At 45.0% G+C, this 66,277-nt stretch overlaps 1 protein-coding gene and 1 long non-coding RNA gene across 4 annotated transcripts; one reads left to right on the forward strand and one right to left on the reverse strand.

Annotated features, from left to right (window-relative positions):
- Nucleotides 1-11,015: 11,015 nt before the first annotated feature.
- On the reverse strand, nucleotides 11,016-44,511 carry IHO1 (interactor of HORMAD1 1). 3 transcript variants are annotated; one of them, XM_038410264.2, is made up of 8 exons: nucleotides 44,405-44,511; nucleotides 33,183-33,251; nucleotides 28,602-28,776; nucleotides 24,393-24,550; nucleotides 20,057-20,105; nucleotides 18,758-18,845; nucleotides 16,159-16,262; nucleotides 11,016-11,335 (listed from the first exon to the last, which is right to left on the reverse strand). In XM_038410264.2, the coding sequence occupies exons 2-8, from the start codon at nucleotides 33,236-33,238 to the stop codon at nucleotides 11,231-11,233; spliced, it is 735 nt and encodes a 244-aa protein (XP_038266192.1). In that variant the 5' UTR covers nucleotides 33,239-33,251; nucleotides 44,405-44,511; the 3' UTR covers nucleotides 11,016-11,230. The 3 variants fall into 3 exon arrangements, with proteins under 3 accessions (XP_038266192.1, XP_038266188.1, XP_038266189.1); XM_038410260.2 differs by lacking the exon at nucleotides 11,016-11,335 and adding an exon at nucleotides 12,659-15,322; XM_038410261.1 differs by lacking the exons at nucleotides 11,016-11,335; nucleotides 28,602-28,776 and adding exons at nucleotides 12,659-15,322; nucleotides 32,312-32,388 and having other exon boundaries at nucleotides 44,405-44,478.
- LOC122461069 lies at nucleotides 16,025-35,155 on the forward strand. Its single transcript, XR_006282773.1, has 4 exons — nucleotides 16,025-16,035; nucleotides 20,269-20,275; nucleotides 22,992-22,996; nucleotides 34,888-35,155. It is a non-coding gene; the product is annotated as an uncharacterized LOC122461069 (long non-coding RNA).
- Nucleotides 44,512-66,277: the final 21,766 nt, after the last annotated feature.

Here is a 66,277-nt window from a genome sequence, read left to right on the forward strand (position 1 = left end):
TACGCTGGAGGGGAGGGATAGGATACAGAAGGACCTAGACAAATTGGAGGATTGGGCCAAAAGAAATCTAATGAGGTTCAATAAGGATAAATGCAGGGTCCTGCACTTAGGATGGAAGAATCCAATGCACCGCTACAGACTAGGGACCGAATGGCTCGGCAGCAGTTCTGCGGAAAAGGACCTAGGGGTGACAGTGGACGAGAAGCTGGATATGAGTCAGCAGTGTGCCCTTGTTGCCAAGAAGGCCAATGGCATTTTGGGTTGTATAAGTAGGGGCATAGCGAACAGATCGAGGGACGTGATCGTTCCCCTCTATTCGACACTGGTGAGGCCTCATCTGGAGTACTGTGTCCAGTTTTGGGCCCCACACTACAGGAAGGATGTGGATAAATTGGAAAGAGTACAACGAAGGGCAACGAAAATGATTAGGGGTCTAGAGCACATGACTTATGAGGAGAGGCTGAGGGAGCTGGGATTGTTTAGTCTGCAGAAGAGAAGAATGAGGGGGGATTTGATAGCTGCTTTCAACTACCTGAAAGGGGGTTTCAAAGAGGATGGCTCTAGACTGTTCTCAATGGTAGCAGATGACAGAACGAGGAGTAATGGTCTCAAGTTGCAATGGGGGAGGTTTAGATTGGATATTAGGAAAAACTTTTTCACTAAGAGGGTGGTGAAACACTGGAATGCGTTACCTAGGGAGGTGGTAGAATCTCCTTCCTTAGAGGTTTTTAAGGTCAGGCTTGACAAAGCCCTAGCTGGGATGATTTAACTGGGACTTGGTCCTGCTTTGAGCAGGGGGTTGGACTAGATGACCTTCTGGGGTCCCTTCCAACCCTGATATTCTATGATTCTATGATTCTATGACTGCTGAATTGGAATTAATTTGCAAACTGGATACAATTAACTTAGGCTTGAATGGAGACTGGGAATGGATGAGTCATTACACAAAGTAAAACTATTTCCCCATGGTATTTCTCCCCCCCACCCCACCCCCCACCGTTCCTCTGATATTCTTGTTAACTGCTGGAATTAGCCTACCTGCTTGTCACCATGAAAGGTTTTCCTCCTTCCCCCCCCTGCTGTTGGTGATGGCTTATCTTAAGTGATCACTCTCCTTACAGTGTGTATGATAAACCCATTGTTTCATGTTCTCTGTGTGTGTGTATATAAATCTCTCCTCTGTTTTTTCCACCAAATGCATCCGATGAAGTGAGCTGTAGCTCACGAAAGCTTATGCTCTAATAAATTTGTTAGTCTCTAAGGTGCCACAAGTACTCCTTTTCTTTTTCCCTTTTCCAGATCATTAATGAATATGCTGAACAGCACAGGTCGCAATGCAGATCCTTGGGGGACCTGCTGTTTACCTCTCTCTATTGTGAAAACCAAACATTTATTCGTACCCTTTGTTTCCTATCTTTTAAACAGTCACTGATCCATGAGAGGACCATCCCTCCTGTCCCATGACTACATAGTTTCCTGAAGAGCCTTTGGTGAGGACCTTGTCAGAGGGTTTCTGAAAATCCAAGTACACAATATTGATTAGATCACCCTCAAATAATTCTAGTAGAGTGGTGAGGCAGGATTTCCCTTTACAAAAGCCATGTTGACTCTTCCCCAATAAATTATGTTCATCTATGTGTCTGACAATTCTGTTCTTTACTATAGTTTCTACCAATTTGCCCAGTACTGAAGTTAGGTTCACTGGCCTGTAATGCCCAGGATAGCCTCTGGAGCCCTTCTAAAAAATTTGCGTTACATTAGCTATCTGGTCATCTGGTACAGAGGCTTGTTTCAGCAATAGATTACATACCATAGTTAGGTTTCAGAGTAGCAGCCGTGTTAGTCTGTATTCGCAAAAAGAAAAGGAGTACTTGTGGCACCTTAGAGACTAACAAATTTATTAGAGCATAAGCTTTCGTGAGCTACAGCTCACTTCATCGGATGCATTTGGTTTTCCACCAAATGCATCCGATGAAGTGAGCTGTAGCTCACGAAAGCTTATGCTCTAATAAATTTGTTAGTCTCTAAGGTGCCACAAGTACTCCTTTTCTTTATACCATAGTTAATAGTTCTGCAACTTCATAGCTGGGTTCTTTCAGAACTCAAGTTGGATATTAGGAAAAAAATTTTCGCTAGGAGGGTGGTGAAATACTGGAATGCGTTACCTAGGGAGGTGGTGGAATCTCCTTCCTTAGAGGTTTTTAAGGTCAGGCTTGACAAAGCCCTGGCTGGGATGATTTAGTTGGGGGTGGGTCCTGCTTTGAGCAGGGGGTTGGATTAGGTGACCTCCTGAGGTCTCTTCCAACCCTGATATGCTATTATTCTATGACTCTTGTGTGAATCCCATCTGGGCCTGGTGACTTATTACGGTTTAATTTATCAGTTTGTTCTAACACCTCTTCTATTGGGCAGTACTTCAGATTTGTCTCTCCAAAAGGATAGCTCTGATGTAGGATCTCCCCCACATCCTCTGCAGTGCAGACCAATGCAACAAATTAATTTGGCTTCTCTGCAATGGCCTTGTCTTCCTTGAGTGCTCCTTTAGCATCCTGGCTGTCTAGTGGCCCCACTGCCTGTTTGGCAGGCTTCCTGTTTCTGGTGTGCTTAAAAACATTCTTACCCTTTTTTGCTGCATCTTTTCTTTAGCAAGTTGCTTCTCAAGTTCTTTCTTGGCCTGCTGTATTATCCTGTTACACTCAACCTGGCAGAGTTTGTGCTCCTTCTTACTATCCTCACTAGGATCGGACTTTCACATTTTAAAGGATGCCTTTTGCCTCAATGGCATCTATTACTCTGCTGTTTAGCCACGGTGGCACTCCTTGGTCCTCTTATTGTCTTTCCTGGTTTAGGGTATACATTTCATCTGATCCTATATTATGGCATTTGTAAATAGTCCCCATGCTGCTTGCAGGGATTTAACCCTTTTGACAGGTTTCAGAGTAGCAGCCGTGTTAGTCTGTATTCGCAAAAAGAAAAGGAGTACTTGTGGCACCTTAGAGACTAACAAATTTATTAGAGCATAAGCTTTCGTGAGCTACAGCTCACTTCATCGGATGCATTTGGTGGAAAAAAGTGTTCATCCACCAAATGCATCCGATGAAGTGAGCTGTAGCTCACGAATGCTTATGCTCTAATAAATTTGTTAGTCTCTAAGGTGCCACAAGTACTCCTTTTCTTTTTGCGAACCCTTTTGACAGTTCCTTTTAATCTCTGTCTAACAAGGATCCTCATCTTTGTCTAGTTAAATGGTACTGCGATGGGGTGCTTTGTCACCATCCTGGTCAGTGGGTCAGTAGCGTATTCCTGCTGCAGTACTCTTTAGTCACACATCAAATTTCTATCCACAGATTCTGTGGTTCAGTTTGTTTGATATAAATTGTTTACTGTATTTGACACTCTGCTTTCTTTAACGTAATGCCACTCCCCCACCAGCACACCCGACTCCGTCATTCCTGTATATATTATACCCTGGTATGACCCAGCCCACTGATTATCCTGATTCCACCAAGTTTCCGTGATGCCTGCTAAGCCACCCTGACTTCATCAGCCCACTGCGCACTCAGGGGGCTGGGGGCAAGGAGGCACCTGTTCCAAGAGAGCCCCCATTAGATCAGCCACTTGCATCATCACACGTGTTGGAACGCTGGCCTTCCTGTTAAATATGCACAGCCCGACAGGACAGACCGACCGAGTCAAGTCCCTTGGAAGCCAGGAGATCCAGTCTACATTGCTACAGTACCTTGCAGGCACGAATTCGCTCTTCATCCTTTGCCCCTTCTACTATTCATGTCATCCCAAGTAGCAAAAGAGCTGGCCTCACATCCAGGGCATTTGATGCATGTACCCAGCATATCTCCACCTATCCGTGTTTAACACCAGCTTGAAAGGAATGTTTGTGAGCTCTCATCCCCACTGTGAGAGCTTCACGGGGGCGTTATTTGCCCTGCCGTGCTATCGCCCTTTCATTGACTGTGAAGCCAACAGGCCCTCTCCTCACATGCAGCAAACACCTGGTATTTAGCTCAATGATCAAAATATGGCAGCTTAGGGCAGGGCTACATCACAAGTGAAGGTAGAGGAGTAGTGCGGGCAGACACACCTGGGCTAGCTCTCACCTAGCGAGCACAGACATGGTGGCAGGGATTTCACTGCAGGCTAGCTGCCCTGTAAGGGAGTGCGGTGTAGGTGGTCTGGCCTAGAAGTCACAGCTGGCTGGGGTCTGCACATCAGGGATGGTACTTGCTGAGCAGCAGTTGGAGGAATCGCAAGAGCCAGGTTCGGTAAACAGCGAGGCTAGGCTCAGAGGGCGGGGCTCAGAGACAGCGCCAGGCTTGGCGCAGAGAGCAGGGCTCAGAGATCGTGCCAGGCCGGAGCCAGGGGCAGAGTCAGGCTGAGATCAGGAGACAAGGTCAGGTCTGAAGTCACAGCAGAGCAAAGTTTATGTGGTTACCCAAACAGCTTCCTGGTCTGACCCCTGGAGTTACATAGGGTGCTTGGCCAGAAGGCTGAAAGACACCGTCACTCTGGGGCTTGTGGGCGGCACATCCTGGCTGTGGCTTGGTGGGAACACTAGCTGGCCACTGACCCTTATGTGCCCCAATACCAGGGACCCAGAGTATGGGCATGTACTCAGGCAACTAGCCCACACCACAATAGCTATGTGATTTTTGTTACCTGTACTAGCTAAATGGGTATCTAGCTAGCATTGTGGGTTACACTAGATGACAGCGGTCCCTTCTAAAGCTATGGTTCTATGATTCTATGCCTCCCTGCACTACAGTTACCCTTAATCCCTGTGCATTGACAAATGGCTAGGACCAGGGTACTGCTGTTATTATCTAAGAGGAATTTCCTACCAGCAAATGAATGAATTCTACAGACTGGTCCAGTTATAGCGCAGACTTGCCTTTAATCCAAATCTTTTGCTAGTCTTGGCCTTTCCTACTACAGTGATTTCACAGGTTGTTCCATGCCACAGTTCAAGATCACTTACAGCTTGTCAACACAGGAGTGAAATAATTTTTAATCCTTGTAGAGAATACGTGGAAATTGGGATCCCAAACTTGGAGCTTAACAGTTTTATATACTTTATTCCCAACTACAGCAATCCTTTGTTTGTAGGTAGGACAAGGCTACAGAGCTGTGGGAAGGAGGGAAAAGGGAAATGGGGGGGTGGGGAAAGTATCTTCCTTTTGACTAGCTAAGAGATGCACAAGAGGAAAAAGAGTGAAACTGAACAACCAGACCAGAGAATTAAGGTTATAGGCTAGTTATCTCAACCTCAGTCCTTGGCAAAATCATGGGAAGGCTGATACGGGATGCACTCAGTAAAGAAATAAAGGTTGGCAGCATAATTAATGCCAATAAACATGGTTTTATGGAAAAGAGGTCTTGTTAAACAAACCTGATTTTTTTTAAACAAGATTACTCGTTTGGTTGATACAGGTAACTGTGTTGACCTAATAGACTTCTATAAAACACTGCACTTAGTTGCACATGAGATTCTGATTAAAAAATTAGCACTACTGAAAATCAGTATAGCATATATAAGATGGGTTAAAAACTGGTTAATTGATAGATCTCAAAAAAGTAATTGTAAATGGAGAATCATCATCTAAGGGAGTATTTCTGGTGGGGTCCCACAGGGATCTGTTCTCAGTGATGTGGTATTCAAAATCTTTATCAATAATCTAGAAGAAAATATAAATTCATTGCTGGTAAAGTTTGCAGATGACACTAAAATTGGTGATAAATATTGTTGGAGACAGGCCAGTTACACAGACCAACCTGGTTTACTTGGTAATGTGGGTTCATTTGAGCAAAATGCATTTTAACGTAACGAAATGCAAGGTCATACATCAAAGAACAAAGAATGCAGGTCACACTTACAAAATGGTGGATTGTATCCTGGAAAGCAGTGACACTGAAAACAACCTAGGGATCATAGCAGATAACCAGCTGAACATGAGCCCCCAGGGACATGCTGTAGATAAGGGTGCTAACTCCAGCCTGATATATATAAACAGGGGAATACCACATAGCAGTACGGAGGTGGCAGTACCACTGTATATGATATTAGTGAGACCATTACTGGAATACTGCGTCTAGTTCTGGTGCCCACACTTCCAAAAAGGAGTCAGAAAAGAGCTAAAGGATTGATTCAAAGTCTGGAAAACAGGCATTCGAGTGAGAGACTGGAGATGCTCAATACAGTTAGTTCATCCAGGAGAAATCTGAAAAGGAGGCAACTTGATCATGGTAAACAAGAATCTACATAGTGTGAAGACCCAAGCCAGTTGGGTACAGCAGAGGAGCAGAAGGCAGATATACTGGCTACTGGATAAACAGTTTTCTGTTCCTTGACTGACCAGAGCAGCTGCTGCTCCAGGGTAATGAGAACACCTGACTCCAATTGACCTGCAAAGAGTCAGGTGAGGCCATTAAGCTAATGTGACCACCTGACTCTTATTAAGGCCCCTCTGACAATATAAAAGGGCTCACTCCAGTCAGGTAGGGAGGACCCAGAGAAGAGGAAGTGTGGATGAAGGACTGGTTAATGAAGACATCCTCAAGTCATTAGTAAGGGAGCCCTAAGGTAAGGGAGAAGCAGGAGAGCTGTGGGGAAATGGCCCAGGGAAATGTAGCAACTCTGGCAGTAAAAGGTTGGCTGCAACAGCTGCTACCATTAGGATCCCTGGGCCAGAATACAGAGTAGGGGGTGGGGGTGGGTTTCCCCCAACCCACCACTACAGAAACACCTCCTGGAATGGGAAAACAGGCCCCTGTCAGGACAGGAGGCTAAACTGTTTTGGCATGAGGCCATAGGAGCAACAGAGACTGTGGGAACTCTCTCACCAACCTCCATTACTGGCTTATGACGAAAAGGGCTCAGTAGACTGTATCCCTGGCCCTAGAGAGAGAAGGGCTACGTGGAGGGTTGCAGTGAGCCTCTGAAGCTAGCGTAAACCGCCTGGAAGTGCGGGACGCACGGGGACAAGGTCGGAACTCTGCCACAATAGGAAAGATACTGAATAGTAAACAGCTGTTTAATCTAGCAGAAAAAGACATGAGGAGCTCCAGTGGCTGGGAGTTGTAGGTAGACAAATTCAGAATAGTAATAACCCAATTTTTTAACTGAAGGTAATTAAACCATTGGAACAATGTAGCAAGGAATATGGTGGATTCTCTGTACCTTGAAATCTTTAGAGCTAGAAAGATATCTAGTCTGGATTTAACAGAAATTATGGTCTTGATGCCAGATTTATTAGGTGAGATTCTCTGGCCTCTTACGTAGGAAGTCAGAATAGTTGACTATAATAGTCCCTTCTAGTTCTAAAGATCTAAGAATAAAGAGAGGGATTTAAAAGTGAGAGGAAAAAATAATAAAACTGAAACATAGAAACTGATCTGTATAGAAATCCAGACACTGAGGGCTGAGAAAAGAGAGGGGAAAACCCTAAGATTTGCGCAAAGAAGTTGAAAGTATAAAATGAATGTTGAATTACAAAGACGACAACAACAAAAACCCAAAACAAACAAAACCAGACTCTAAAGAAACTAAAACATAGAGGAAAAAGTGAAAAACAACAGTGAAGAATCCACAAGGCATCACTGCTGTGCAAGGGAGGGTAAAAAACCCACCATAGTAGAAATCATAGAAACAGAGGACTGGAAGGACCGTAGTAGGTCATCTAGCCCCTGAACTGAAGCAGGACTAAGTATAAGCCTGTGTACACTCTGAATTTTAATGATTGGTTAAAAACCCATCTGAAGTTTTCATACTGCAAAATGTAGTGTGGGATAAAGCTGCCTTTCTGTGTTCTCAGCCAGCATGTCCATGCAGCCTCAGCCCTGCAGCTCAGCAAAGCTGTCTTCCAACTCAACTGCAGTGATGCCATGGAAGGCAGGTCAAGCAATTCATTCCACCCAAGCCTGCCTCCTGGAGAAGACTCATTTCCAGCATGTATATGAATGAAATGTAATATTCCAAGATGCAGAGCACTCTTCCTATCGCAAAACAGTCTTGTCTGAGTAGTGATAATGCTGACTGACTTGAAAGCTGGTCTCTCTCACCAGCAGAAGCTGGTCCAGTAAAAGATATTACCTCACCCACCTGTCTCTCTCAAAAAAGATAAGAAATATGAGGAACGCCAAGAGGAGATCTTGGCACCACCTACCTGGTGTAGCTCAGGTGTCTGCCCCTTCTGGGCTACCTCCACCTCGCATTCCTGCTCTGTCACTGTGACTGTTATTTGTATTGCCGTAGCACCTAGGATCCCCTGTCATGGATGGGCCAGGACTGCACTGGGCACTCTACAAACACAGAACAAAAGATGTTCCCTGCCTCAGGGAGCTTACAATTTACGGTATAGGCCAAGAGACGACAGCTGGATGCAGACAGACTGATGGGAGAGTACAAGGAAACAATGAGATATATTGGTCAGCATGACAGGCAGTGGTTTCAGCAACCAGTGGCCTAACCTCCGTCAAGCTTTTTGTAGGCCTCATGGCAAAGGAGAGTTTTTAGGAGGGACTTCATGGAGGATTGCAGATGTTTATGGGGAGTTCCTCCCAGGTGTGAGGGGAGCAGGGGAGAAAGCACAAAGATTCTTATTTGAAAATGTAACAAGTGGGAGATGGAGGTTGGCAGCATGGGCTTATCGGAAGCAGCCGTTGGCCTCTCAGTAGTAAATGAGAGGTGATAAGTCAAGAAGGGCTTTGAAAATGAAGACAAGTAGCTCATGTTTGATGTGACAGAAAGATGGAGCCTGCGAGGGATGCAAAGAGAGGGGTAACATGGTCAGAGACAGGAACGGAGAATGGTCTTTGCAGCAGCATTCTCAATAGAGATGCGTGGGGCAAGGCTGCATTTGTCAAGCCCAGAGAGAGGAGTGTTGCAGTAAGTGGGACACATGATGATGAGAGTTTTAGCTGTGTGGATGGATAGGAGAGGGCATTTAAACCATGATTTGAGGACTTCAATAGCTCAGACATGGGTGAGGTTTTTCATAGGAGTGGGTGGGTGAGATTCTGTGGCCTGCGCTGTGCAGGAGGTCGGACTAGATGATCAGAACCGTCCCTTCTGACCTTAGTATCTATGAATCTGCCAGGCCAGGTCTGTGCTAAAAAGTTAGGTTGACCCAGCTAGGTCGCTTAGTGTGAAAAATCCACCACCCTTGAGCTACATGGTTAAGTTGACCTAACCCCCGGTGCAGACAGAACCCCCTAGACCTAACCCCCTAGATCGACAGAAGAATTCTTCCATCAGCCTAGCTACCGCCTCGCCTCTCAGGAAGGTGAATTAACCACAGCAATGGGAGAGCCCCTCCTGTCACCATGCTGCAGAGGTGGGCAAACTACAGCCCAGGGGCCACATCTGGCCCTCCAGACATTTTAATCCGGCCCTTGAGCTCCCCCCGGGAAGCAGGGTTTGGGGTTTGCCCGCTCCAGCACTCCAGCCCCAGGGAGTGGGATTGGGGTCTTGTCCCACTCCACAAGGGTCCCAAAAGCAGTGGCACGTCCCCCTTCTGGCTCCTATGCTTAGGGGCAGTCGGGGCTCCGCACGCTACCCCCACCCCAGCATCTCCCATTGGCCGGGAACCGCAGCCAATGGGAGCTGCAGGAGCAGTGCCTGCGCGCAGGGCAGAGCCACCTGGCTGCACCTCCACCTAGGAGCTGGAAGGGGGACATGCTGCTGTTTCTGGGAACTGCGTGAGGTAAGCTGCAGGAGCTGCCCAAGGCCTGCTCCCCAACCTCCTCCTGTGCCCCAACCCTCTGCCCACCTCAGATCCTCCTTCTGTCTTCCGAACCCCTTGGTCCCAGCCTGGAGCACCCTCCTGCACCCCCAATTCCTTATCCCTAGCTGCTCCCCAGAGCCTGCACCCCCAACTGGAGCCCTCATGCCCTCCTGCACCCCAACCCCCAATTCCATGAGCATTCATTGCCCACCATACAATTTCCATACCCACATGTGGCCCTCATGCCAAAAAGTTTGCCCAGCCCTGCTGTAATGAGTGTCTCTACTGAAGCGCTACAGCAGTGCAGCTGCAACGTTTCTTCTGGAGACAGAGCCTGAGGATCACCGGATCACCAGTTAAGTCCCCCAGAGTAACCCTAAACTGCAAAGCTGCGCCCAGTTGACAGACTGGGGGTCGGCTAGAAAGAGCTACATGGCGAATTAACCTATTAGCCCAGAAAGCAGAGAAGGCCCAAGAAGGAAGCCCTCAGTGGGAGACAGAGACATTGGAAGTTTTTATAGTGGGGATGCGGAGAGCCATTGAACCAAACTGCAAACCCTATCTATGATGGAAACCACTTCCAGCCAGCCGCACCCCAGTACCAGCACCCCTGGCAGGAGGAGATAGACTGGCAGGCTTTTGAGAGTCAAAGCCAGGAGAGCTCTCTCTCAAGGGGAAGATCCCTTCGGTCTCCCCCCTCCGTGGCAGTGAGCTAAGGGGCACAGGTGCTGACTTTGTATTTCCCTGGGGGTGCTCAACCCCCGCTATGCCCCCTCTCCACCCCTTCCCCTAAGACCCCCACCCCCACCCCACCTCTTCCCACCCTATTCCGCCTCTCCCCTGAGCACATCCCACCCTCGCCTGCCACTGTATGGCGCTGAACAGCTGATCACAGCGGGAAGGAGGCGCTGGGAGGGAGGGGGTGGAGCTGATTGGCAGGGCTACCAGTGGGTGCTCCAGCCCCAGAGCACCCAGGGAGTCGGCACCTGGGTGTATATGTAATTACAGAGCTCCACCCATCTGTAAGGGTAATGGGGAGAACGCTGTAAATAAATTGCACAAGGTGTTTGATGAGCTCTCCAAGCGCTTTGTGGCTAGAGAAGAGAAAGGAGCAGAAGGGCTCTCTTGACTCTGACTCTCGGAAGCCTGCCAATCTCTCTCTTCCCCTTCCCCCAGCATTCCCTTCCCAATCTATCCATTAGGTACAGCTTTGCCCCTCAAGGTTATTCCGGGGAGGTTTAATTGGTGATCCAGTGATCACACTGCTGAACTGAGGTGTAAATTCTACCTCCAGGTGCTAGCTCTGATTGAGCTAGAGCATTGCCCCAGTGGTGCGTGAGGCCCCAAGTACATACCTAGTGTCTGACCTGCAGAAGTGCTGAGCACTGAGGAGCTGTGATTTGAACATAGCAAGTGCTATGTAATGCTAAGGACACTGAGGAATGCAGCAAACACCCTTGATGATATTCACGATTTATAAAATGGCTCCAATCTCATTTCCTCCTCCAGCTACTGCAGTGGCCTTCCAAGCATGGCATCATTTCTCCAGGGGAGATTTTAAATGGGTGGGAGCACCATTGGGAGGTCAGTGGTGTCACCTGCGGGAATATACAATTTGAGTATTGTCTAGGGTATTGCATTATAATGCCACACTACGCACCAGAAAAATCACATTGACTCTGCAACCTTAATGTTCATTTAATCTTCCAAAAGTTAGGAAATGCCAGAATTAAGTTTGCCTGTGTCACCTTTATCCAGCCGCTTTGTGTCTGTGCATATGATACTGTTTTGAATTACACAATCACACCCTATTTATCCCACCGGACCCCTGCCTCATTCAGTGCCCAGGATGGACTGTGCTCACTGAATGAGGGAGAGCTTTGCAGTGTGTCTGTTAGCTAATGACCCTCTTCTGTTTTCCAGATCTTGGTGTGTGGAGATGCTGCAGCAGCCGGTGGACAGCAATAGCAATCCCTGTGTGTTTCAGGAGAATCCCTGAGGCAGAAAGGAAATGTCTTAATCTATGTTATTACAGTTATATTTTATTGTCCTTCTTGGGCCCTTTTAATCGGGGTGTTAGGGGTACCTTGTAGAGCTGAGAGCACCTGAGTACTACCGCTGATGCTGCCACACCTGGAGGAGGAAGGAGGAAGATGTTGAGACGGAGATGACTTGACAGATGATAGAGTCAATGCTCTAGGAGTCAAAGCATCCCTGAGTGCAGAAGCATTGTGGGATTGCACTGGGAAGGACAACTGAATTAGTGCAGCTGCTATGCTAACACTTGGTGTCCACAGTGGCACCGCAGCAATGAAGATTAACCTCTTGATTGAGCACCACCATGTCAGCCTCACTTAGAGTGAACCCTGTGGTAGTGTGACTGTCCGTTTGGTAGCAACGGTGTCTGTGGATGTGTGCACTCTACCCCTGCCAGTGTGACCTCTCAAGTATGGTATGTGCTAAGCCACACTGAGCGGAGATTGCCATTTCATTTCTGTATAAAATGGTGCCCTCCGTGTAGTGACCTCGCCTGTAGGGTGTGTATGGCTGTGGGGTATGCATTCCCACCCCACTGCAGCACTCACACCTTGGAGACTCACTTAATCTTTTGTGTTGCTGTCACTCTCTGAGACATGTTAGTTCCTCAGAGGATGCTGCCACACTGATTGAAAATGTTACCTGTCACGTTCACCAAAGAGCATTAACACAGAACCTTACATTAGAGTTATAAAAAGTGATATCCCTCGTCATTAAATATCAGACAAGCTGAATAAAACTAATTATCCCAATTATATCATCTGTAGGAGACAAACTAGCTAAACAGCATCTGCCTGTTAACCCACAGCAATACAAGCATAAGCCTATCCCCTGAAATTACACATAAATTTGACATTCATGAAGAAATGGACTTGATAATCAAGTAATAGATAAACAATAAATATAGATTTATTTTGGAATGACAAAATGAGGCCATTTATATTCATGACAGCAGATCTCTTTCCTAAATATTGAAGTGTTTCATTTGTCAAGGCAAACCTGATTCTGAGATCAAATAGAATAAAATTACTTGAAGTGATCAAAACTTAAACTTGAGACTGGATGTCTTTCTAAAGGAGCTGCTATAATTCCATCAAGCTATAAGCTTGAGGCAGGATTCTTCGGGTGGAATTCTATGGCCTGGGTTATACTGGAGCTCAGAACTGGTGACCCTAATGGTCCTTTCTGACCTTAAAACCTATGAATTTGAAATCACCGTTAATTAGAAATACAAAAGTCTTTTAAACAAAAACAGACAGAACAAATGGTCTTTCTTGGCATCTTGTTTTATGGGTACCACCTTTCTAGCTTTTCTTTGAGGTCCTAATACACTAGAGACACACAAGATGAAGATTTTGATTAGCTAAGATATGCAGATGAGAAAAAAATGAGACAAACTGAAGAAAGTGACCAGAGAAATAAGCTTGAAAGGAGAAGAAATGCTATATCTGGTGAACACAACAAAAGGTACATTTCACACAAAAGGGATTTACCCAGAATAGGGCAAAAGACTTAAGGCTAATCTTAACTGTGTGAAGTCAATCATAAGAATTCCCATTCATTTCAGTGGGACCAGGATTTGGGCCCTTAGCCATCTGAACCACTCTAAAGAGAAAGAATGAAAAACTGAAATTAAAGCCCCAGGCCACAGACACTGTATTACACGTCTTTAAAAGTTTAAAATAGATTCCACTTCTAGATATAGTAACAATAGATTCAGCCGTGTTTCTGTGCCCCTTAGCCTGCTAGCAGTTTTCTCGCTAGTGGAAATTTAGGCAAGCATCACAGACCCTCTTCTGCTAAGCAAAGATAACAGCAATTAGAAAACAATGGCATTTCTGTTAAGAGCAGGGAGACACCAAAATATAAAAATAAAAAAGAGCACATCAGCTTGCCCAGGTGAATGGGAATCCTTGCCCCAGACCTCATTTCTGGACAGAATACAGCAACATATTATCATTTACAATACACAAAGCTTTCCAATGACAATTCAATGTAATTTAGGTATGAGTACATCTTGTATATTGCCAGAGGGGGCTGCCATGTGTATGTAAAAGACTTATCCCTCCATACAGGGCTCCAAGGTGCCATATGCTCAGTTATGTGCAATGTCTAAAGAGTGACAGAACTTGAGAAATTAAAAAGCCAACAGACCTAAAGGAAACACGGATTGAACTAGCCACACTTCTTTATACATCGGGAAAATCAAACAGAAAATGTCAATCAGAATAATCGCTATCAAAAACTAAGGAGCAAAATGTTGTATTCTTATGCTGGGCAGGGGCGAAAGAAAGACTCGACTTATTAGAAGCCATGGTGCTTGGGAGACTGAACCAGCTCATCTGTTTTTCACCCTTTATGTTACTCTCCCAGGGAGAGCAATCCCAGAAACAGAGAGTCCGTTTGGTATTGCAAATATCCACTCTCCTCTTATTTTCCAATATTTCCTTCCTCTTGGCTGCAAGCCATTCCAGGTTTTCATGAGAGTGGAGCACCGGCAAGGAGTTTTCTTTGTTTCTGTGTTGGGCCCTGCTTAGCTTTTGGTGACTGGGAGCTGAAGACACTGGGCCAGAGTTCTCTGAATGAAGCATAACTGTATCTGTGGGAGAATAATTTTTTCTGGAATCCTCCGACTCCATCGATCTGCTGGTCATTTTTTTCTTTAGACTACTGTCAGGACACTTGGAAAGGTCTCCTTTTTTCTTAGCAACGTACATTCTTTTCCTCACTGTTAATTTACTCTGGCGGGGTTTTTTGGTCTTTTCTTTTTTTAGTCTGTTTCCTACAACTGTGATATGCATCATGTTGTCTGTGACAAAGTCTTTGTCTCTTTGTCCAGCCAAATTGTTTTGTACGGGAGGGTGGCAAAGTTGGCTCTGATTTTGTTGTGAAGGAGTCACAGTTTTGATTCCCTTAGAGTTTTTCCCGATTACCTTCCTCAGAGGTATGGCTTGAGGTATTTCTTGAGTAAGCAGCTGATGTTTCTCATGACTATCCCCAAAAACATCAGTGTTGGAGAAGCAGGCACAAAGTGGATTATTAGCAGAGGGTTGCTTTTCTAAAGCAGACTTCATCTCTTGTATAGTCATGTTTTCTTTGCCTCGTGAAGCTGTAGTAGTGAGATTGACCTCCCTTCCAGCAGCTGTGTTTAAATAACTCTTGTGTATATCATCTTTAGCTATGTGATTCTTCATATGGGAATCTCCATGTCTATTTGCCATCGTCATGGTGCATGGCTGAGTCTGAAATGAACTCTTTCTGCAAACCCTCATGGTCTGATAGCACTGACAGCATGTTTTCTCCTGACTGATGAGATAGAGGTCCTGTAATATATCTGGAGAGGTCTGGGATGCATTATCCTTTATGCAACTGGGAAATCTGGAAGTGGAAATGAATGTCTGCAGTTCAGCTAAGATGTTGGGGAACGGTAGGTGATTTAACTGTTCACATAGCTTCTGATGTTGCTTATTCTGCTGAGATGTTAGTAGTTCCAGACTCTCCTTCAGTAACTGTAAATTGGATTTCACATCTAAAATCTCCGTATCTTTCTGGGGAAAGTTGTCAGCAGAGTAGAAATATTAGGCAACAACCACAAAATACTCCAACAGTAACATTCAAACCAAAACCCCTTTAGTATTAAATCTTAGATGGTCCACTTAGCTTTCATATCAACCCAAGTATCAGCAGTCTGGATATTTCTGTACAGAGCCATGTTTTTGAAAAGCAATATGATGGTAACATTTCTTTGGATGGGATGAATTTCTAATTCACTGTGGTGTCTCCCTATCATCATGAAGACAACATACCACAAGCTTATTGCTTGCCACAAACATACATTGTGGGGCCCTTCTGGGAATCCAGTTCCACCTATGCAGCTTAAAGTCTGACATTTCAATCTTGCAACTTTATGACAAGTCATATTTTGTTCCCTCTAAGTCCCTTGTTCTCTCCCTGAAGCCCTGTCTGACTTGACTTTCCACGAGAAGCACACCCAACCCTCTTTATTGGAGATGAACTGCACCAGCATTCTCCAAGCTGCCAGGAACCAGGCCCTTCCAGAGCACAGCTCCCATAGCATTGGGAAATGGGGCCACCACCTCACTGATGGCACTCAGAGTGGCACCTGCTATCCTGATGAACAAAATATCACGATCAACACCCCAGCTTGGATCCCTGCAGGGCAGCGTAATGCATGATTACTAGAAGGCAGAGTTAGCCTAGAATTAGCATTTTAATATACATATTTTTCTCTATTAGAATGGTAACTTTCATCTTCGTAACCTAGCACAGGAAGACATAATCTAATATTTTGTTAATATTTTTTAGAGAAAAGGGAGAAATTCAGAACCCAGATTGAGCACAACAGATGAATTTCTGAACTTACAGTTGCAAGTCTCCTCTCCATCTCCAGTAATATCTGCTCCATTTGGCTTTTGTCTGTTAGAGCACTCAGCACTGATCCATAGTGGGACTGAGCAGTCTCTTGCACTAAACAAGGAAATCAATAAAAACTGCATTTACTCTTTAATTTGTAAATATGAATAAAATACTGCTTGATTCTTCCCCAGGGGTTGTGAATGAAATGCTTTGATGTGCTATACAATCATAATGACTGACCAGCTGAAATCTTCTAGGTCATTAAGCTAGGAAATAAAGTAGTTTCCCCACACCACAATAATTAGTCTTAACATAATCGTCACTATTACTAGTGCCTAATACAAGCCAAAGCAAAGGAAGCGTGCAGATGAAAAATCCTATACAATCTTGTACCAAAACTCCATTCTTCTCAATTGAACTAAATGTTTCTAATCTAAACACACTCCACAGGGAGCTACAGCCTCACCTCACTTCCTGGAAAAATCATGGAGCAGGACCTCAAGGAATCCATTTTGAAGTCCTTGGAGAAGAAGAAGGTGATCAGGAACAGTCAACATGGATTCACCAAGGGCAAGTCATGCCTGACTAATCTAATAGCCTTCTATGACAAGATAACTGGCTCTGTAGATGAGGGGAAAGCAGTGGACGTGATATACCTTGACTTTAGCAAAGCTTTTGATATGGTCTCCCACAGTATTCTTGCCAGCAAGTTAAAGTAGTATGGATTGGATGAACGGACTATAAAGTGTATAGAAAGCTGTCTAGATTGTCGGGCTCTACAGGTAGTGATCAATGGCTCAATGTCTAGTTGGCAGCCGGTATCAAGCGGAGTGCCCCAGGGGTTGGTCCCGGGGCCGGTTTTGTTCAACATCTTTATTAATGATCTGGATGATGGGATGGATTGCACCCTCAGCAGGTTCATGGATGACATTAAGCTGTGGGGAGAGAGAGATATGCTGGAGGGCAGAGATAGGGTCCAGAGTGACCTAGACAAATTGGAGGATTGGGCCAAAAGAAATCTAATGGGGTTCAACAAGGACAAGTACAGAGTCCTGCACTTAGGACAGAAGAATCCCATGCACCGCTACAGGCTGGGGACTGACTGGCTAAGTGACAGTTCTGCAGAAAAGGACTGGGGATTACAGTGGATGAGAAGCTGGATATGAGTCAGCAGTGTGCCCTTGTTGCCAAGAAGGCTAACAGCATATTGGGCAGTATTAGTAGGCACATTGCCAGCAGATCGAGGGATGTGATTATTCCCCTCTATTCGGCACTGGTGAGGCCACATCTGGGAGTACTGTGTCCAGTTTTGGGCCCCCCACTACAGAAAGGATGTGGACAAATTGGAGAGAGTCCAGCAGGAGGCAACAAAAATGATTAGGTGGCTGCGGCACATGACTTATGAGGAGAGGCTGCGGGAACTGGGCTTATTTAGAGTGAGGGGGGATTTGATAGCAAACTTCAACTACATCAAAGGGGGGTTCCAAAGAGGATGGAAGCTCAGCTATTCTCAGGGGTGGCAGATGTCAGAACAAGGAGCAATGGTCTCAAGTTGCAGTGGGGAGATCTAGGTTAGATATTAGGAAACACTATTTCACTAGGGGAGTGGTGAAGCACTGGAATGGGTTACCTACGGAAGTGGTAGAATCTCCATCTGTAGATGTTTTCAAGGCCCATCTTGACAAAGCCCTGGCTGGGATGATTTAGTTGGGGTTGGTCCTGCTTTGAGCAGGGGGTTGGACTAGATGACCTCCTGAGGTCTCTTCCAACCCTAATCTCCTATGATTAGCTTGTAGCCCCTAGTATCTTTAGCCCATAGACCCAAAGGTTTTCTCTCTTGCTTTTCCCAGAGTCATACTGTACTCACAGGCTACTGATTGGCTTTCTTGCTTTTTGCCTTTGCTTCTCCCATTGTTCTTGTCTGATCTCAGTTTCTGTGTTTTCTCACACACCCCTATCCTGTCACAACCCAGTGGAACCCTCTGCCACCCGGTGCTAGTTTCTGGGCAGAGCCTAGGCCTTTCTTTAAAGTGTCGCCCCTTAACTGTCTCTTACAGCTAACTTAAATGAAGAGCTCATACACACATCAGTTTGAACAATGTTTTAACTCAACCCATAACAAGGCTTCACCCAGTTCATGACGATATATTAAAGAAAGTATGGATCTGTGGATGGTTAGGTCAAGAATTAATCAACCAGAGATGGGGCAATTAGTTCCTATGTTAAACAATAAGGAACTAAGAGGACTGTGCCAGTCTTCACCCTGTTTGCATGATATGTCCCTTTCCCTGACATAAGGGTCATTAGTGCTCCCAGTATCCGAATAATTATCATTATCTACACAAAACCAAAGATGTGCATAGTGGTTGTCTGTTTAAAAAAAACAAAATTTCAGAACTCTGCTTGACACAGCAATAAACAACGTGCAGGGATGGCAAATACTGGTAAGGGAATGAAGGTTCCAACAGTGAAAGAACATGAGTGTAGATAAACCCATGAGCTTATAGTGTGAGAGTGCACTACTAGTCTTATCTCTCAGCTTGGAGAAAACATTCAGCAGTTTGACAATGTCCGCTGCTATTAACAGAAATATAGCAAGTGCTTACAGGTCTTAGAAATGGCTTCCAAGCAATCCAAAATTGATTTGTTTCTTGAATCTAAACTTTCTTCAAACTTGTCCAAGCATGTTTGCAACTGCAAAAACCAAGACAAATAAAAAAAATAAATGGTCTGTCATCTATTCACTTGCACTACAGTATTTGCAATAAATTGCAAAAACTGAATGGAATGGCATAAAAAAAGGAGTATTTATTTATAGTTTAAAATATTGTAATTCAAAAAGTATTAAATGTATTAAACTAAAAATAAAATTAATGCACTGCAATATTTCTAACCTCTTTATTTTGGACTTTATAGCTAATTCATTCATTTAATTGTATTATCTATTGTCATGGTTGAGTCATATGTCATTTTGTATGTAACCAATGTGTGATTAATAGATTTAAATTGTAGGATTATAGGAGTATAAGACTGAAGAGTATTTAGGAGTGATGTGTGTGTATTAGCTGTGTAAGTTAAGTAAGGCTGTAATGCAAGGCCTACAGATTAAGTCCTGTAAGATTTCAATTTAGTCAGACTAGGGCTCAAGCTTAAGGAGACTTGACATGAGTGGATGATGTAAGACTGACCCTATGCCAATAAAACCATAAGATTACTTTAAAAGATGTGCCAATGTATCTGTCCAGACTGCAAGACACCTGATTGTTACATCACAGAAAATTCTGCTCTGACTGCAGGTTACCACAGGAACATGTTTACGTAAATGTTAATAAGATGTAAATAGGAAAAATGGGAACTAAGAGAATAACCTCTGGAAAGTGGGGAACACCAAAATGTGTGGGGAACACCAAAATGTATGGGGTGTGGAAGTACAGATAGATAAAAGATGGTTGGAACCCCCAGACAGTCAGAACAACAAGCAGTTCCCTGGAAGGGAGAGGGTAGGAAGACTCTGAGAGAAGGCCTCAGCAGGAACTACCCTTCTATCATGAGCACCTGTTGAGAGACCCACCAGACTCTGTAATAGCTCTGGGTATAGGAGTATGAATATGGCATTGGCTATTGCTTGGGCTCTCTCAGGTTGCGTAGATGGGTGTGTGCATGTCACTTATAATACAAACACAATGTTTTGCTTGTAAGTGTGTTTGTAGTCACTGTATTCATTCTTTGTGTGCTCTTAAGAGTCTCCCAGTTTAAGAGAATTGTAAAGGGCAACTCACCCTATTGATCTGAAAACTGTAGTGTCACAGGAGCTGAGCTCATGCCCTAGGGACCCTACAGTTTAATGCAGAGCCATCAATTCAATTTTAGATAAAGGCTACAATGTGGAATTTGGATTTACTTACCCCCTGAATGCTTTCTTTGACACTGGAAATAAAGGTGCTTAAAACTTCACTAAAATGGAAACACAGAGAGCATAAAATAGGTATGCAAACAATACTAAAACAATTAGAAATGAGAAAGGTTAGGGGAATCATGAGGCATGAAACACTGCAAGACATAATGCAAAATAAGAGACTTTGTACTTCACCCCTTAAAATCACCTTACTTTCCTCAGTGGCCTTGTCTCTGATGAAGATTTTTTAAAAATCCTCCCACTCTTGCTTTAGCACTGGTTAGGGTTACCAGATTGCAACTGTGAAAAAGTGGGGCGGGGGTAATAGGTGCCTATATAAGAAAAAATCCCCCAAAACAGGACTGTCCCTTTAAAAATGGGACATCTGGTCACCCTAGCACTGGTACAACTCCAGAGATGCTAGCAATGGTGGGAACTGTAGACTGACTATTAGCATTTTTACCAATATGTTGTCAGCTCAGAATAGGACTACACAAGATGATGATGATGAAATGCCTGCAGATGGTCTACACTAGAGCAGCAACAGTGCTAAAGCAATTGTAGGAAAATTTCAGAAAATCTTCAGTGTAGACGAGGCCAGTGTCAGGAAGAACTGTAACAGAGGGTAACAAAGGCCTTTCACCTGAATGACTGAATGTATTTTCTGTAAATGAATCTACCACTTTGATGTGTGCTAGCCAATCGAATTTATATTATTTTCATGATTAACCTATCAAGGGCAAAATGCAAAGATTGTTGCTAAGCAAAGAGCTACCTTGTCTCCCTTTCTGAGGATTCAGATCACTTTGGATTGATCATCTATGGAGAAACTGCAGCATCCAAAAAGGTGGGGAGGCAAAGTCTAATAACTTTTGGGTAGGTAGGTGCACTGAAATATTTCTATTGCTAGGGAAAAGAGGAGGGTCCTTGCAATAGTCAAACTGGTGGGGATACAACATGATACATCATCATACTTAACTTTACAATGGTGATGATTATTACTATAACAATTGTCTAATTCTTGGAGTGAGCTTTCCTTTGCAATATATACACAACTCTACATCACTTGCTGAAGTCCCACTGGGGACATAAACACTCCCCCTCCCTGCACTGAGAGGTTCAGCAAGGAGTTCAACTCAGGTACTAGGTTGATAGGTGCTATGTTAAAACCTAAAATAGATTGGGTAGAATCTTTACAGGCCTTCCTTTTGTTTGCCTAGTTATTTCTCTTTCTAACAAAAGTGATCTACAAATGTGATGAAAACATTGGTTCCCTTTGATAGCAAACTTCTCCTACTCCAATGAGAGCCTGAAGATCTGATCACATACAATACCCTCAAGTACAATTTAGCAAAGCTGGATGAGCACAAGTCCATGGGGCCAGATGCACTGCATCAGAGAGTGCTAAAGAAGTTGGCGGATGTGACTGCAGAGCCATTGGCCATTATCTTTGAAAACACATGGCGATCGGGGGAAGTCCCAGACAACTGGAAAAAGGCTAATATAGTGCCCATCTTTAAAAAAGGGAAGGAGGAGGATCTGGGGAACTACAGGCCAGTCAGCCTCACCTCAGTCCCTGGAAAAATCATGGAGCAGGTCCTCAAGGAATCAATTCTGAAGCACTTAGAGGAGAGGAAAGTGATCAGGAACAGTCAGCATGGGTTCACCAAGGGCAAGTCATGCCTGACTAATCTAATTGCCTTTTAGGACAAGATAACTGGCTGTGTGGATGAGGGGAAAGCAGTGGACGTGTTGTTCCTTGACTTTAGCAAAGCTTTTGACACGGTCTCCCACAGTATTCTTGCCAGCAAGTTAAAGAAGTATGGGCTGGATGAATGGGCTATAAAGTGTATAGAAAGCTGGCTAGATCGTCAGGCTCAAAGGTTAGTGATCAATGGATCTAGTTGGCAGCCAGTATCAAGCGGAGTGCCCCAAGGGTTGGTCCTGGGACCGGTTTTGTTCAATATCTTCATTATTTATCTGGAGGATGGCATGGACTGCATCCTCAGCAAGTTTGCAGATGACACTAAGCTGGGAGGAGTGGTAGATACGCTGGAGGGTAGTGATAGGATACAGAGGGACCTAGACAAATTAGAGGATTGGGCCAAAAGAAATCTGATGAGGTTCAACAAGGACAAGTGCAGAGTCCTGCACTTAGAACGGAAGAATCCCATGCACCGCTACAGCTTAGGGATCAAATGGCTAGGCAGCCGTTCTGTGGAAAAGGACCTAGGGGTTACAGTGGACAAGAAGCTGGATAGGAATCAACAGTGTGCCCTTGTTGCCAAGAAGGCCAATGGCATTTTGGACTGTATAAGTAGGGGCATTGCCAGCAGATCGAGGGATGTGATCATTCCCCTCTATTCAACATTGGTGAGGCCTCATCTGGGAGTACTGTGTCCAGTTTTGGGCCCCACACTACAAGAAGGATGTGGAAAAATTGGAAAGCAACCAGTGGAGGACAGCAAAAATGATTAGGGGACTGGAACACATGACTTATGAGGAGAGGCTGAGGGAACAGGGATTGTTTAATCTGTGGAAGAGAAGACTGAGGGGGATTTGATAGCTGCTTTCAACTACCTGAAAGGGGGTTCCAAAGAGGATGGATCTAGACTGTTCTCAGTGGTAGCAGATGACAGAATGAGGAATCATGGTCTCAAGTTGCAGTGGGGAAGGTTTAGGTTGGATATTAGGAAACACTATTACACTGGGAGGGTGGTAAAGGACTGGAATGCGTTACCTAGGGAGGTGGCTGAATCTCCTTCCTTTGAGGTTTTTAAGGTCAGGGTTGACAAAGCCCTGGCTGGGATGATTTAGTTGGGGACTGGTCCTGCTTTGAACAGGGGGTTGGACTAGATGACTTCCTAAGGTCCCTTCCAGCCCTGATATTCTATGATTCTATAATTCTATGATTCCAGGAGGATAGTTACACTGATTGAGGGAAGGCTGGGTTTCAGGACACATTTTAGTACCATGGACATCCTAGAACGACTTGAAAACCATGACATGACAATGTTACCGTGGCCGTGATTTTGCCAAGTTCCTGAGTTTAAATAAGGCTGCAGGTCTATTGTGGGATCAATTCACTTTACAAATTACAACACTTCTTTAAAACACTTGGACAGATACTGTACTTACCAGAACACATTCTCTCCTCTGAGAGAGACAATTACTTACCTGTAATTCAACTCACTGGCTGACTATAGCCAAGAAGGAACTGACTAGAAGGTGCTGGCAGCTGAGGTAGTGACAGCTAGTACTGTGCAATTGGGCAATAAAGGGAAGGCTCTTGCATTATCCACCACTACCACTGTTTCAGAGTACCAAAAAACTTTGCCAACGGTGTCTTGCACTGGGCGGTGTAACCCAAGAGTAATAATGCTGTGCAGATGGCATCTTTTTAAAAAATATTTTCTTTCGAACTTATGGAAAAACAAAACTGATTCACCAAACAAAACAGAATTCAGAACTTTGGCTAAACATTTAAAATTCAATATTTGTACATCCCTTTATTCACATATATACAATTCTTACTCTCACTTAATAGGAACTAGAATTTCAGATTTTGTATGATCAGAGACCTTTAAAAATATCTCAGAAGAAAGGCAGTGACATACACAATCTGATTTGATTAAAGGCTTTCCACAAAATGTAGTTCACCTAGGACTCATTTTTCATATTTTCTCATTTTTTTAAATGAAATACACAGAGCTAGGAATTATTTTGCAGCCTTTGGAGAACTTGTCATCTTTCGTACTGGAGACTGAAGCCCTTACTTTGCTCAACAAAATCTGATAGGATTAGCATGTACCTGAGCATCATTAGTATATGACAAAGAGCTTATTAGGAAATGAAGGTGATCTCAGCAGAAAATACAGCTCTCATAATCTTGCATACAAAATAAAAATGATATAGGTGTAAATTTTTAAATATGTAATTATATTCCTATTCAGTTCCACACAAATGTCCCTAGCAATCTCCTTCTTTATTCTCTACGTAAATGCTGATGTAGTGAGCCCTTTGATCACTCACAACACAATCCTTTGAATTGAGAGAAATATGGGTTTTCATGGAGAATCTGCACGGAATAGAATCTGCTGATAAGATAAAGAAAGATGAAGGTAAATTCAGGTAAAATCTTTACAGTTCCTTATGGTTTATTGACAGAAGTGTTATATAAATCTACATTGTAAGTATAACACTCTCTCAGCCTGTGACTTCTTCTAATCAGAGAACATCTATAAACTTTCCTGCAGGAACGTGCAGCTTGGTCATGTTACTGGTTTTTTTGCTATGAGAATGCCAGCTCCCTTCATAATCACAATTTGCAATGCATTCTTGCATACCTGTTATGTTTGTCCTTTATTTTTTTCTTATTCACTTCAAACTGCTCCAAGACATTCTTGAGGTTTCCAACACCAAAATTAAACGAGCCCTTTTCCTTTTCATCGCCACCAAACAATTGAGGTTGTGTCTGGTACTTTGTAAAAATACCAGGCTCACTCTGTTGTATGAAAGAAAAAAATGACAATATTTAAGGTACAAAAATATTCAGAACATTCATTAGAAAAAAAATTCATGCACCAAGTTCTCGGCAGACAGTGGGGCACCACAGTGACTGGGTGTGACAGGTTGGATTGGACAGACAGATTAAGAATTTAATGAGATTCTTGGTTCACATGCGGTAGCTACATCAACTTCCTGCAGAAGGGAATGAAGGTTGGCTGTATTCCTGGCAGACTAAAGGAGGTGAAACTTTACTTTATAAAAAGAAAGCTTCCCTTATTTTGCTCTGTGTAGTGCGCTGTATTGGTTGCTGTTGCCAAACACACCAGATATGTCCAGGAAAAAAACATATGCTGTACTGCTGGACAGTAGAGGCTTGAAATGATGAAAGCACAGCAAGTTCAGAGGAGGAAAAGCAGGTTTCAGAGTAGCAGCCGTGTTAGTCTGTATTCGCAAAAATAAAACGAATACTAGTGGCACCTTAGAGACTAACAAATTTATTTGAGCATAAGCTTTCGTGAGCTACAGCTCACTTCATCGGATGCATTTATCATTGATGCATTCATCGGATGCAGTACTCCTTTTCTTTTTAGGAGGAAAAGCAGTGAAAGAATTAAAGTTCCCACAGTGAGATATGCTGTAAATTATTTAACATAAATAGCTAATGCTGAGCTTCCTACTAAAATGACAACGTTTTGTTGGCATGTAAACATCACCACAATATTCTAGCATCATACACTGGAAGCTAGTTTTTAATATGTTTCAATATGGATTTGAGGACAAGATTTTTAATGTTTAATATTTAAGCAGCAAAAGCCTCCTTCTCATCCTACAAACTTTCCAAACACTATGCTGAGCAAAATGGAATCAACTTTCCCTTAACTTTTAATTTAATCTGAATGCAAATCACACCAAATTGCCCTCTTTCATCTTGGAGAGAATTTCCTTTTCCACGTTGGATGAAAAGCTACTGCAACAAACTGCAGAAGGGTTAGAAAGAGTCTAGAACTGAATTATTGCCTTAGACCACAAAACTGGCACAATTACTCTTTGCTTATCTCTAACAACAAGTGTCTTTATTTTGATCCTCAGGTATGTACTAACAGTATAAGCGCTATTTGAGTATGAATAATACGATTGAATATGATACTTCTATTATAAAAGTATGCAAGAAATAGCTAAAACATACAGGCTCGTTCTCTCTGAAAATCAATGACGTGTCTGCCATAATATAACGAACAGCAATGGGGTAAATACATTTTCAGTCTGTGGAAGTAAATCAGAACAACACTGGACATTGGGGTTGGTGTTCAACACATTGAAGTTGGTGTTGGTCCTGCTTTAAGCAGGGGGTTGGACTAGATGACCTCCTGAGGTCTCTTCCAACCCTAATTTTCTATGATTGAATCTTTCATGAATCCATCTCTCTTCCATGGAACCTACTGAGCAGAAAGACATCATTGTCCACAGAAGGAATAACTGATATTTTAGCTTAAACGTCTGGTCTAAATGCATTTGTGCTTGGAATAATTTTACATTATTTTAGTAATTGAAACAAAAAGATCAAATAAAATACCTACCCCATTAACAGAGAATCTAACATAAATTACATGTTCTTAGCTGATCAGTCATATGCTTTTGTGACAGAGTGTATAAACTCCCACTGAACAAGAGGGGGTTAAGGATCAACTCTGAACTCAGGAGGCCTCACCCCTCCACTTGTGCTGAGCACGCTCAGGTTGGAAGCAGGGCTTAAAAGGCAGCCAGAAAGGGCTGGCAGTCAAGGGAGAAGGATGTGCTCTGGGAGCTCCAGTGGAGACGTGGCCAGATCCCGCACCAAGCCGGGGAACAGGGAAGCTGCGGGCACCAGAGATTGAGACCAGGGCAGGAAGCCAGGAAGGAAGTGCTCCCCAGGGACAAAAGGAAGTATTTATTCACGCAACGCACAGTCAACGTGTGGAACTCTGCCAGAGGATGTTGTGAAGGCCAAGACTATAACAGGGTTCAAAAAAAGAACTAGATAAATTCATGGAAGATAGGTCCATCAATGGCTATTAGCCAGGATGGGCAGGGATGGTGTCCCTAGCCCAGCGGTGGGCAAACTTTTTGGCCCAAGGGCCACATTTGAGTACGGAAATTGTATGGTGGGCCATGAATGCTCATGGAATTGGGAGTTGGGGTGCAGGAGGGCATGAGGGCTCTGGCTGGGGGTGCAGGCTCGGGATGAGGAGTTGGGGGTGCAGGAGAGTGCTCTGGGCTGAAACCCAGGGGTTCGGAGGGCAGGAGGGGGATCAGGGCTGGGGCAGAGGGTTGGGGTATGGGAAGGGGTCGAGGGGCAGGCTCCGGGCGGCGTTTACCTCAAGCAGCTCCCAGGAACAGTGGGCATGTCCTCTTCCCGGCTCCTATCCAGAGGCGCGTCTAGGTGGCTCTGTGTGCTGCCCTGTGCACAGGCAGCGCCCCTGCAGCTCCCATTGGCTGTGGTTCCCGACCAATGGGAGCTGCGGGGGTGGCACTTGGAGTGGGGGCAGTATGCTGAGCCTTCTGGCTGCCCCTACGCATAGGAGCCGGAGTGGGGATGTGCCGCTGCTTCCGGGACCCTTGCGGAGTGGGGCAAGACCCCAACCCCGCTCCCTGGCTGGAGCAGGGCAAGCCCAACTCCGCTTCCTGGTGGGAGCTCGAGGGCTGGATTAAAATGTCTGGCAGGCCGGATGTGGCCCCCGGGCCGCAGTTTGCCAACCTATGCCCTAGCCTCAGAAACTGGGAATGAGCGACAGGGAATGGATCACTTGATGATTACCTGTTCTGTTCATTCCCTCTGGGGCACCTGGCATTGGCCACTGTCGGCAGACAGGACACTGGGCAGGATGGGCCTTTGATCTGACCCAGTATGGTCATTCTCATGTTCTTATGTACCTGCCTAGGTTCCACTGTCTACGGTGCCAGCTTCTGTGGTGCCAAAGCAGAGGAGTGCTTTGTGTAAGATTGTACCCCATGCCTAGCAGACTTAGCTCTTCCCCTCTAGGCAGTCTGTTTCTTATGCCTCTTCTTAGGCACTCTGGATGGTGAGCGGTGCTGGGATTCAGGCACAGTAGGAGGTGCACTCCTTACTGATCCTGCGGCACTTGGTGCTGAGTCTCACCAACCTGGCTCAGATGGAGGTCACAAGACCGCCTCCATGAGTAGAAACTTTAGCCTGGCTTCATGATCTTTCTTTGTGTGAAACTTAGTCCCTGTAAATCTGGCAATGCTTCCCTATATGACTTTCCCAAGGCACTTTAAAAGCAACTTGAGTGGGGGTCGCTCACGGGCATAGCTTTATTGCAGAAAATTCAGGGCTGGAAGCCCTTTGACCAAGACATCCCTCAGCACTAGGAATCGACTGAAACCCTCAGATGGGGTAACACCTAACTAACCATACTGAAACACTGATACCTGTAACAACATAGTTCCAGCATCTTCCAGTTGCCAGATGCTGGGACTGGACACCAGGAGATGGATCAATTGATAATTGCCCTGTTCTGTTCATTCTCTTTGAAACATCTGGGATAGGCCACTGTTGGAAGACAGGATACTGGGCTAAATAGACATTGGTCTGACCCATATGGCCATTCTTATATTATTACTAAACTATTTACAACAAAATACATGAGTACATAGTCTATTGAGAGCACTTGAAAGCAAGATGAACAGTTCCAGTTCCCCCTCAGTTCCTCCTTACCACCCAGGGACTGTCATGGTGGAAAGGAGGAACCGAGTAGGCTCGGGGTCAGCTGAGCCCTTTATACTGGTGCCACTGGTGCATGGCAGCAAAGGGTGTTCAAGTTGCCCTGATAGGTACCACTGAGGGAAAAATTTCTGGCGACTGGGTACGTTCACACCAAGAGTGGAATGCACATGAGCAATCACTTGAAGAAGAAACTGTACAAACATTTAGGATGATATGAGCTCTACCCTGAAGAGCTTACAGTCTTTTGAATTAATTTTGAATTGTTAATACTTCCCCACAGGTAGTACAATGCTAGCTGAGAAATTCCAAGAGTCAAACTCACATCCTGAGAGTTCTGCTGGGAGCTTTTTTGTTGTCTTGACTGTGCACTGAATTCCAGGGGCACTGGTGCTGACTGTGAGTTCTCTGGACAGAACTGGGAACCAAAGAGGAACTGAGAGTCACTGAGGCTGAAGTAATCACTAGGAGCACTGCTCCGACTGGATGATTTATTAGTCCTGAAATAATGTAGAGCAGAAAGGGAATGAACCTCAAGCAAAAATCATGACTAAGTAATGAAATAGCAAACTATTTTAGATAATACTGTAAGTCAGTTAACCTTCAAACTTTGTTACAGAAAAGAAGGAAGGATGGTTCTGTGGTTAGGGAACTTGGGGAACCCAAGTTCAATTTCCTGCACTTCTACAGACTTCCTTTGTGACCCTAGGCAAGTCATTTAGCCTCTCTGTGCCTTGACTGTATTTCATCTGTAAAATGGAAATAACAGTAATTCTCTATCTCATAAGGAGTGTTTCAAGAATAAATACCTCAAAAAATGGGAGGCAGAGTCTATGGTAACAATTCCGTACGTAAATTGAGATTCGCCTGCATAAGAACAACATTGTACTGTATGGCTCTCCATTTTCTTTCTGCAGTCCATTTCAGAAAATTGCCACTCATGGTGACACCTGTTCTACCACCACTCAGCCCTGCACTGCTGGTTATTAAACACATCCTAATGGACTACCGAGAGTCAGCGACTCTCTTGTTTCCTGCTAAAAGTTGACAAACATTAATTGTTTATGTTTACCCTGAATGAAGAATGGCTCTTATGCCCACCAGTTTCACAGAGACTTTACCCAACACCCAGCATAACAAAAGCATAATTCCACAGTCCCACACATTCTCCAGAAAACCTCATTCAGCCTCAAGTTATGGACACTGATGCCATAAAGATGCCACATAAGCACCTGGACAGATAGACTGTTCCACACCTCCCTTTCCTTACTCTTGCAATGAATGGGGACACCCTTTTAAGGGGAATCCCTGAGGCAACCACTGGTTAGGGAAATACTGTCAGTGAGCTTTCAACAGAAGCACCTTGCCAGGGAGTCGGAAGGACCTGCTAAGAACACAAGACTGGCATGAAGGGACAGGGCCTCCGCATAGATGGAACTGGCCTCTTGTTGTTCTACTATGAGAATTACAGGGTTTGAAGGTGATACCTGAAGGCTGAATCCATGGGGAGTGACAGACCGATGAAGTGAGCTGTAGCTCACGAAAGCTTATGCTCAAATAAATTTGTTAGTCTCTAAGGTGCCACAAGTCCTCCTTTTCTTTTTGTGGATACAGACTAACACGGCTGCTACTCTGAAACCCTGTTCTGTATTTCTGATGGAAAAATTTAAGAAAAATCTCCACAAGGAGAATCTTGAAATTTCCTTCTCCTTTTCTCACTCGTGTAGATTTTCCTGCAGGCAAGGTTAGGTAGGTGGGAGACAAGTGGACTATTTCAGACAGCATTAAATATTGCATAGTTAGATCAGATACAATCAGGGCCAAAACTCCACTATAGCTAGTCCCAAGCCTGGTTGAAAGAGGAGGAGTGTTGGAAGCCAGCTGTAAAACTTTGCCAAAGAAACCCATAAAATGAGTTCTTTATGCACCCTATACGAAAACTAGGGCATTCTTCAGAAACAATGTATAGCATCCTCACCTGAGTGTGACCGAGTGGACAGATGCAATCAAAGAAGAAAGTCCAGAAAATAGGAATATAGGGACATTAACTAGAGAGAGTGCAGAACTGGCTTAGATGTTGATGAAAAGAAAAATGCAGATTGCATTCATTCAAGAATCCAGATTTAAAAGTAGCCATCCTTCAACAAAAAACTTCAAAAACAGAATTCAAAGAGAAATTGCAGAGCTACAGTTCATTTGCAAACTTACCACCATTAATTTGGGCTTGAATAGGGACTAGGAACGGCTTGCTCACTACAAAAGCAAATTTTCCCTCTCTTGGTATTGACACCTCAATTAGTGGGAGTGGACCACATCCACCCTGACTAAATTGGCCTTGTCAACACTAGTTCTCCACTTGTAAGGTAACTCCCTTCTCTTCAGATGCCAGTATATTTATGCCTGTATCTGTAATATTCACTCCATGCATCTGAAGAAGTGGGTTTTTTATGTACAAAAGCTTAGGCCCAAATAAATCTATTAGTCTTTAAGGTGCCACCGGACTCCTCGTTGTTTTTGTTGATACAGACTAACACGGCTACCCCTCTGATAGTGGAATGGAAAGTTCATCATCATCATATGATATGATTATATCATCTGGCTTTTTCTCAAATATAGAGCCAAAGTATTTATTGAACACTTCTGCCTCACTGACAATTCTACCAATTCCATCTAGTAATGGATTAATACCATTATTAGTATTAATTTTGTTCCTAATATATTTAAACTCTTATAGTCCTTAACTTTATTGACAACGGATTTTTAACTTGTAAGAAATTGAGAAGGAAAGCAAAAGGACACAATTCAGTGCTTCCAATTTCTACCAACTTCCCTTTTCTTCCTTTGTGTGTGTATATAAGATGTTTTCACTTTTCCTCTAAACCAGGTTGTCGTTTTTTTTAAAATCAATATAGCCTTTCTTGACTGTGGATTTTTGGGCATCTAGTAAAATATTCTTAAATAATTCTCAATCATCATTCATGTTTTTCTGTTCAAGTTTTCTCTCCCAGCTGATCTGGCTCATAACTGCTTTCAGCTTTGTAAAAATTGGCTCTTCAAGAGTACCCAATATATATTTTAATTCTTTAGGCTTTACTCTGCTTGCATACAATAAATGTATCAAGCAATGCTTAATCTGTAATGAAAGAGGTTCCAAGACTCAAGCAACTAGGTGCCAGGGCTCAAGCAATTTACTTTCATAACTCATGTGGCAAACGCAGTGGTGCTGGGGCTATGAACTGCCGAGCCCAGAGGTGCTGGGGCTGAGCCCTGGCAAAAATTAAACACTATTATCAAGTTATGATCATTTGCATCAAAGCAACCACTAGTTTTTAGTTCTGCAATCAATTCCTCTTTATCTGTCAAAATTAGGAATAAATATAGAGTTCCCCTGTGTTGGATGCATTAAGAAATTGTCACGTATAAATTTTAGAAATTCCAAGGATATTTTAGTACTTGTGACATGAAACCTTCAGCACACTCAGATTAAAGTCCTTTATACAGAGGCTTTTTCTTAGTCTTCATTAATTACAGAGGCCTTTGTATGTAATTCCAACAAAATTAACGAACATTATGAAAGCATTCTAAGCCAACTCAATATGCTGCATGGAAAATGGATTGAGTAAGCTATTCAGCATCAAGACAGGTGTAAGGCAGGAGTACGTCCTGTCTCCTTTTTTGTTTATGCCAGTCATCGACTATGGATTAAAACAATGCAACAGTGATACATATGGCCTAAAATGGAACAATTCAAGGCTATTTGATCTAGACTTTTCTGACGACATCACTCTTATCAATGAAGATGCCAACGGACTACAAAAACGCACAAATCAAGTAAAAGAAGTAATGGAGAAGATAGATACAATGCAAAGAAATGTAAAGTCATGTTAATGGGGACTACAGGAACAGAAATCAAAACTGAAGAGACAAATGAAGAAGTCAGAAAAATTACTGGACAAGGTACCCGCTCACAAATAATCTATAAAAGAAGACATCAGTGGCTGGGGCATGTGCTGAGAATGGAAAAAGACTACTTACCAAATACTGCCCTCGAATGGAAACCAGAAAACACATGAAGAAAGAGAGGAAGAACAGTTCTGAACGACATCAGGTACCTAAACATGAAATGGGAAGATCTGGAGAGAAGGGCAGTTGACAAACAAGGATGGCAAATGTGGGTAGCCCAATGAACAGAAAAGCCCAGGATGGACTAAGGTTGTAGTTAATACGCTTCAAGGTGTAATGCATAATGATAGGTTTCAGAGTAGCAGCCGTGTTAGTCTGTATCTGCAAAAAGAAAAGGAGGACGTGTGGCACCTTAGAGACTAACAAATTTATTTGAGCTTAAGCTTTTGTGAGCTAGTGAGCTGTGGCTCATGAAAGCGTATGCTCAAATAAATTTGTTAGTCTCTAAGGTGCCACACGTCCTTTTCTTTTTTCAAGGTGTAAATAGCATAGAGGAAATCACAGATAAGACACACAAAGCCTCCAATAATTTTATCTGGCAGTAAAACATTTTCTAATGTGTTTTAATGTTTTCTCAAGTAAAATTAGAACACAGTATTACATCAGTGCTTCTGTAAGCACAGCTATTTTAGACTTTTTCATAGAGATACTCAAATTCAGTAGCTGAAGTCTAAGTTGTACTGATGCATCACACCAAATAACAGTCATATCAGCTCCTTAACTGGAGACATACTTATGACCTCTGGAATAAACATGTCAAGAAAATTAAGATGTCAGCAGACAATGTTTCCGGTTTATTTGACTTAGTTCTGCAAAGGGCAGTTTAAATAACTTTTATTGCAAATTAATGGGAGCAGGTACTCAATCTTTTAGCTAAATACAGCCAGTAGGCTATCATGATTATTTGAACATTATAAACATAACAAAACCCCAAACCACTTACCTTGTGACTGTGGGAGTACTGAACATCTCTTTGATATTCCAGACATTAAAATTCATTTTTTATTCTTATCTATTAAAAATGAAGAAAAATACATTAGGATTGTCATGAATTAGCTTTTTTCCCCACTAACATGCAAATATCTGCTGCATCCAGAGGACACAAATTTTAACAGCTATATCTCTGTCAAACTGTCAATGACGCATTGCAATAAGACATTCCCTCTAATTCAGGATGCTTTGTTTTTTTTTTTTTTTTTTTTTTTTAAAAACTAGCATATCCTTTCTTGACTGTGGATTTTTGGGCATCTAGTAAAATATTCTTAAACGATTCTCAATTATCGTTCACATTTTTCTGTTCTAGTTTTCTCCCCCAGCTGATCTGGCTCATAATTGCTTTCAGCTTTGTAAAAATTGGTTCTTCAAGAGCACCAATTATACATTTTATTTATTTATGATTTACATTTACATACAATAAACGTATTGAGCAGTGCTTAATTTGTAATCAAAGAAGTTCTAGGGCTCAAGCAAGTAGGGACTGGGGCTAACTGTTGTGGGTAAACATAAGCATTCCCTGAATTAAAGTTTATATTCACCTTCTGTAAAACTTTCAAACTCATCCAACTTGTGAGATATGTTAAACAAGTGTTCAAAGCAGAATTCTGATTTTAGAGCTGCAGCTTCAGCTGGGGTTTTGGAAACCTCTGCTTATTTGTGTTTTGCCAGACATGGAGCACTGTGTAGATGAAGTCTGTAAGTTAAGGAGCCTTCAGGTTTTCTTGGAAGTTAACAAGCCTTGGAAGTCTTTCAAACCAAGTCTCTCTGCAGATGAATCATGTATGTCAAAAGGCACCACACTATTCACATATAGTATTGAGCTCCGTGAAGATAACAAACATATTGTGCTAAGCATCCAAGTTTGTCACCTCTATAAATAAAGATGAAGCAACCCTATTTTCCAATCCATCCCAAATTCAATATGAATATTTTATTGATATTTATATTAATTTATTTTTAACTTCCCTTCTCAAAATCTCCATCACTGTAGGTAATGCCACTATTCTCACTGTTATCCAGGCTTTCCTTAATGCTAAGGGTACGTCTACAATACGAAATTATTTCAAAATTATTCTAGTAAAATTTTCGGAAGCTATTTTATACATTCGGTCTTCTGTGTCCCCACTGAGGCGCGAGAGTTTGGCAGATTGCATCCACAGCACTAAGGTTAGCATCGAATGTCAAAGCGGTGCACTGTGGGTAGCTATCCCACAGTTCCCGCAGTCCCCACCGCCCACTGGAATTCTGGGTTAAGCTCCCAGTGCAAGATGGGGCAAAAACATTCTCGCGGGTGTTTCTGGGTGTGTGTTGTCTTAAAGCTACAGCAGACAATTGTTTTGCGCCTTTTTGGCTTGCAGACGCCATACTGCTTTCAGCAGACGGTGCACCGCTACTCTTCTGCTACTATGAATCCACCTCTCCAACTCAACTCTGCTCAGCCGTCGTGAACAGAGCAGCACAGCTTCCGCTGCCAACTCTGCTCTCACGCTATTGCCACGCTTCTGAGCTTCTCCATGTTGTCTGTCCTGGGCTCCCACTTCCATGAAAGCCACAGAAGACATCCATTTTCAGTCTTTGTTCAGCTACCGTGAACCAAACAGCACAGCTTCCACTGCCACTCTGCTTTCCTAATTTCCGCACCCTTTTTCCAGGATTACCCGTGCAGGCGCCATAGCCATGGAGCCTGATCAGATCTCCGCTGCAGTTTTGACCATTGTAAATACCTCGCACGTTATCCAGCAGTATGTGCATTACTTGCAAAACCGGGCGAGGAAGCGATGACAGCGCAATTACTAAACTGATGAGGACATGGACACAGACGGCATGGCATGTGGCAAGTGGGAGATCATGGTGCTGTTGGGCCAGGTTCATGCCGTGGAACGCCGATTCTGGGCCCAGGAAACAAGCACTGACTGGTGGGACCGCATAGTATTGCGGGTCTGGGGCAATTCCCAGTGGCTGTGAAACTTTTGTATGCGTAGGGCCACTTTCATGGAACTTTGTGACCTGCTATTCCCTGCCCTGAAGTGCAAAGACACCAAAATGAGAGCAGCCCTCACAGTTGAGAAGCAAGTGGCCATAGCCCTGTGGAAGCTTGCAACGCCCAACAGCTACCGATCAGTCAGGAATCAGTTGGAGTGGGCAAATCTACTGTGGGGACTGCTGTGCTGCAACTAGCCATCGCAATCATTGACCAGCTGCTATCAAGGGTAGTGACTTTGGGAAATGGGCAGACCATTGTGGATGGCTTTAATGTGCTGAGGTTCCCTAACTGTGGCGGGGCGATAGACGGAACCCATATCCCTATCTTGGCCCTAGAACACCAGGGCGGCCAGTACATAAACAGCCAGGAGTACTTTTCCATGGTGCTGCAAGCACTGGTGGATCACAAGGGACGTTTCACCGACATCAACGTGGGATGGCCGGGAAAGGTGCATGACGCTCACATCTTCAGGAACTCTGGTCTGTTTGAACAGCTGCAGGAAGGGACTTCCTAGACCAGAAAATTACTGTTGGGGATGTTGAAATGCCTATAGTTATCCTCAGGGACCCAGCCTACCCCTTAATGCCATGGCTCATGAAGCCATACACAGGCACCCTGGACAGTAGTAAGGAACAGTTCAACTATAGGCTGAGCAAGTGCAGAATGGTGGTAGAATGCGTGTTTGGACGTTTGAAAGCGCGCTGGCGCAGTTTACTGACGCAGTTAGATCTCAGCACAACCAATATTCCAATTGTAATTGCTGCTTGGTGTGTGCTCCACAATATCTGAGAGAGTAATGGGGAGACGTTTATGGTGGGGTGGGAGGTTGAGCCAACTCACCTGGCGGCCAGTTTCGCACAGCCAGACAACAGGGTGATTAGAAAAGCGCAGCAGGGCATGCTGCACATCAAAGAAGCTTTGAAAGCCAGTTTCATGACTGGCCAGGGTACAGTGTGAGAGTTATGTTTGTTTCTCTTAAAGTTACCTGACCCCTATACATATATGAGAAAGGAAATAAAGTCACAATTGTTTAAAAACCGTTCTTTATTATTTGTTGCACAAAACATTGAGAGAAATCAGAAGCTAGACGGGAGAGGGAGGGTATTGTGTTAGGGGGATGGAGGAGGAGGGAAGGACAAGTCCAAAAACCAAATCAAAATTTAGAATATGCCAGCTTTCTGCTGCTTGTGCAATTCTCTGGGGTTGACCATGTGGATCCCCGTAGCCTTCCCGCCCAGTGTTCTTGGGCGTCTGGGTGAGGAGGCTATGGAACTTGGAAAGGAGGGAAAACGGTTATTGAGGGGCTGCAGCGGCAGCCTGTGGTCTTGCTGCCTTTCCCGCATTAGATCCACCAGTGGAGCATGTCAGTTTGCTCCCCCATGAGCTTGACCATAGCATCCTGCCTGCTCTCATCGTGTGCGTCCCTCCTCTCTTCGTGTTCATGTAATGCTTTATGTGACTCCGCAATTGTTTGCCTCCACGCATTCAACTGGGCCCTATCAGTGCGGGAGGGCTGCATAAGCTCGGCAAACATGTCGTCCTGAGTTCGTTTTTTCCACCTTCTAATCTGGACCAGCCTCTGGGATGGAGTAGATAGGGGCTGCATTGAAACATTTGCATCTGCTGCAGGAGGAGAAAAAGGGAGGGTAGTATTTTAAAAGATACATTTTAGAGAACAAAGGGGACACTGTTTCTCAGTGGAACAGGCAATTCATAGTACACAGCACATGTTCTTTCTGTACAAGGTCGCATTTTGCCTCTTATCCTGAAGTGCTTGCCACTTCGGTGAGAGTAAGCCATCACATGCGGCCAGGCAACAGAATTCAGCTTGCAGGCAGCCTGCAGGCTCTCTGGGATGATCGCTTCACACAACACCCTACCCTCTCCCCCCACCCTGTGGGGCTCCGATGAGGCTCTGAGCAGGGATGAGCCCTTTAAACTAAATGTGAACAGCCCAGCGTGGCTGGGTTCCGCCCCCCCATGGCGCGACTCCGATCAAGTTCTCACTCACCAGAAGTGCCTTTCCCAGAGTCATGGTCCGGGAGCATGCTTTGGGTGTAGGGGGAGACTAATGGCTCCAGCATTAAGAATAGTTCCTGGCTAGCGGGGAAAACAGATTCCCCACTTGCCGCCTGTGCATTGTCCTCCTCTTCCTCCAAAAACTCATCATCCTCACTCCGTGCTACTCCCCCGTTGCAGGTATCCACGGACAGTGGGGGGGTAGTGGTGTCGTCACCTCCCATAATTGCATGCAGCTCGCGGTAGAAGCAGCATGTAGGGGCTGTGACCCAGAGCGCCCATTCGCCTCCCTGGCTTTTTGGTACGCTTGCCTGAGCTCCTTGATTTTTGTATGACACTGTTCTGTGTCCCTGCAGTAGCTTCTTTCCGTTATGGCCCTGGACACTTTAGCGTACGTATTTGTGTTCCTATTTTTGGAACATAGTTCTGCCATAACAGATTCGTCTCCCCAACACACGATGAGATCCAGTACCTCCCCCATTCGGACCATGCTGGAGCTCGTCTGTGAATCCGGGACTGTGCTGATGGTTGTCTGTGCTGATGGTCGCCTGTGCTGATGGTGACCAAACAGGAAATCAAAAGTTCCCAGGCTTTTACTGCCTACCTGGCTAGTGCATCGGAGTTCAGAGTGTTGTCCAGAGCGGTCACAAGGGAGCATTCTGGGATAGCTCCCAGAGGCCAATATCGTTGAATTGCGTCCATAGTACCTGTAATCCGGAACTGCGATCTCTATTTTAGCGCTACTCCACTTGCTGAGGTGGAGTACAGAAATTGGAGTAAAGAGCCCTTTAAATAAAAAAAAACTGGTTTGGTCATGGGGACGGAACCAGTTTTATTTCAAGGTAACTCAGCTAATTCAGAAATAAACCGCGTACTGTAGACCAGGCCTTAGTGTCAGTCAACTCCCTGCTCTCCTATCTCACTTCTATGGTGTCACCAAATCCTATCAATTCTTTTTCTGTAACATCTTTAAAAATATATATTAATTTCAATCCCCCTGGCTAAAATGCTTGTCAATGCTTTGCTCATCTCCTGGCTTGATTAACGCAATCTCCTCCTCTTGCATGTCTGCCAGTTCCCTCTGTCCCCTCCACTGTGATTCAGAACACCACAGACAAAATAATCTTCCTCTTCTGCCATTTAGACCATATCACTCTTTTCTTCAAATATCTATGAACACTTTAAAACCATAGAATATATCACCATTTCTATTACTGCAATATGAATGTACTGTAGAGAATAAAGAAGGTCCAAAGAACTGGCCACTCAGTTCTCCATACTACTCAGTGTTACCATAAACCACTAATTCTGAGCACAAAATTGGTTCTTCATCTTGCTCTTGGTTTAGTTATGGGCTGTTATTTTGGATCTTCTGCTCACTTGGGAATGCTGTGGCAAAGGGGTCTTATCAGAGGGCTCTGCCTGCTGCTGCTCCCTTGAATCTGTATCTGATTCTGCTAAATGTAGCATGCTTCATGATGATGTTTGTGTTGGTTACTGTCTGCGAGGCAGTATTTAAGATAGTGTGGCCCTATTCTATTGAGAGCTTTGTAAATTAATACCAGGCCCATGATGTAGATCTAGCACTGGATGGAGAACCAGTGTAAGCTGCAAAGCACAGGCATTATTTTTCTCCTTTGACTTTCCCTACTTAAGAAGCTAGGAGACCAATCCTCAGAAGAGGAGTAAATTATTCTGATCTCATTTCTGTGTGAACCTGGATTAACTCCGTTAATATAAATGGAAATACATTAGTGTCAGTGAGATCAGAATCTGGCAAAAGAATCCCACTTTATGTATTGTATTTATATCAGGTCGTAGAGATCTTTAAATGTTTCTGCATGGCATTTCTTTTTGTTTATTTGTGTCTCTATCATTTTAAAGAGACATTATACCAAAAAAAAAAAAAAAAGGTAATTTGCTGATTTTTAATTTATATGCAGGCTAACAGACAGCTAGGTTCCATGACAGCTGATTTGTAATATTGAGGTAGCTTCAGTTTGGATTAAAACACAGGTTTTTGAGAACTGAGGAATTTTATGTATAAAGACTATGCCATTAACATCCCCTGCATTTGTGAAGCCCAGTATATGCATGAGTTAATATAGTTAACTTGGCAGGTGCAATTGAATTGCACAAATGATCACGATTAAAGCTAGCTAAATATTTTAAAATATAAATATATCCAACTATTTGTTCAAACAAAGAACTGAGTTTGTGTCAGCTGTGTAATCTCTCCTTTTGCATTCACTTTTGTGAACATTCTAGTGAATGAGTCACTGACTGGAATGGTGACAGGTTTCAGAGTGGTAGCCGTGTTAGTCTGTATTAGCAAAAAAAAAAAAGAGGTGTACTTGTGGCACCTTCGAGACTAAAATTTCTTTTTGGCATTAGCTTTCATGAGCTAAAACCCACTTCATCAGATGCATGCAGTGGGTTTTAGCCCACAAAAGCTTATGCCCAAATAAATTTGTTAGTCTCAAAGGTGCCACAAGTACTCCTCGTTTTTTTTACTGATTGGAATGCTCATTAATAGGCTCTAACAATTCAGTTTTCCACATCTTACATATGACACTCTGGTTAATATACCCCAGAATATTAACCTTTTTTGCAACTGTATCACATTGATGACACACATCAAATTTGTGATCCACTATATCCCCCAGATCCTTTTCAGCACTACCGCCACCTAGCCAGTTTTGTAGCATTTGAAAATTCCTTCCCAAGTGTAGTAATTTGCATTTGTCTTTATTGAATTTCATCTTGTTGAATTCAGACCAATTCTCTAATTTGTAATTGTCATTTTTGAATTCTAATCCTGTCCTCCAAAGTGCTTGCAACCTCTCCCATGTTGGTCTCATCTGCAAATATTATAAGCACACTCTCCACTCCATTATTCAAGTCATTAATGAAAATATAGACTAGTAGTGGACCCAAGACTGACCCCTTTGTGATCCAACCAGATACAGCTTCCAAGCTTGATAGTGAAGCTTGAAAACGACTCTTTGAGTACATCTGACGAAGGGGGTATTCACCCATGAAAGCGTATGCTCCAATACATCTTTTAGTCTATAAGGTGCCACAGGACTCCGCCGCTTTTACAGATCCAGACTAACATGGCTACCCCTCTGATTCTTTGAGTACAGTTTTTCTACCAGTTGTGAACCAACCCTATAGTAATTTCATCTAGACCACATTGCCCTAGTTTGCTTATGAGAATGTCATGGGGGACTGTGTCAAAAACCTTACTAAAATCAAGATACATCACATTTATTGCTTCCTCCCATCCACTAGACCAGTAACCCTGTCCAAGAAGGAAATTAGGTTGGTTTGGCATGATTTGTCCTTGATAAATCCATGCTGGCTATTCCTTATAACACTTTTATCCTCTAGGTGCTTAGAAACTGACAATTTAATCATTTGTTCCAGTATCTTTCCAGGTATCGAAATTCAGCTGATTGGTTTGTAATTCCCTGGGTCCACTTTGCTCCCCTTTTTAAAGATAGGTGCTATGTTTTCCCTTTTCCCATGTTCTGGATCATGACTAAGGCTAAGATTTTGTCACACATATTTTTAGTAAAAGTCACAGGCAGGTCATGGACAATAAAGAAAAATTCACAAAAGCCTGTGACCTATTCGTGACTTTCACTAAAAATATGCATGACAAAATGGGGAGCTGCAGACTTCCTGCACCATGCAGTGGGGCCTGGCTTGGAGCTGCAGGGTCTCTGCACCACCGGCTGCTCCATGCTCCAGGGCACCCCCACCGACCGCATCAGCTCTGTGCTCTGGGGCCCCCACGCCGACTGTGGTGGCCAGGAGCTGCAGAGCATCCCCACCATCCACAATGACTGGGAGCTCTTGGGGCCCCCCCTACTTATGGCAGCTGGGAGCTGCAGAGCATCCCCACAGCCTGCAATGACTAGGACCTCCCAGGGGCCCCATTACTCACAGTGGCCAGGACTGGCAGAGCACCCCCACCAGTCTCAGTGACTGGGAGTTCCCGGGAGCCCTGCTGCTCATGGTGGCTGGGAGCTCGGGGTCTCCCTGCCACCTTGGAACACCAGGCACCCCTGCCACCCTCTGCGGTTGGGAGCTTGGGCCCCTGCAGTTCCCAGCCATCAGAGGTAGCGGGGGACTCTACAGCTCCCAAGTGTCTGGGGCTCAAGTCACGGAGGTCTCTGGAAGTCATGGATTTCGTGACCTCCATAACAAAATCGTAGCCCAAGTCATGACCTATCTTCAGGAATTCTCAAAGATAGCTGCTAATGGTTCCTATTGTTTCAGAAAGTTCCTTAAATACCCAACAGTGAATTTCATCCTCCTACCAACTTGAATATATCTAATTTATCTCTATGTTCTTTACCCTATTCTTTCTCTATTTTAGCTTGCATTCCTTCCCCATTGTTGTTAATTGTGTTAAGTATCTGTTCACCATTAACATTTTTAGTGAAAAATGAAGCAAAGGCATTACAACACTTCGCTTTCTTGAGGTCATCAGTTACTAGCTCTTTCCCCACTAGGTAGAGAGAGGTTCTACACTTTCTTTTGTCTTTCTCTTGCTCCTAATGTATATAAAGAACCTCTTCTTATTACCTTTTATGTTTCTTGTAAGGGTAACTCACTTTGTGCTTTAGACTTTCTGATTTTATCCCTACATGCTTATGCTATACTTTTGTACTCCTCTCAGCAATTTGTATATGTGTCCACTTTTTATAGGACTCCTTTTTTATTTTTAGCTCATTAAAGAGCTCCTGATGGAGCCATATTGGCCTCTTATAGGAAGAATAGTCTTTCCTTTGCGTTGGGACAGTTTGCAGTTGTGCCTTTAATATTGTCTCCTAGAGAAACTGCCCGCTCTCCTGAACTCCTTTTTCTCTTAAGTTTTTCTTCCCATTGGACTTTATCTACCAGTTCTCTGAATTTGTTAAAGTCTGCTTTTTTGAAGTCCATTATCTTTATTCTTCTGCTCTCACTCCTTTCTTTCCTTAGTATAGTGAAATCTATAATTGCATAATCACTTTCACCCAAATTGCCTTCCACCTTGAGATTTGCTACCAATTAAGTAAAAAATGGCGGCATCCTGGTTAGGTCCTCCATTTTCTGGACCAAAGAGTTGTCTTCAATACAACCCAAGGATTTACTGGAAATTTTGTGCTTTGCCCGATTGCTGTCTAGGTAGTTAAAGTCCCCTATTACTACCAGACATGTTTTTGATTCTGAACTAAATGCTTGGCATCTATACTCAAAGACGAATCTTATTAATGCTCTATAAATTATTATCATTGCTTTCTTATCTGCACCAGAAGAGGTTCCAGCAATATTTTTAAATAGACTGTAAACACTGAAGATAAGTGTAAAGATGAAAGCAATGTGATCCTTCCATATTACTATGCTATCAAATGTCAGGAATTTCTAGCTTTTAACTATGCCTATTTGCTGTCCACACAGACCATTTACAATGAATATCATTCCTTAAGTATTAAAAATTTAAAGATCCACATTTCCCCATTTCACACTTTTCCTATATGCTTCGTTAATTTGCTTTTTAGCTACTTTCTGGTTTGTGTTTTTAGCCCCTAGGGCAGTCATCTGTAAACAATAAAATGGCTATTCCTGCACTCATCCTTTTCAACAGAAAGTTTATTATGCTGAATAAGGAAGAGCTGATGACATTCCCCTGTGGGCTGCCATTTGTGAATATGCTAAAGTAGGCTTTCCTTACTCTGACCTGCATAGTTCTTTTACTTAAGAAATCCTTTATCCAGCTATATGTTCTTCCTCTTATGCTTACTGCTATTTTATGCAATAAGCTCTCTCTCCATAAGATATCATAAGCTTTTACAATATCTAAGAAAGCTACTATCAGATGGTCTTTATTTCTCATACTTTTTTGGCTTCTGTTTCTACTCTTACTATATGATCAGATAAAAGAAAAGGAGTACTTGTGGCACCTTAGAGACTTGTTAGTCTCTAAGGTGCCACAAGTACTCCTTTTCTTTTTGCGAATACAGACTAACACGGCTGCTACTCTGAAACCTGTTTATATGATCAGATGTATTCCTTCCCCTCCTGAACTCACTTTGCACATTGCCTTAATTTTCCCTTTACATATATTTGCTAGGTGGCATTACTAGCACCTCACCGGGGGTGGGGATATATGGTTTTGTCAAAAAAATCTAATATCCTATTGTTACCCTATCTGGAAGGGTTTCTCTTTTAAATGCAACTAGCAACTGTTGATATCTTTCTTTCCCCTATTCTTGCAAATTAACGGTCAACATATAAAGAAAAGGAGGACTTGTGGCACCTTAGAGACTAACACATTTATTAGAGCATAAGCTTTCGTGAGCTACAGCTATCCGATGAAGTGAGCTGTAGCTCACGAAAGCTTATGCTCCAATACATTTGTTAGTCTCTAAGGTGCCACAAGTCCTCCTTTTCTTTTTGCGAATACAGACTAACACGTTAGGCTGCTACTCTGAAACCTTAGAGGACAGTGGCCTTTGCGCTGAGAGGAGGAAGTGTTCCAAGTGGGCTCCAGCAGTTTTCAATAAACACAGAAATTGCTTGTTTGTAATACTAAGCAACTGTCATTCTCGATGTAGGGGCTCCGCCATGCCTATGCAACTCAGGGTTTTCAGCGCCTGTGTGTTTCGGTGTCAACACGTCCAGACTAGGAAGAATGGGCCTCTCCCTTCGACAACCCGAGGCTGCAGAGGGAGGAGTCCATGGACCTAAGCTCCTGGGGGCGGGGGCCATCGCTCTGTTCTGCGTTTGTACAGCACCGAGCCCCGACTCCTAGGCGCTACCCCAAGACAGAGACTAGGTGACGCACAGGGGAGCCTGAGCCTCGGGCCCAGATCCCGGGGACGGGGGCGTGAAATCCGTGGGTTCGGAGAAGGAAAGTGCCGCCAGGGCCGTGCCAGCCCCGTGCTACCGACACGGGCCGCTGCAGCCCTGAGCTTAGCCAGCCGCAGACACCGAGCAGGCCCCGCCGCCGCGAGGGGTGCGTCCGGCTCGGGGAGCGGAGATGGAGGGGCGGCGCGGGCCCCCAGCGCTGGGGAACTCCCGGGGGGGCCGCTTGCGCTGGGATTTGGGGGCAGCCCAGTCCGTGGCGGGAGGCCGCCGGAGCTCCCTGCCCGCCACCTCCGTCCCCTCCTCACCTCAGGGGCGGCAACGGCCGGCGCGCGGATCCCTCAAGGCGAGGCGCCAACCGCCGCCGGCAGCGCGCCCAACACTGCGCGCGAGACCCCGCCCCGCGCGCCGGGAGCCACGCCCCCCCCGAGACCTCCCCGCCCCGCGCGCCGGGAGCCCCGCCCCCTCGAGACCTCCCCGCCCCGCGCGCCGGGAGCCACGCCCCCCCCGAGACCTCCCCGCCCCGCGCGCCGGGAGCCCCGCCCCCCCGAGACCTCCCCGCCCCGCGCGCCGGGAGCCCCGCCCCCCCGCGACCTCCCCGCCCCGCGCGCCGGGAGCCCCGCCCCCCCGAGACCTCCCCGCCCCGCGCGCCGGGAGCCCCGCCCCCCCCGAGACCTCCCCGCCCCGCGCGCCGGGAGCCCCGCCCCCCCGAGACCTCCCCGCCCCGCGCGCCGGGAGCCACGCCCCCCCGAGACCTCCCCGCCCCGCGCGTCGGGAGCCCCCCCCCCCCGAGACCTCCCCGCCCCGCGCGCCGGGAGCCCCGCCCCCCCGAGACCTCCCCGCCCCGCGCGCCGGGAGCCCCGCCCCCCGAGACCTCCCCGCCCCGCGCGCCGGGAGCCCGCCCCCCCCGAGACCTCCCCGCCCCGCGCGTCGGGAGCCCCGCCCCCCCGAGACCTCCCCGCCCCGCGCGTCGAGAGCCCCGCCCCCCCCGAGACCTCCCCGCCCCGCGCGCCGGGAGCCCCGCCCCCCGAGACCTCCCCGCCCCGCGCGTCGAGAGCCCCGCCCCCCCCCGAGACCTCCCCGCCCCGCGCGCCGGGAGCCCCGCCCCCCCGAGACCTCCCCGCCCCGCGCGCCGGGAGCCCCGCCCCCCTAGAGATCGCAGCCCCGCCCCGCGCGCCGGGAGCCCCGCCCCCCTAGAGATCGCAGCCCCGCCCCGCGCGCCGGGAGCCCCGCCCCCCTAGAGATCGCAGCCCCGCCCCGCGCGCCGGGAGCCCCGCCCCCCTAGAGATCGCAGCCCCGCCCCGCGCGCCGGGAGCCCCGCCCCCCTAGAGATCGCAGCCCCGCCTTTCCCCACTGATCCTAGCACCCCCCCACTATCCCCCACGGATCCCGACCCACCCGCAGGCCCCCGGCGCCGCGGCAGGATCCCGGGCCCGGGGCCTCCCCTGGGCCCAGCGGAGCCCGAGCCCGGCGGAGACTCGCGGGCGCTAGACCAGGGGCCGCCGGGGGCGGCTCAGGCCTGAGGAACGGGGAGGCAACGGCGTCCCTCGTGTGTGTGTGTGTGTGTGTGTGTGTGTCCCTCCCTCCCTCGTGTGTGTGTGTGTGTGTCCCTCCCTCCCTCCCTCCCTCATGTGTGTGTCCCTCGGGGGGGGGGTGTCCCTCCCTCGTGTGTGTGTGTGTGTGTGTGTGTGTGTGTGTGTGTCCCTCCCTCCCTCGTGTGTGTGTGTGTGTGTGTGTCCCCCTCCCTCCCTCCCTCCCTCATGTGTGTGTCCCTCGGGGGGGGGGTGTCCCTCCCTCGTGTGTGTGTGTGTGTGTGTGTGTGTGTGTGTGTCCCTCCCTCCCTCGTGTGTGTGTGTGTGTGTGTGTCCCTCCCTCCCTCCCTCCCTCATGTGTGTGTCCCTCGGGGGGGGGTGTCCCTCCCTCGTGTGTGTGTGTGTGTGTGTGTGTGTGTGTGTGTGTGTGTCCCTCCCTCCCTCGTGTGTGTGTCCCTCGGGGGGGGGGGTGTCTGTCCCTAGTGTGTGTGTGTGTGTGTCCCTCCCTCGTGTGTGTGTCCCTCGGGGGGGGGTGTCTGTCCCTAGTGAGTGTGTGTGTGTGTGTGTCCCTCCTTTGTGTGTGTGTCCCTCGTGGGGGGGTGTCTGTCCCTAGTGAGTGTGTGTGTGTGTGTGTCCCTCCTTTGTGTGTTTTTTTTCCACCGAATGCGTCCGATGAAGTGAGCTGTAGCTCAGGAAAGCTTATGCTCAAATAAATTTGTTAGTCTCTAAGGTGCCACAAGTCCTCCTTTTCTTTTTGCGAATAGAGACTAACACGGCTGCTACTCTGAAACCTTGACTGTGACTTTACGCCGCTTGGAGAGGTGGTATTACTAAATCAGCGTAGAGAGGCACTTCCATCAGTGAGAACCAAATTTAAATGAAGACACTTCCACAGCTAGGTTGACACAAGGCAGCTTACGTCAACTTAACCATGTAGTGTAGCCCAGGATAAGACTGATCTAAATGGCCCCCATTCATCTCAATAAGGTGCCAACTCTTGAGCCTAATGATGACATTAAAGGCTAGATCTTCTAAAGTCTTAGGCAGATGCACATTAAGTTGCATCTGGATTTTCAGTTGTGTGTTAATGGCCAAGAAAACAAAGACCCCTGTGATCCTAAAGATGCCCTGCATCATTTTTCTTCTACTGAGGAATGCTGAATGGAACAAAAATGTTTCTAATGCAACTTTTAGTTAGTACATAAAAGCCTTATTCTTCCCTTGATCTTTGTACATACCTCCCACTGGCATCCATGGGAGACCTGCTATGCATCAGGGGGAGCATATGACACTATTTAGTATCAGCTGAGGAGTCATGATTACAAATGTAGCTTGGCGCGCTCTTCAGAAGAACTCTGAGGTCTCTGCTTCAGTTTAAGGCATTTCCACTGCTATTATGAAATGATTTGCACACGCTTTGTGCCTAGTCGGGCTATTATTTTAAGTTATGCAGAGCACTTCCCACCTTGGATGTGGCTGTGACAATTCTGGTTTGTCTGCTGGTTTGTGCAAGTTGTCTGCTGAATCTCTAGGGCTCCAATAAATGAGATTGTATATTTTCATGGGGCTTATACAGAAAAGGAAAATATTGATAAGATGGACATTTCCTTAATTATAGTTTTGACAGCTAACTCAGTTCTCCCTCCCTCTCTTATCCATAGCACAGCTGCTCTGAAGTTAATGAGGTTTCCAAGCTTTGGCTTGTAGCGCTGCTTATATCTGTAGCAGCAGACTGTGCATGTAATGTAAGGGAGCGAGGCCAGATGCAGCGAGCCCGTCATTTAGTAAAACCTAGAAGAATGTGCCAGAATGTTTTATACAGTACATGTTCTCTAGCACAGGGGGTCTCAGACTTCATTGCACCACAACCCCCTTCTGACAACAAAAATTACTACATGACCCCAGGAGGGGGGACCGAAGTCCGAGCTCGCTCAAGCCCCACTGCCCAGGGGGGTGGGGGCTAAAGCCTGAGCCCGACTGCTCTGGGCAGGGGGGCCAAAACTGAAGCTCAAGGGTGTCAGCCCCAGGCAGGGGGCCAGCAACCTGAGCCCCGCCACCCAGGGCTGAAGCCCTCCGGCTTTGGCTTTGGCTCTGGGCAGTGGAGCTCAGGCTTCAGCCCCAGGCATCAGCAAGTCTAAGCCAGCCTTGGTGACCCCATTCAAAGGGGGTCGTGACCCACTTTGGGGTCCCGACCCACAGTTTGAGAACCACTCATTTCCTCACAGCGCATCTGATTCCATTACAAATTTACATGCGCTTTTCAATGTATAAATGGTATTCAAGCTTGTTTACAGGCCACAATTGTTTTAAAACCAGGTAAGAAAAAGATCTCTCTCTGTCCATCTTGAGATAGGCCACAAAGAAGTCAGCATGTGAGTCCATGGTGGCTGTCTCCTCTTCTCCCCTACTAGGGAGCATTCTGATCTTGGAACCTTAGTAGTGAGATTGAGAAATCCAAACTTTTCAGGAAAGATCAAATTCCCACTCAACCCCCTCCACAGGCTCAGCTCCACTGAGGAGTGTTGCTGGGTGACAAGGCCCTGTTCTAGTTCTCCTGCAGGTGGGTCTTCAAATGCCATGTGCGTACACACATGGCTTGCAACAGCTATGGCCAGCACTGAATAACGCCCCTTGCGACTCTACCTCTGCTTGCCAAAATGACTGGTAAAGGGCAGCGGGTTCCTGCTGGCAAATGACCAGATATGAACCTCAAACTCTGACTCATGCAAAATAGCACTTTTTGCTTCCTCTAGCACAGTAGGTTGGTTTGCCCTATATGGCAATTTACATATTTTCTTAACAATTTAATGAGGCATTCCTGGGATATTTGGTATTTTTGCATTTTCACGTCTTCAGAAGTGGTCTCTGGTTGCAGAATTGGGGCTTTTCTGCACCAGGAAATTGACCAGCTGAATTAACACAGTATAATTTTTAGAATTCTTCGAGGATGTCAGCAAGCATGTGGCCAAGAGCGATCCAGCTGGTCTGGTGCACTTGGACTTTCACAAAACCTTTGGCACAGTCCCATCTCACAGGTTCTTAAGCAAAGTAAGCAGTCATGGTAGTGCCATAGCAATACATTTGGAGGCCCCCTGCAAGAGAACCTAGAAGGGCCCCTTTCCATTAATAATATTCCATTACTAATGTAATCAGAGTATGCAAATAATGACTATAGAAATCCACAACTAGTCATTGGCTGCAAATACCTTTGAAGCTAAATAAATAAATAGCCTGTCACATTTTACTCTTGTTGGTGAATAATGACTAGGAAAAAGTACAAGTGTTTTTCTTACCTTGGTTATGCTGAGTGCCAGAGTGCTCTATTGATGAATTTTTCTATCATATTCTTGAAATCCAGTGTCTTGCAAATGTCACTGTCTATAGACACTGCAGCCCATCTTCCCAAAAGTTCTGAGACATGGTAGACCTCATATAAGTTTTTATTAACTTAAGCTTTGAGAAGCTTCTTTCTGCAGATGCCACAGGGATTGGAGCTGTGAGAAACATGCCTATTGCTGGGTTCACCGTGGACAAATCACTTCTGAAAACTCAGTCTCAAGTGCATCCACAGGCTTCAGCAAAACACCAGACAGACTCCGGGTTCAAAAACTAACTAGATCAGTTCATGGAGGACAAGTCCATCAATGGCTATAGCTGAGATGGTCAGGGATCCAACCCCAACCTCTTATCCTGCCTTCTCTCACACACACACTCATACCCCCCTTGTTTACTCTTTCTCATCATAATACAATAACAAGAGGACATCCAACTAAGCTGAAAGGCAATGCATATATTGAATTGAAAGGCAACCTTTCAGGCTACCCCTGGGGCAAGGCCCTCCCTGCTGTAGTGATCTCGACTGGAGATTTGGAGCCTGGCAGTCCCTCCTGTAAATAATACCAATCCTTACTGAGTCAGTTTGGCTTTCCAATCAAAGAGCATCATACAAACTGTGCACCTAATTGTAAACAGGTTTCAGAGTAGCAGCCGTGTTAGTCTGTATTCGCAAAAAGAAAAGGAGTACTTGTGGCACCTTAGAGACTAACAAATTTATTTGAGCATAAGCTTTCGTGAGCTACAGCTCACTTCATCGGATGCATTTGGTGGAAAAAACAGAGGAGAGATTTATATACACACACACAGAGAACATGAAACAATGGGTTTATCATACACACTGTAAGGAGATTTCAGAGTAGCAGCCATGTTAGTCTGTATTCGCAAAAAGAAAAGGAGTACTTGTGGCACCTTAGAGACTAACAAATTTATTAGAGCATAAGCAGTGAGCTGTAGCTCACGAAAGCTTATGCTCTAATAAATTTGTTAGTCTCTAAGGTGCCACAAGTACTCCTTTTCTTTTTACTGTAAGGAGAGTGATCACTTAAGATAAATCATCACCAGCAGCAGGGGGGGGAAAAGGGGAAAACCTTTCATGGTGACAAGCAAGGTAGGCTAATTCCAGCAGTTAACAAGAATATCAGAGGAACAGTGGGGGGTGGGGTGGGAGGGAAATAGTTTTACTTTGTGTAATGACTCATCCATTCCCAGTCTCTATTCAAGCCTAAGTTAATTGTATCCAGTTTGCAAATTAATTCCAATTCAGCAGTCTCTTGTTGGAGTCTGTTTTTGAAGCTTTTTTGTTGAAGGATAGCCACTCTCAGGTCTGTAATCGAGTGACCAGAGAGATTGAAGTGTTCTCCAACTGGTTTTTGAATGTTATAATTCTTGACGTCTGATTTGTGTCCATTCATTCTTTTACGTAGAGACTGTCCAGTTTGGCCAATGTACATGGCAGAGGGGCATTGCTGGCACATAATGGCATATATCACATTGGTGGATGCGCAGGTGAACGAGCCTCTGATAGTGTGGCTGATGTGATTAGGCCCTATGATGGTATCCCCTGAATAGATATGTGGACACAGTTGGCAACGGGCTTTGTTGCAAGGATAGGTTCCTGGGTTAGTGGTTCTGTTGTGTGGTGTGTGGTTGCTGGTGAGTATTTGCTTCAGATTGGGGGGCTGTCTGTAAGCAAGGACTGGTCTGTCTCCCAAGATCTGAGAGAGCGATGGCTCATCCTTCAGGATAGGTTGTAGATCCTTGATGATGCGTTGGAGAGGTTTTAGTTGGGGGCTGAAGGTGATGGCTAGTGGCGTTCTGTTATTTTCTTTGTTGGGCCTGTCCTGTAGTAGGTGACTTCTGGGTACTCTTCTGGCTCTGTCAATCTGTTTCTTCACTTCAGCAGGTGGTATTGTAGTTGTAGGAATGCATGATAGAGATCTTGTAGGTGTTTGTCTCTGTCTGAGGGGTTGGAGCAAATGCGGTTATATCGTAGAGCTTGGCTGTAGACAATGGATCGAGTGGTATGATCTGGATGAAAGCTAGAGGCATGTAGGTAGGAATAGCGGTCAGTAGGTTTCCGATATAGGGTGGTGTTTATGTGACCATCGCTTATTAGCACCGTAGTGTCCAGGAAGTGGATCTCTTGTGTGGACTGGTCCAGGCTGAGGTTGATGGTGGGATGGAAATTGTTGAAATCATGGTGGAATTCCTCAAGAGCTTCCATCTGGACCCATGGAAAAGAAGGTGAGAGCTCACCAAGCAGGGAATATACCATCTCTAAGGAACAGAGTTGGGGGGAGAGCAGTTTCCCAATCAGTCTTCGCTAGGGAATGTACCATCTCTGTAGGAAACACAGTGTATGTGTCTAAGGACTTCAGCCATGAGGCATCCTCTCTTATTCTGTTTACTTTACAACTGTAGAATCACTTTGAGCATGCAAAGGGCCATGTAAATGCCAAGTATCCCATAACTGCACCTTAGTTAGTCTGCTCTGCAACAGTCAAAATAGCCTTGAAATTAGAGACTGGATCTGAGGCCCCCCTGCAGCTGCAGGGTTCACAGTTTGGGTTGCTACAGCACTGAGGCATAGGATAAGAGGGGAGGTCTTCTCATGGATCAGTAGCTGGTTAAAAGATGGGGAACAAAGGGTAGGAATCAATGGTCAATTTTCACAGTGGAGAAAGGTAAATAGTGGGGTCCTCCAAGGATCTGTACTGGGGCCAGTGCTGTTCAAGGTTTTCAGAAATGATCTGGGAAAAGGGGTAAACAGTGAAGTGGCAAAGTGTGCAGATGATACAAAATTACTCAAGATAGCTAAGTCCAAAGCAGACTGCAAAGAGCTACAAAGGGATCTCTCAAAACGGGGTGACTGGGCAACAAAATGACAGATGAAATTCAGTGTTGATAAATGCAAAATAATGCACATTGGAAAACATCATCCCAACACTACATACAAAATGATGGGGTCTGAATTAGCGGTTACCACTCGAGAGAGAGATCTTGGAGTCATTGTGGATAGTTCTCTGAAAACACCTGCTCAATGTGCAGCGGGTGTCAAGAAGCTAATAGACTGTTAGGAGCCATTAGGAAGGGACAGATAAGAAGACAGAAAATATCATAATGCCACTGTATAAATCCATGGTATGTCCACACCTTGAATATTACATGCAGTTCTTGTCCCTCCATCTTAAAAAAGATATATTAGAATTGGGAAAACAGAAGGGCAACAAAAACGATGAGGGCCCTGGAACAGCTTCCACACATGGAGAGATTAAAAACACTGGGATTGTTCAATTCAGAAAAGAGACAACTAAGGGGGGATATGATCGAGGTCTAGCAAACCATGACTGGTGTGGGGAAAGCGAAGAGGGAAGTGTTATTTATCCCTTCACATGACACAAGAACCAAGGGTCATCCAATGACATTAATAGGTACCAGGTTTAAAACAAACATAAGGAAGTATTTCTTCACACAACGCACAGTCAGCCTAAGGAACTCATTGCCAGGGCAAGTTGTGAAGGGCCTTTATCTAAGGTCCTCATTGGCCCAGCCAGTCCTTCCACATGCGCGGGGCTGGAATTGGTTCCTGCAACTCCCAAGCGTTCTCCAGGGACTCCTAGAACATTCTAGTTCTAGATGTGAGCTCAGCTCAGACTTGTGTCCCTGTGCATGGCAGTCACTAGATGTGAGGTCAGGGAAGGAAGATGGAGAAAACAAGGACTGCTATTTTCCTTTGTGTTTTTCTGATATGTCTTGGTATTTTTAGTCTTTCACCAACCATCTGTACAGTTACAGATAGGTGGCAATGCTGAGGAGACAACTTGAAATGCCTTTGCTCCAAACAGGCAAATTCTCTTGTCTCATACAAAGACATCTTATTCAGTCTAGACTTTGCCTGTTTTCCATAGGTTGATAAAAAGTAACTAGCATTCTGTCCTTTCTTTCACTTAATGGACATGTCCCATCTGACACTTATTATCCTTACCCTCAAAAGAGACAGCCTTCCGGTCTGAAAACCCTTTGGGGTGCTTTACAGAAGATGTTTGCCACTCCTGACAAACTGCCTCCTGGGCAGGCACCTGTTCTCTAGACTATAAAGTCATTTCTGTTACCATCATCAATTTGTATCATGGTACCACCTAGAGCTTCCCTCAACCGAGATGTGGGTGCTGCTGACTAGGTATTATACAAACACATAGTAGGAGATAGTCCATCCTCCAAAGAGCTTAAAACATATCTACACCCAGAGGTGAAAGTAAACCGGGACCGGCTTCCCAAGCGGCAATTTAAAGCGCTGGGGTAGCAGCGGTGGGCCTGGTGGGGATTTAAAGGGCCCCGGAGCTCCAGCCACCGCTATCACCCCGGCCCTTTAAATCCTGCCAGAGCCCTGCTGCTGGAGCCCTGGGGTAGCAGTGGCAGGGCTCCGGAAGGGATTTAAAGAGCTCGGGGCAGTAGCTGCGGCTGGAGCCCCGGGGCCCTTTAAATCCCCAATGGAGCCCAGCCGCTGCTACCCCAGGGCTTAGGCAGCAGGGCTCAGGCGGGGATTTAAAAGACTCGGGGCTCCAGCAGCCGCTACACAGCGGAGTCCCAGGCCCTTTAAAGCTCTGCTGGAGCCCAGAGCCCCAAGCCGCGGGGTAGTGATGGCAGCCGGGAACCCCCAGGGCTCCTCAGTGATTTAAAGGGCCCGGGGCTCCGCTGCAGTAGAGCCCTGGGCCCTTTAAATTGCCCCCGAGCTCCGGGGCTCCCAGCCGCCTCTGCAGCTGGTAGCTTGGGGGTGATTTAAAGGGCCCTGGGCTCCCAGGCGCCACTACCGCAGCTGGAGTCCCGGGCCCTTTAAATCCAGATTTAAAGGCCCCAGGGATTTAAGGCCCTGTCTCTTCCAGTTAAGGCCATGCCTCTTCCGGTTGAGGCCACGCCCCCTGCTCAGGACTCGGGCGTACCGATAAGTCCTCTAACTTACTTTCATCCCTGCCTACACCAGACAGACAGTGTGTGGAAGAAAGGAGGATTCTGCTCATTTTGCAGGTGTAGATCTGAACCCAGAGAGATTAAGTGGTTTACGCAGGGTCACACAGGACACGGCAAAGCCAGGAACTGCAGCTGAATCTCCTGAGCACACAAACCGGTCTCGAGCCTCACTCTGTCCTTTTATTATTGAATGCATTATTTTGCGTCTATTGCTTTGTCTGCAGGCCCATTATGTACACTTCAAAAAAAGCATCAGCTATCTTTCCAGCAATGGGCAGCAGCAGTGATCTCATCTTAACCAACCTGAGTTGCCAGATGGAGAAAACCTCCATTGCCAACTTTTTAGCACTTGGGTGCGTAGGTAGACACCTAGGTAAGTGGCCTGATTTCCAAAAGTGCTGAGCAACCACCACTGGAATTTGTTTCTGTAAGAGCCACAAGTGCTCAACATCTCTGGGAATTAGGCTCCAAAACCCTGTAGGTAGTCTGAATATGAATTTAGTCTTTAGCTTTAGGCAACCAGCCCATAGCTTTAGCCCAGGGTGGGCAAATGCCTGACTAAAACTATCAACTATGTATTATGCCTTGAATGTCAACAAAGTTGAGTCCAAGTGGGTATAAGTTCCACAGCTGAGAATACTCAGCTTCCAGACCAGAGTGAAGAATTCACTTAGTCCCAAACATCTCAAGGTGCAGAGGAAGAGAATCACTCTGCCAGATTGCCAGGACCCAAACCATACTGGGCTTTCCTTTGTATACATGCAAATAAACACTTTGAATTGCAACAGAAACCAGAGGAGGTGCCAAGGAAACATACAGAGGAGACAGAGTAGCAGCTATGTTAGTCTGTGTCTGCAAAAAGAACAGAAGTACTTGTGGCACCTTAGAGACTAACAAATGTATTTGAGCGTAAGCTTTCCTGTGTTTTCCACTGCATGCATCCGATGAAACGGATTGTAGCTCACAAAAGTTTATGCTCAAATAAATTTGTTAGTCTCTAAGGTACCACAAACACTCCTGTTCTTTATACAGAGGAGAGGTGTTGTGTTCAATAAGCAGGGCGCAGTCATATTCTGTACTAGCTGAAGCCACAGACAGAGTGCATTGTAGTAGCCTGGCCTGGAGGAGACAAGCGGTGTGGATAAACACAGTGTTCGCCGATACATGTATATTAGATGTTATAGAGCACATTCATGGACATTAAGTGCAAAATATAGTACACATTATATATATATATCAAGTGTTGAAGTTATGTTAACTCAATGGATTGCGCTCTCCCCATGATTCTGTTCACCCATGTCAAGTATCCCACATCTTTGCAAAGCCGAAGTCAGCTTTGGCATTAGAAAATTGGAAGCCTGTTGCAGTCAAGCTACATGAATGTTGTATCCAGGTCCTCTTGGAAAGTACCTTCAGGTTCATCTACACAGTAAGCAGCAGCCATGGCAGAGAGTCTCAGGACCCAGGCTGACAGTCTCGGGCTTGTGGGGCTGGTACTACAGTGCTAAAAATAGCTGTGTATACATGGCTCAGGCTGGAACTTGGGTGCTAAAGCCTGGTGGACTGTGTGATGCACCCTTCACAGCGCATCAGCCCTGGGAATGCAGTAACCAAGCGAGAGAGAAGGAAAGTGCAGAACACAACATGTTTCAGAGTAGCAGCCGTGTTAGTCTGTATTCGCAAAAAGAAAAGGAGTACTTGTGGCACCTTAGAGACTAACAAATTTATTTGAGCGTAAGCTTTCGTGAGCTACAGCTCACTTCATTCGTGAGCTACAGCTCACTTCATCGGATGCATCTGATGAAGTGAGCTGTAGCTCACGAAAGCTTATGCTCAAATAAATTTGTTAGTCTCTAAGGTGCCACAAGTACTCCTTTTCTTTTTGCGAACACAACATGCTAAGGGACTGCTACAAACTGGGTTGGGTTTAGTGATGTAGAGAGAGTTCTGTAACTTGTAAAACCATATGATAAATATGGCTAGTTTAAATGCTTATTTCTGAAACAGACCTTCTTTGTAAGGTGAATATGCTGTGAGATAAGTATTGCTTCTCAGAGGGTGTGCATGCTCCTTTCGTAGGTTCCTGCTTTTTCTTTAGTTAATACATTTGGCTAAGATCAATTATTTGGTCTCTTGAACATTTTTAAGAATGAGCCATGAGTACAGTCAAACAATTGGCTGTACCTTTTAGTCAATAATTGGCAAGCCAGGGGCATTAGCCAAGCATTAGTCAAACCAATTTGGCATGAGGTCTGTTGCCCAATTCAGTAGTCACTAATTATTAATCATTTCTAGTTAATTCAGATTCAAAGAGCTGGGGGATTGCAGGGCTCTAGTCCCAGAATCAGACATGGCAGAATCCAAGGTAGCGAGTTCAATGTCTGTCTGGGAGCCCTGGTGTGCGCAACAATGACACACTGAGGGAAAGCAAAGCTTTAGCCTCTTGCATTAGGCACGATTAACAGCAGCTCCAAATCCCAGGGGTACAGCAGTCAGACAAAGCTACTGTGCCCTCCTGTGCCAGTCGGTGCATATATCCCCACCCTTCTTTGGTGGTAGAGACAAAGTGCCTCCTCTGTCCCTGGCACGCCAAGCAAGTCGGATGGTCCAGATCCTCCCTTTACATGGTGTTCTGGCCTATCGTAGGGCCTAGGGGTTGTCATGAATATTCATTCAAATGCCCAGGTCCCTTGATCATGTCTAACTTCCTCACCCTAATACTGTTGGGGTCCTGTATCCTGCAGGTTAGTACTTTAATGATCTTACCTTATTATCATAGGCATCAATTTGCTGCCAAGGCAAGTTCGTGGTTAAGCATCTGCCAACGTTTCTGTCCTATAATATCCAAACCTCGTATCAGTTCAATGTGCCTGTGGTTACTACTTGGCATCATTGTGTACCAAGTCTCAGTTCCCCAAAACTCAAGGTAACCGTGAGGCCATTGCTCTGTGCCAAAACTCATAGGCCTCGAAGCCTTACACAGCTGCTCAAGCTCATGCCTTGCAGGAGACAGGCCTGTAGGTTCCTACTTAGTAAAATGAAATGTGAAAGCTAGTGCTTTGGGCTACAGGTCGTAACCTGCTCATTTGGGTTCATCGGGAGAGTAATCTCATGGAGGTTGGACACTGGGGGTCATGGGTCCAAAGTACACTTGCAGCAGACTAGCCTAGGGGGTTAGGCTGGCACGGGCACCCTGAAAATTGAAGGGTCCATGAACAGTTAACTGTAGCCAGAGGGGGACCTCAGCAGATCACTCAGCATCTAGGAAGAAGAGAGGAGTTAAAAGAAGAGGTTCAGGTTTTTCAGGGACAGGCAGCAGAACCTGGATAAAACCCAGAAGGCCTTGTGCCCGGCCCCCACTGTTCCAACCCATGGAAACCCCTGCCCTCCCAGAGCCAATAATATAACCTTTGTTCTCTAATGTTTTTCAGCCCTCCCCTTTCCTTTCTTTGCTGAACAAACTGCCACCTGTCCTGTGAAATGCCTCACAGAGAGTCACTTGATCTCCCTTGGCTCCTGGCTCCCTCTCCTACCCTGCTTCCTCCTTGCTTCTGCCCTCCCCACCTTTTAAATGTTAATACTGTGTGTGGTTATTGCAAAAACCCATCGCAGAAAGAGACAGAGCAAGTGGGGAAAAAAGATACCAGCCGCGTGCTTAGGGTAAGAACTTCACTTTAAATGAGGCCTGGAAGATGAATGATGTTAACCCTTCAGCAATGCAACAGCTGGAGACACTCCCCACTTTCTTGAAGATATGGCTGCCAAGCAACAAAAATGCTAACTCTGCTTCTGATCCTAGCCACTACCTAACATGAAACACGGGTTTTTTCCTGCTCTAAGCTAAAGGCCATATAAAGTGGTGGACACGGCCTTGGGTTAATTTAATTAACAAACCAAGGGGGCAAATAACTTAATAGGGATTTTTATCAATTTGTGCTAAAATTTTAAATAAAAAGGTTAAAAAAGCCTGCCTAATTAAATGTTTAATTTTGTTTAGCTTTTTTTGTTTTCTAAAATGCATCGCCTTAATGCCTTTACGATCTTAATGCCTTATCTTGCAGAGGTGTTAAAATAATTTTGGCACCATTCATCTTTAATTGCAAGTGTGTCCTGTATGCCATGTTGTGTCACGGGACTATTTTAATTTTACTTTTTTTGTTGTGATAAAAATCAATTTTGCACTCATAATTATTAAAAATATTATTAATATTAATGGCACCCGCACTATTTTAATATTATGATTGGGTCATAGGCATCATAATACCAATTTAATTATTTTTGAAAAGCTCTAAAAGTCTTGGTTATAAATATATGTATATATATTGCTGCCTCAATAAAGAATTCAATTGCAAACAAAGAAGTTTTAGTATTAATGAAAAGCTTTTTGTTCAAAGGAAACAAAAAAACTGCAGGGGAAAACCTGAACATCAATGGAAAAGTAATTAACAAAATCATAATTTATTTTAGATTTTTATAAAACCTTGTTTATACCTTTATTAAATATAAAAATATAGTTGTAAGTATGTTATAGCCAAAGTGTTTAAAAATTTAACAGTCTAGTTACGCTGCAGAATGTTGAAGCTAATCAAACAAATTTCACTAGCACAAGGAATTGTCATAAAAGTTTATTACTCTCAAAGTATTTACATGAACCTGCATTTAAACTTCACTTTGCTTTACCTTTTATACTATCTTTTTGTTCTATGTTATAAAATGTATTGGTTGTTCAGGTCTGTGCTTTAGAATACTTAAACGTGTAAGTGTTATAACTAACAAACAAACTCGAAAAGACTTGGGTAAAAATTCTGTTGCTGATGCTAAAGTTAAAAGAGAGTGCTGGCAAGAGCAATACCTTTTCTCAGCATGGAGAGAGGTAACTAGTGGTGGTCCTAAGGTTCAGTGCTAGGACCAATCCTATTCAACTTACTCATAAATGATCTGGAGAAGGGGAATCAGTGAGGTGGCAAAGTTTGCAGATGATACTAAACTGTTCAAGATAGTCAAGACCAAAGCAGACTGTGAAGAACTTCAAAAAGATCTCACAAAACAAAGTGATTGGGCAACAAAATGGCAAATGAAATGTAATGTGGATAAACGTAAACTAATGCACACTGGAAAAAATAACCCCAACTATACATACAATATGATGGGGGCTAATTTAGCTACAACTAATCAGGAGAAAGATCTCGGCGTCATCGTGGATAGTTCTCTGAAGACATCCATGCAGTGTGCAGCAGCAGTCAAAAAAGCAAACAGAATGTTAGGAATCATTAAAAAAGGGATAGAGAATAAGACGGAGAATATCTTATTGCCCTTATATAAATCCATGTTACGCCCACATCTTGAATACTGCATACAGATGTGGTCTCCTCATCTCAAAAAAGATATACTGGCATTAGAAAAGGTTCAGAGAAGGGCAACTAAAATGATTAGGGGTTTGGAATGGGTCCTATATGAGGGGAGATTAAAGAGGCTTGGACCTTTCAGCTTGGGAAAGAGGAGACTAAGGGGGGAGATGATAGAGGTCTATAAAATCATGAGTGGTGTGGAGAACGTGAATAAGGGAAAGTTATTTACCTGTTCCCATAATATAAGAACTAGGGGCCACCAAATGAAATTAATGGGCAGCAGGTTTAAAACAAATAAAAGGAAGTTCTTCTTCACTCAGTGCACAATCAACCTGCCCAACTCCTTGCCTGAGGAGGTTGTGAAGGCTAGGACTATAACAAGGTTTAAAAGAGAACTGGATAAATTCATGGAGGTTAAGTCCATTAGTGGCTATTGGCCAGGATGGGTAAGGAATGGTGTCCCTAGCCTCTGTTTGTCAGAGGGTGGAGATGGATCGCAGGACAGAGATCACTAGATCATTGCCTGTTAGGTTCACTCCCTCTGGGGCACCTGGCATTAGCCACTGTCGGCAGACAGGATACTGGGCTGGATGGACCTTTGGTCTGACCCAGTCGGGCCGTTTTTATGTTCTTATATTCTCACACAAGATTGTGAGCCACTGTAGTCAAGCATCACAACAGCTATTATGGAAAACTAGTAATGAACAAGTTAAGGAAGTAAAAATGAATGTCTTAATGCATAAACTGCAAAAGCCTCTTGAACTGGCATATTGGTGCTAAAGAATTGAGAAATTTGAAACAAAAAGCAAAAATGTATTTTAAAAAGGAACACAAGAAAAATAATTAAAGATGAAAAGACTAGGTTGTGCTTCTGTCAGATGCTCTACTACAGTATAACTTGTTTCATAGATGGCTTGGTCGCCATCATGCTGTGAACAAACTGAGCTCATCTTCGTATAAATTCAGGTTACTGGAAACAAAAAACATGTGGAGAAGTTCATCCTGTTAACCACCTGAAGCTGTTTAAGGGTGCATCCCACAGACTGGAGACACCAGGATATATCAGTGCACAGTAAAGAAACACCTGGGTGTTGGAAAAAGAAAAGATAAAACCCTTTATAAAACAACAGACTGGTCAATTACACTTCAACCTACTATATATGGACAACTGAGTAGATATTACAATTGACTATACAGACCACTAGCCAGGCCAGGTCTAACTGTTATTTAAACTGTATATTATTAAGCACAGTGAGTTTATGCATATACCTGTGGCTTTAAATCTCTCTTTGGAATATGGCTAAATTTGTTTTTATGGGAAAGCAAAGGTATTGTAGCGTGTGTCTTTGTTAATATAGCAACATTGTATCAGGGAGGTACATGAGACTCAGTGGCTGGACTAGAGACTATCCACTGTCTGGTATCTTTTGAAATAGGAGACTCCAACATTTAGATGGAATTAGTGATCACATGTCAGGATTATTTGGCTCGGGAATGTCTATTTGCAACAGGGCTGGTATGGAAAATCTAAAAAGACACTATTTTTATTTGAGCATAAGCTTTCGTGAGCTACAGCTCACTTCATCGGCTGTATGCATGCATCCGATGAAGTGAGCTATAGCTCACGAAAGCTTATGCTCAAATAAATCTGTTAGTCTCTAAAGTGCCACAAGTCCTCCTTTTCTTTTTGCAGATACAGATTAACATGGCTGCTACTCTGAAAACTAACTATTTTGAGCATCAGGCAGCAGAAACCATCTCTATAATTCATGACATTGAAGGCCTAGCTACTGGAGAATGGTGTACGATATCCAAAAGTTGTTACACTATTTAACTAAAACACAAGGAAACTTAATGAATTAATCACAGAAAATAATAAGAAAGTAAAGAAAATCGTGCAGGTAGAGAAATTACTTGCTCTGCTTGTGAGAGTTATGTTAACTACAACAACTAGCTCATTATGGAATATCAGAAAAAGGAAGCTGTCTACTCTTATTAATGATAAGCAATTAGCTAAATGGCCTTGTCCACAGTGTATAACAAAGGTGGTTGTAAACTGGCAATGCATTAACTCATGTAAACAAATTCCGCTTCACACAATGTTATCATTTGGGGCCAGTGGCCCTGCATCCTAATTGAGATACATGTTATTCAAAAGGTTTCAGAGTAGCAGCCGTGTTAGTCTGTATTCGCAAAAAGAAAAGGAGGACTTGTGGCACCTTAGAGACAAACAAATTTATTTGAGCATAAGCTTTCGTGAGCTACAGCTCACTTCATCGGATGCATTCAGTGGAAAATACAGTGGGGAGATTGATATACACACACAGAGAACATGAAACAATGGGTTTTATCATACACACTGTAAGGAGAGTGATCACTTAAGATGAGCTATTACCAAGTAGGGAGGGTGGGGGGAAGGAAGAAAACCTTTTGTGGTGATAATCAAGGTGGGCCATTTCCAGCAGTTAACAAGAATGTCTGAGGAACAGTGGGGGGTGGGGTGGGGAGGAGAAATAACATGGGGAAATAGTTTTACTTTGTGTAATGACCCATCCACTCCCAGTCTCTATTCAAGCCTAAATTAATTGTATCCAGTTTGCAAATTAATTCCAGTTCAGCAGTCTCTTGTTGCAGTCTGTTTTTGAAGCTTTTTTGTTGAAGGATAGCCACTCTCAGGTCTGTGATCGAGTGACCAGAGAGATTGAAGTGTTCTCCAACTGGTTTTTGAATGTTATAATTCTTGACGTCTGATTTGTGTCCATTCATTCTTTTACGTAGAGACTGTCCAGTTTGGCCAATGTACATGGCAGAGGGGCATTGCTGGCACATAATGGCATATATCACATTGGTAGATGCGCAGGTGAACGAGCCTCTGATAGTGTGGCTGATGTGATTAGGCCCTATGATGGTATCCCCTGAATAGATATGTGGACAGAGTTGGCAACGGGCTTTGTTGCAAGGATAGGTTCCTGGGTTAGTGGTTCTGTTGTGTGGTGTGTGGTGGCTAGTGAGTATTTGCTTCAGGTTGGGGGGCTGTCTGTAAGCAAGGACTGGCCTGTCTCCCAAGATCTGTGAGGGATCATCCTTCAGGACAGGTTGTAGATCCTTGATGATGCGTTGGAGAGGTTATAGTTGGGGGCTGAAGGTGATGGCTAGTGTCATTCTGTTTTTTTCTTTGTTGGGCCTGTCCTGTAGTAAGTGATTCGGGTACTCTTCTGGCTCTGTCAATCGTTTCTTCACTTCAGCAGGTGGGTCTTGTAGTTGTAGGAATGCATGATAGAGATCTTGTAGGTGTTTGTCTCTGTCTGAGGGGTTGGAGCAAATGCGGTTGTATCGTAGAGCTGGTGTAGACAATGGATCGTGGGTATGATCTGGATGAAAGCTAGAGGCATGTAGGTAGAGGAATAGCGGTCGAGGTTTCCGATATAGGGTGGTGTTTGATGACCATCGCTTATAGCACGTAGTGTCCAGGAAGTGGATCTCTTGGGTGGACTGGTCCAGGCTGAGGTTGATGGTAGGATGGAAATTGTTGAAATCATGGTGGAATTCCTCAAGGGCTTCTTTTCCATGGGTCCAGATGATGAAGATGTCATCTATGTAGCGCAAGTAGAGTAGGGGCATTAGGGGACGAGGAAGCGTTGTTCTAAGTCAGCCATAAAAATGTTAGGTTTCAGAGTAGCAGCCGTGTTAGTCTGTATTTGCAAAAAGAAAAGGAGTACTTGTGGCACCTTAGAGACTAACAAATTTATTTGAGCATAAGCTTTCGTGAGCTACAGCTCACTTCATCGGATGCATTTGGTGGAAAAAAAAATGCATCCACCAAATGCATCCGATGAAGTGAGCTGTAGCTCACGAAAGCTTATGCTCAAATAAATTTGTTAGTCTCTAAGGTGCCACAAGTACTCCTTTTCTTTTTGCATAAAAATGTTGGCATACTGTGGGGCCACGCGGGTACCCATCGCAGTGCCACTGATTTGAAGGTATACATTGTCCCCAAATGTGAAATAGTTATGGGGTGAGGACAAAGTCACAAAGTTCAGCCACCAGGTTTGCCGTGACATTATCGGGGATACTGTTCCTGACGGCTTGTAGTCCGTCTACATAGCCAGACAATCCTGCTGTCAGGGTGCCAATGCCTGAGATGATGGGGCGTCCAGGATTTCCAGGTTATGGATCTTGGGTAGCAGATAGAATACCCCAGGTCGGGGTTCTAGGGGTGTGTCTGTGCGGATTTGTTCTTGTGCTTTTTCAGGGAGTTTCTTGAGCAAATGCTGTAGTTTCTTTTGGTAACTCTCAGTGGGATCAGAGGGTAATGGCTTATAGAAAGTGGTGTTGGAGAGCTGCCTAGTAGCCTCTTGTTCATACTCTGACCTATTCATGATGACGACAGCACCTCCTTTGTCAGCCTTTTTGATTATGATGTCAGAGTTGTTTCTGAGGCTGTGGATGGCACTGTGTTCTGTACGGCTGAGGTTATGGGGCAAGTGATGCTGCTTTTCCACAATTTCAGCCTGTACACGTTGGCGGAAGCACTCTATGTAGAAGTCCAGTCTGTTGTTTCGACCTTCAGGAGGAGTCCACCCAGAATTCTTCTTTTTGTAGTGTTGGTAGGAAGGTCTCTGTGGGTTAGTATGTTGTTCAGAGGTGTGTTGGAAATATTCCTTGAGCTGGAGACGTCGAAAATAGGATTCTAGGTCACCACAGAACTGTATCATGTTCGTGGGGGTGGAGGGGCAAAAGGAGAGGCCCCGAGATAGGACAGATTCTTCTGCTGGGCTAAGAGTACAGTTTGGTGTTAGACACAATGTATATTCCCTTTATGGTCTCTTTACTCACACTAAAAGAAAAGGAGGACTTGTGGCATCTTAGAGACTAACAAATTTATTTGAGCATAAGCTTTCGTGAGCTACAGCTCACTTCATCCTGACATTGCACCAGCTGATAAGTTGGCTACCATCCATTCAGTAGGTTACCTGGAAGACAGCATCGATAAGGAACGTATCACTCAGCAACACAAACCTGAAGGGCACCACGCTTGGCTTGTTGTTCAGGATGCCAATATGTACGTAAATGTGATGGGTTTGGTGTCAAGCCCCCAGTGTATGGCCATGTGGGCCTGGACCAATATAATGAGACAGGAAAGTTAGGGGCTTCTGCCCTGTGAAATTTACCAACTGGCAACAACCATTAGTCTGGGTGACCTGTCGTGTCATAGGTTCACTCACCAGTGTGGCGCTCCCTGCTGATTATCTCGGGGAATTAGCTTGGCTAGCTGGTGTGCCCACTCCTGGTGGTACCAACTGCAGATCCGCCTATGTCCAAGTACTGCCAGCGTCCTCTTCCTGACTTGGCCCTCTGGCCGTGTCACTGTCCATGGTTTTCCCCGTTTCGGGGAGGGGGGGGAGTATCTCCCAGTCCAGTCACTTCCCCAGTGGCAAGTGGGAGGGACCCAGGCCTGCCTACTACTCCAGGTCCCAGCCCAGAGACTCTGTAGCTAGCATCCTCCTGTTGCACCTCAAATTCCTCTTACTGCTGCTATGTATCCCTGGCCATGTCCCCATGGCCCCAGCAGCCGGCCAGGAGCTCCTCCCGCTCCCCCGGTCCCTGCCATCAGTTGCTCAGTCCAAGGTGCACAGGTCTCTCAGCCTGCTAGAGATCCAGTCCTCACTCCTTGAGCTCCTGGCAGCAACTAAACCAGCAGCTCTTTTTATATGGGCCCTGATTGCTCCTCACAGCCTCTCTCGGATTGGTTGCTCCCTTCACAGCCTCCCTAGGCTGCTTCCTTGCCAGTGTGGGGTGAACAGCCCCCATCACATGTAACAATTAATTATAAGAAATTTATGCACGGAGACCTCACTTGTGATGTCACTACTCCAAATTTCTGTTTTACTCCTCACGATCATAACTTTGTGGGTCCCATTATACTAATGCCTATTCCAGTGTAAAGAGTAATAGTTTTAACTGTGTTAATTCTATATTGCTGATAAAGCAGTTTGCTAAAACAGTACAAGTCTATGACATTCATGGTATTAATACATTATCTATACGGGTGTGTTGTGCTCTCCCCACAGTTCTGTTCGCCCATGTCAGTATCCCACAACCGTTTGCAAAGCAGAAGTCAGTGTTGGCACTAGAAAATTGGAAGACTCTCAGTGCCCAGAACATGAATGTGGTGTTCACGTACAGGTAGGGAGAACTTCCACGACTCCTCAATCCTGGGAACATAGTATTCAAAAGAGAGAGAAGAAAAGTACAGAACAAAACAACAAGTGTAGAGTCTGTTACAAAGTGGTGGGTTGGATTTTAGTGACGGAGAGACAGTTTTGTAACTTGTAAAACCTTATTATAAATATAACTAGTTTAAATGCATATTTCTGAAGCACACCTGTGTGAGGTGACTATGCTACGAGGTACAAACTGCTCCTGGAAGTAGGGGTATGTAGGTCTCCTTTTCGTATTGTATGGTTTTGTCTTGGCTAAGTTCAGTTATTTGCTCTCTTGAACATTTTTAAGAACGAATCATGAGTGTAGTCAAACAATTGGCTATGCCTTTAGTCAACAGTAGTATCTCTTTGAGAGTTACAAAAAGGACAAACACTGTACCACTCGGTCAGATTTCCCAGCAGGTTGCTTTGTATGGAAGGCCTTTGATGAACATAGCTAAAAGAGGTGCCTTCTTCACCTGCTGCATACCTCAGGACAGTGCTTAATTTGTGCCAGGGCTTGCCAGGGCTGAGCCCTGGCACCTCTGGGTCTGGCGGTTCAGAGCCCTGACACCTCTGGGCTTGCCGCGTCAGTCATGTATGTAAACTGATTGTTTGAGCCCTGGCCCCACTTTCATTACACGCTAAGCACTGCATTGGGAACTTGTTCACAGCATTCCCTCGGGCTGGAACAGCCTCCCACATAGGTCCTGGAGCTAGGGGTGCTGGGGTTGCTTGAAGCAGTAACACCAACCGAAATACATGTCTTCTGCCTTCAGCACCCCCACTATAAA

The sequence above is a fragment of the Dermochelys coriacea genome, chromosome 7, assembly GCF_009764565.3.
Source record: "Dermochelys coriacea isolate rDerCor1 chromosome 7, rDerCor1.pri.v4, whole genome shotgun sequence".
Taxonomy (NCBI): Eukaryota; Metazoa; Chordata; order Testudines; family Dermochelyidae; genus Dermochelys; species Dermochelys coriacea.

Coding starts and splice junctions, on each gene's coding strand:
- IHO1 (XM_038410260.2), bottom strand. CDS start 33,238: ATGAATTTTAATGTCTGGAATATCAAAGAGATGTTCAGTACTCCCACA. Junction 24,551..28,601: donor CCCAGCAGAACTCTCAGGAT/GTGAGTTTGACT, acceptor TTCATACAACAG/AGTGAGCCTGGTATTTTTAC. Junction 15,323..16,158: donor TGGAGAGGAGACTTGCAACT/GTAAGTTCAGAA, acceptor AACTTTCCCCAG/AAAGATACGGAGATTTTAGA.